The 72089-nt window shown below is 44.3% G+C and overlaps 1 protein-coding gene across 9 annotated transcripts; it reads left to right on the top strand.

Annotated features, from left to right (window-relative positions):
* Nucleotides 1–14085: 14085 nt before the first annotated feature.
* pbx3b (pre-B-cell leukemia homeobox 3b) lies at nt 14086–71002 on the top strand. Of its 9 annotated transcripts, none has more exons than XM_076730505.1 (11): nt 14086–15158; nt 15744–15817; nt 58086–58327; nt 59318–59508; nt 60508–60643; nt 61454–61483; nt 65403–65568; nt 66147–66224; nt 66684–66796; nt 67646–67735; nt 69311–71002. In XM_076730505.1, exons 1-11 carry the CDS (start codon nt 14911–14913, stop codon nt 69401–69403), a joined length of 1461 nt encoding a protein of 486 aa, XP_076586620.1. In that variant the 5' UTR covers nt 14086–14910; the 3' UTR covers nt 69404–71002. The 9 variants fall into 9 exon arrangements, with proteins under 9 accessions (XP_076586620.1, XP_076586623.1, XP_076586625.1 ...); XM_076730504.1 differs by having other exon boundaries at nt 14778–15158; nt 15738–15817; XM_076730508.1 differs by lacking the exon at nt 61454–61483.
* The last annotated feature ends 1087 nt before the right edge of the window (nt 71003–72089 follow it).

The raw sequence follows: 72089 nt of genomic DNA, 5'->3' as shown, positions 1-72089 counted from the left end.
TTAAAACACAGAGCAGGAAAGATCTGCTGGAGCCGTACGTACTCGAGATATTTCAGGAAAGCTGATCCCACGTCCGACGGTTCCTCCTGTTTTTGGGTGAAATTTGGCACGTCACAAAAAAAATGCTCGGATGTTTTTCAGATATGTTGTTGTGCCATGTTCCCCTGACATGTCTGTGAATTTAGAGTCAAAACCAAGCACAGTGTCGCCTTCTGGGGACTCATGAAATATGACAATACTCCAGCAAAGAGAGACTTTGGCATGGACAAAGGCACGTTTTACGAGCTGGTATTCCTGCAAATGTGGAATTATCGCCCAACCGGCGAAACGACTTCACAATTCCAGCAAGCGGCGTTAATCAGATTTTCCCTCCAGAGCTGTAGTTCATTGTCATTGCTAATGGAGCCTCCTCTGCAGGTTGTTGCTCTCCACTAAATTAGTGTGAAGTCTTATCCCAAAAACATTGACTAATACTGCAGTTAATCTTAGAAACTCTCAACTCCCGTGAAAAATCTCATCTGGAATGACACTGATGCATCGGAGCGTCGGCCCGCGTTGCATTCATCATGTTCCTGACAAAATTAATCTTGATAGACTGAAACCAAATTACACCTGAGCTGACACCCATTGCTCACCACCAACACTGAATAAATATTTATTGATGATATGTGTAATTTCTTCTGCCTGTGGTGGGGTTGTTTAAGAAAATAAAGATGAAATAAGAAACTTTCAAAACAAAATGCTGAATCTTTGCGCCGGTTGAACTCAGGTGAAGACGACGCAGAGAAGAGCCGAGGGCATTTCCTCCAGGTGGGAAACTTGAAAGACTTCACTGAAGGCAAACTGAACAATCAGACGCTCGAACGCTGCGCCGCGCCGCGCCGCGCCTCGACCGGACCGGACGCTGGAGTCGTTAATTATTCAAAAACGAAGCGGCCTCTTCAGACGGCTTTCTGCCTTGATGCTGCTCTTTGTGAGAACAGAAAAGTCCAAAAACGCAGAAACGTGTGCTGCTTTCAAAGCGCGCTCGCAGATTACGTCAACGACAGAAGCAAGTTAGCAAAATGATTACGGTCTGCTTTTCTCCACTGCACGGAGCCATTAACGAACGCTTTCATCAAGCAGCATTGGACGTGATTGCACATATGCACATTACGCTCATATTTTCAGTTTTCAATAAATCCCTTCCTCAGCCATTACTATTGTATCTGCAGCCGACTAATTGTATATTATTTTAAAAGATTATGAAACCATCAGCTTTCCCGTTTAAGTAGCTTCGTAAGATATGCAAATTGGGCCTCTCTCCCCTCTGCGAGAACGGGGTGAAAAACAGCCATCTTTAGCCCTGCCAACCAAAAACAGACATGCACAGCTCTCGTTATTTATCTTCCAAATGAACTCATTCTTCACTACTAATTAAAACGTGTTGAGATGAGGAGGAACACGGAGGAAGGGGAGCATTTGTTTGAGAACTGCAGAGTCATTCGTTTCGACACGTATGTTTGGCTTCTGTTTAAAGGAAGCAAAGTGATGTACGAACACAGAGCAAGTTGTTGTCACTAATAGCGAGCGGGAGTCGTTTGTATTGCTGCCGTGAAGCTGACGCGCCAAACGGATTGACGGATCTTAAAAATATTGGGAGGTTTGCCAACCTTTTCGGCGGCCATGTTTTAAAATAGATCATCCCGTCGCTTCTTTAATGCACCTTAATCTATTAGGTGCACGGCAAACCAACAAGAATATTTTTAGATGACGGGTTTCATGGCTTTGTGTTTGTGATTAATTGAATAAAAAGAAGGCATTTCACAAATCATCCCTTTAATTAGTCTGTGAGCGTTAGAGTGACGCCGCCGCCTCTGTCTGAAAACGCGGAGACGGGGCTGGAGGTACCAGCCAGAGCTCCAGCAGGGGCCGGGGGCGGTTAGGGGGCTTTGAAGGGGGGGCGCTGGGGAGCGGCGGCGGCGGTGGGGGAGCCAGAGCAGCCCCAGGCAGCCTGTGCTGCACACCCAGGTGCTGTTGTCAGCTGGAGTCCTGCTCCAGCTGCTCGCCAAAGATTGATTTAATTATTTCCATTCCCTCTGTCCCCGTATTTCTTAAATTCTTTGTCTTCTACCTTGTTGCCATTTGGCTTCTCGCTCAGTCTTGACTGCGTGGTGATATGAAACCGAACGTCTATTGTTGTCAAAACAATACATAATATATATTCAAATCTACGCATTTAATTTCATGCAAATATAAAGCCCCCCCGCCCCCATCGTGGTCCTCACATTTCAAAGCAGCACACAGAACGCTAAATTGAAAAACACTTAATAACTCACATTTTCTAAGCCAAATTTTGACTCTCGTATCACTTAATCTACTTCCTTTCATTCGCTTCATTTTCACACATAATGAGACAGATTCGTTCTATAATTACAGATGTTCTGTATTGTTACAGTCCATAAGTGCTGAAGGAGATTTAGGCTCCGCTCGCCGGGTTTGAGGTCGCAGGACTCCTGTTATCAATTCTCAATGATTTAAATTAGCAAAGTTCTTTTTCTCTTATCTGATCTTTTAAAGGGCAATGAAAAGGCCCATCTTTTCACTGAAACCCGTCCTCAATCACTGTTAATGTTAACTCCATGTACATATAAGAGGGCTGATAAAGAATCATTAGTCTCCTTAATGGAATCACAGGTCCAATCCCTCTATCCTTTTCTATTGAAAAGCGCTCTTCATTTCAAAGTTGTTCTGCTTTATTAAAGCTCATTACCATTTCTCTTTTAATAAGCACTCTTTAAAGTCATTACCTGCAGTGGAGTTAAAGGCTCAGCTATTAAAAGGTTACTTTAATGTGAATAATGGCCTCCCGATATACTCAAGTTAATTACTATTGGATACTGGATCTAGTTTAATCTAATGCTTAAACCTTAATGAAAGATATGTCACAGTACAATGAAATGGCACAAGAAATGTTCCCGATCAACAGAAGTATTTGTGCTATCTCTCCTCAAACAGGTAACGCTCCTCCATCTTCAGCTCCACAGCAGCCTTCCAACACTTTGCTCTGCATCGTGCACTATATCCTCCGAGTATCAACGTGGTTAGCATGGTTGATTGCAACTGAAGTCAATCTTATTAACGATGTCTTCATCAATCACTTTTTCTAACATTATGTTGCAGTTAGTTACCTCTATTTCCTTTTATTCCTCAGACAAAGATGTTTTATTTTTTTCCTTTAAAAAGCAATCAAGCTAACCGTGCTACAGTACGACGAAGCTGCAGGCTGAGCGCTGTGTTCGAAAGCACAAAAGAGTTACTTCCTGTTTTAAAATATTTCAGAGGGTTGTTTTTTGCTCTGGACTCAGTCCTGTATCCCTTAAACTGCTTTAATGCACTACAAATTTGCAATACACCTTATTGGAGAAACATCATTCTGCTGCCACACTGCAAAACACTGAGATTGATCAAAATATGTTTCATTTGATTTCCTGCATGTCTGCTCGTATGTAAACTTCAGCTCATTGCTTTGTAACTTTACTGTTTTAGTTCACTCTCAGTGTGATTTTCAGCCCTAAAAACTCACTGAACGCTGCCCAGCACCAAGCTGCACACAGACGACATTAGCAACTAGCCAGCGAAGATAGCTAAAGTGCTAGATAATTCAAAACCAGAAGTAGCAAAACAGAACAAAAGGAGAGGGAATATTATATTTCATTCACTGGCAAAAAAAAAAAAGCATCCCACTGAATACAATCCTGGCTGCAAGTCTGTTACTAGGAACAGAAATACATCATTTCTAGGGGACAGGGGAGAAAGAAAGGTCCATTGAACGCACAAATATTTGCACAGATTTGTAAGTAAAGCAGCCAAAACCCAGAGAGAGCACATCAAATTATTCAGCACTCCTAATCCTAGGCCTGACGTAGCACACCTCTGAACTCTGGGCTAGCCTCCTGTTTGGGGGCGCCTGGTCAGACGATGAAGGCTGACCTCGTCATTTCAAGCAGTTTTAATTCACACGTGAAAAGCTTAATTACGGTGATCTGCACAGAAGGCCAGAGGTAAACGCTCCCGAGGAGCATTAACCTTGACAACTTTGTGCACAACACTCTGCAGAGAAACTGTTTTGGTGCTGTGACTTGATGAAAATTGAGATGAAATGTGGAATAAATTTTACCTGAAACATCAAGTCAGGCTGATGTAAGTCCACAACATAACTCACAGAGCTGTTAAAACACAAACCCAACAGATTTCTTCCAGCACATTCACTAACTTTCCACTGCCCGTCGAACACGACTGACACACACACACACACACACACACACACACACACACACAGTACAATTACCAAATTCCAAAATGCTCTCGCTGACACACTGAAAACCTTTCAAATCAGCAATTTTCCCCTAATTTACATATCATGGCAAGAAAAATAATTATCGCCACGATGATATCACCAGTTAACAAACGACACGTAGACCTAATTGCAAAAGAGCAGATTCCCTTAATGTTTAAGATAGAGAGAAGAACGCATCACTCCAAAGCTCCATTTTTATTTTTCCTGAAGTGAAATATGTGTCGTATTCATGCACAGAATTAATGTGCACCAAATGTACCACATTAGCATTTTCCAGTGATACGTTTCCCTCTCTCTTAAGGTCATGTGGCTTTAACGGGAGGCTTAAGTAAGACTCATGTGCATGTGTATGACCCATTTCATAAATCCCATCGCCTCCTCGGTGAGATAGTGGATACTAAATGTCACAAACCAGTGGGTCATCTAATCCCTTTTCCTCCACAAACTGCTTTAAAACAATGATAAGGAATGAGCAGCGGTTGTGTTGGAGGGCCTCACCGTGCTAAAACGCTCTGATGACAACAAACATTTTCCATCATGTCAACAACAAACGGTGCATTCATGAATAGGTTTGTTGAGACGTGGTGGACAGATGTTGTTGTAGTCATCGGTCTCCATGCTTGACAGATTATTTGCAGAACTTCAATGTATCTTTGAAGCCCAGGGGTCGCCCACTGCCAGCCAAACCGAAATGGCACTGTCAGAGAAGGGATGGACAAGCGACTTCCAGCAAAGAACGGCATGATGAAAAGACACAACACTGATTCTTGATCAAGAGCGTGAGGCTTCTGCTGCATTGGCTTTTAAGATCAAATATTTCAGCAGAGGATTGGCTGAAGCGCGGGCTGTACGGAGGTGTGCTTCATAAATATGGCACTGTATGTTTCACATGAATGCCTTGCTAACAAGACGAGCGGGACACAGACAGACATATTCACCCGGAGACGTTTGAAGAAAGCTGACAATAAAAAGTATAATCCTGTGACTTCATAGAAGCTAAAAATAAAGACTTTTGCTTTTAGCATTTATTAAGATGCTCCTGATTACACAAACCGGGCTGACTGCTGAGACGCACGTGGTCTTTCTCTGGCTCTCTTTTTGTTTTCATTCTCCTTTCCTTTGAGCTCTTCCTAAAGGACACTTAAGAGAAAAAAAGACAGCTATTGGTGAGTACGGTCACATTCGCACCGCAGCTTGTCAGCACTCCAACATTAATGAACTCACCGCTGAGTTGTTAGGTACAATAGGATTGTTTTCTGTCTGCTGTGTTTTCATGAGAAATAAAAGATGACAAATGTTTGGAGAGGGGAAAAACAACTGTCTTGACTACTGCCTGACATGTGTGTCAGCATGTCAGAATGAAATGTTAAAAGCAAACCTCCTTATTACTGGAGAAGGATACCGCATGCTTATATTATACAGGTTTGTACTTAAGAATGTGGAACAAGTTGTAAAAAAAAAAAAAAAAAAAGGATTATTTCAAGGCAGCTCACGATCACTGGATGGCAGTTTGTGTGCAAAATCTGTTAAATTTATAGGATTAGTTATAGGAAATACACTCATTTATTGTCTTCTTGAGGGTTAAATATGAAGAATAACACAGCTCTTATATCTGTACAGTCAGAGGGACGATAGGCTACAGCCAGCAGCTGGTTAGCTCAGCTTAGCTAGTTCATAACTAAGATCCCACACCAGGAAAATTAAGTCATTACAGCCAGCAAGTATTACAAAAAGCATAGATTAAAGATGAGATTTTAAAAGAAGTGTACAGAATAGAAAAACAACTATGTATACGTACATTATGTACAGATTATAAAAATACTAAATGCCATAAAAATCCTTACAGTACTAAAAAGTACTATTGCCAGTATTCTTATCAGAAAAAACTGCTAATGTCATATGTTGAGTAAGGAGCTTCCAGCGGAATATACACGTGTGTTTTAAGTGCAGAATATGGACTCTGTGGCAATGCCACTAACAGCATGATGGTAGGGCAACAACACACGAACGACTTGCTAGGCTAACAGCGACGCGACACGCACGCACACGCACCAGCCCGCGGATGCCCCATCGAAGAACTTATTGTTGTGTATTTTTTCTTCCCGTCTATTGACACAAATGCTACGTTCGTGTTTGTACGCATATTATAGATCGTTAGAAAGCGAAGATTCACGTGACTCGATTGTTGCTAACTTTTTTTTTCAAGCTACAATCACAACAGGAAGCACAATAAATGCTAACAGCACACAAACAACCGTTTTTAAAACTGACGGCAACTCACCCGGTAGGCCTCTCGGTGGTCCACACATCCATAACACTCGGACGAAAACGGTCGGGTAACATCCACAAAGGTCCAGACGATCCACCGCAGTAACAAAATTTAGTCCAAAACATGAAAATAATCCACAAAAACATGTTTTCTTCTTTCAAACTAGCAGCTGGCGTGCTCATTTTCTCTCTACAACTTCCGGAAACGTGTACACCACGGAACTTTTTTTCAGTTACTCCCTGGGGAGTTTCAGGTATCAAATGACGCCTCGCTTGACCAATCACGATCTGTCACATAGAGCCTCGCAGCCACAGCAGCCAATAACAGTTTGCATTGAACAGATGAGCCTCCTCCTTTTCGTTGGGAAGATTTAGCCAATCACAACCGATTCTGCAGATGACTGACGGCTCGAATAGCCAATGAAATTCTGAACACGCCGATAAGCCAGTTCAGTGTCTTACTTACAGCTCAGACACCTGAAATCCAGGATTTCAGTGATAATAGGGACATTACACACAATTTGAGGCATACATGTGTTCCAAATGGGTCAAGAACAGCTTTACTGTGAGTGTGCCTTGGATAGGTGTTTTAGGCTTTTGTTTTTGCTGATATTGGGTTAAAATTGTTATTGCTGCATGGAAGATTCTGAGCAGCCACCAGTAGAGGGGGCTGCTACGGTGGCCGATAAGGGCGAATGTGCTGCTAAAGCCCAAAACATTTCCAAAAGGAGAAACATGCCTCATCTGCAGAAACAATGTCAGTTCAAAGACAAGAAGAGTACAACAATGAAAATGTGCTGCAAATTACAAAATGTGCTGCAGAAAGCTAAAATAAACACATTACAATCAAACTGAAATACTTGAAGAAGAACATCAAAAAGCCAGCGCTCGTCTTCAGTTGCTAACATTAAAGACCACAAAGCAGGACATACATCTTGGTGTAGTCATGAACTCAGAGCTAAACTTCCACAGCTTGCCTGTCTTCACAAGACAATTGCAACATCAGCCTGCTATCACATTCTTATATCAAGAGTTGGAAGACATACATATGTCTCCTATGTCTCGCAAAAAATAAATTTCTGCTGCTCTGGTATGAACCGCCCAGGCTTCTTGGATCATCTGGGACACGTCCGCCTACTGTCCCCAGAGTCAAGACTAAACAAGGAGGAGCAGCGTGCAGCTTTTATGCAGCACATATCTGGAACAAACGCCCAGAAAACTTGAGGTCTGCTCCAGCTCTCAGTTCTTTCAAATCAGGGCTTAAGATTGCTTTTTTTTTTTTTTTTTTTTTTTTTAAATTAGCCTTTTTATTAAACTGAATTTGGGGCGACTCGTTCATATCATGCACTGCACTGTAGCCGTGCTTCAAATGTTGTTGTCCTGCTATATTGCTATATTCCATATTGCTTATGTTTCCCTTCTTAATACATCTCATGTCTTATGTGAAGCACTTTGAATTGCTTCATGGTTAGAAGGTGTCATACAAATAAACTGGCCTTGTCTTGTCTAACTCTTGGCAAAAAAAAAAAAGCAAAATGCCAAACTTTGATTGTGGACTTTGTCACCGATGAAAACATTGTCAGGTTTTGTGTTCATGCAAAATATCCATTATGCCTCCTTTGGCTATTGTTAAATTGATTTTCTATCCAAAATGTGATGTTTATTAGCACCCCACTATTCTTTCATGCACCAAAGATTTTCAATATAATGACAATTTTAGATAAGACAAGCTATTTCTGAACAATGCACAGTGTGCTGCTCGCACTACCCTCTCCCTCAATTGAAAAAAAAAAGATAGCAACACTGCACCTCCATAACAGGCTCATAAAAATAATGAAACTCTGATGCTAGCTGCTCTCCCTGCTTCCAGCAACACTACATTTGAACTGCATGTCGACAAAGCAACAAAGTCATCACTATCTACAGCGAGCGCTTGCATTTTGCTGATGAATGGAGAGCCCTGCCAGATTACTTGATTTGATAAGCAGTACAACCCATCGGTAACATAATACATCACAAATTGTTTTGTCAACAATTTATGATACCATTTATCAAATGACCATCGCAGTGGGCTGAGTTATGGTGTCATAGCTGGCATAATGTCAATACTCAAGCTGAGTTGAGGGCAGTCTGGCCACAGTGATTTAGACACGCTACACTCTGACCTCTTTGGAGATTTTCTCTTCATTACCAGACAAATTGATGTTGAAGGGAGAAAAAAGTTGTAAAATTTAATGTTTAAATCTTTACAATTAAATATATGAAGGAGATAAAGCGAGTCAGATAAAGTCCAAAGTCAGTGTGCAGGGCTGCTGCACTTTGATGAAGACACACAGTTTAGCTTAAATTTAAGTTTTGACTTGAGAAATGAGGCAGATTATGCTCAGAGGAAATGAACAATAAAAGATTTAATTAAACACAAGTTGATATTTATGGTTTGTATGAAAATCTTAATGCTATCTGAAGATTTTTACATCCCTCCGTCCACTTTGTAGCAGCTGATCTGCATCAGCGTCACAATGGCGAGCAGAGCGCCCCAAACATCCTCAACTCCAGCAGCTTTTGGTCACATAAAAGACATCAAATGAATGTGAATTTTGCAATGAAAGCACTGCAATCAAGGTCTGATTTTATTGAGTCTGAGGAGAATCAATGTGGGCTGCAGCCTGGATGACGATTAAAATGTAAGGCCTTAAATTGCCTCCTCAAGTCAATCCGTGTCTCTGCTATTGACCACAATATATGGCCCGTGTCCAAGCCACCACCACCACCCGCTAGCCAATCTTAAAGGTTACTGCAACCACTACATGTACCCACATTAGCAGGACACTCACCTCTCTGGGTTTATGGCCTGTGTAATAATTTTAAGCAAAGAGTGAAGTGCATTCAGTGGAGACAGTAACAGCCAGAGAGTCGAGGGAGGACAAGTATAGTATGATTGATCGTGGTGAGCAGTGTAGCTGTGTACCTCTCACCCCCCCACCCCCACCCCCCCCGATTACTGCCTGCTCCTGATCTCTCACATCTGTCTTGACTTTAAAGAAACAGATTCCTTAGATATGATACTTTTCACTCTCGGGATTAAAACTTTGTTAAAAGGTTGAATTGTTAAGGAACGTCCTGCTTTACATTTGTGCAGCTGACCAGGGATGAAGCAGCGGGTTACAGTAGGTGCAGCGTGTGGATGGAGGGCACGCAGAGGAAGAGGAAACTTCTGCTTCTGGATGTTTGTCACCCCAAATTCTTTCCAACCGTTGCAGATGCCAGTCGCCGGCTGAATTCACTCCTGTCCCACAAACATGTTGGAGATGCATCAACTCTCTAATTGTGCATTTAACATTCTGTTAAGCAGTTTATTAGTTTACCTCCCACACTTACACTTGAAATGATTTAATAACTGCAGGGGGAGTTAACAGCACTCATTAGCACAGGCAATATTTCCTACATAGTTATCTTCCTTTCAAGCACACTACTGTAGGTGCAATCTGAGGTGGGATGTACTTAAGTACAATTTTAAAGCTGCTTTACTGTAGTCAGAAGAAACTCCTGTGCTTTTTACTCCTCTAAATTTATGTGAAAGCTAAAGTTTCTACTTTGCAATATTTTGCATGCAAAACACATGATCAGCTCATAGTATCCAATATTCCTGAATGCACTCTATTTGAAGTGTTTTATTAACGCTGTGTTAATGCTGCTTTGTCTTCAGTTAATGATCTGAATTCCAGGACTGTCAGCAAAACAGCACATCTGATAGTTTGAACTCTGAGCTCTGAAACGCTCATCTGAATATTTAAAGGCACCATTCACTGGATATCACTTCCTACACGACACCAAGGAGCACATTCAACAAATGCTCATGCTCCCTCTCTCTGCTTTCACATGTGCAACCCTAATGAAGACAAAGTGCATGCATACCAGCGACAAATACCAGGAAATAAATAAGAATAAAGTATCCAAACCAAATGAAAGACTGTTGATAATCGGGTTAGTAATGTCTCTGGCACCGTCTGCCTGGTCATTTCCTCCAATCTCCCCGAGCAGCAGGGGATCACAGAGGCGACGCTCAAACCAGGAGCGATGTCGCTGCCCTGCGACAGGCTGCCTTCACCGGGCTCCAGCATTCTTTCACCGTCTTCAGCGGCAGCTCTGACAGGAGGAAGCTTGGAGAAAAGAGCGGCTTCAGCTTCACATGTAAAACATGCAGCAGATTCACAAATCTTTTAATGATTTGTGACCCCTTTGTGGACAGCGAAATTGTGAAATCATGCACCCATAACTTCTCACTTAATCTGTATTACTCTCATCACAACAGAGCAAGCCACTCTATCAGTAAATGCTAATCTCCTAATTAACAAGCTAATTAGGCAATTACAGCTTTGCAGAAGGATGCCTAAATGAAATATGACAACACAGTCACTTTCTACAGCACCTGTGGGTCTTTTCAGATGTCACAATGAGAAGCATGATGACAAAGTGTTGTCTCTGCACTCATAGGTGCTAATTCCTATGCCTCGCTTAGCTCGTTTGTAAAAATATTGTCATTTTGTTTAACCTAATGCACACCGCATGTGGAAACAACTTGTCAAGCTACGTGTAATTTATGTCCCTTCAAACAGACTGACCTGCAGCATTTTCCGGACACTTTTACAGCAGCGTGGCTTTAGAAATAAAGTGTGGAGAAAACAGCGGATAGCACAACCTCTTGGTTATGTAAACAAGGTTTTGTGAACTCGCAGCGCCACAGTGTCTCACTGTAAGGAGCTGTCACATACGGAAATGAATTATGTTGACATATGGCTGAAAACAACGGTGAATGGGCCTGCTATGCAATGCAATGAAGAATCATGCACTGCAACAGAGGAGAGGAGCCGGAGCTGTACCTTTGAGCCCTTCTTGACAGGTATGTAGTGTGACTTGACAGCTCAGTATTTCAATGATAAATGCAGTAGTCCTGGGACTCCCAGTCACTAAACTCCAGAGTGTGTTGCTCTGATACTTCAAGGTCAAAAGAATGAGCAGAAGCACACAGACCCTTAAAGACAGTCAGGATTTTATGCCACATATTAAAATATTAGTGATTAACACATGCAGCCATGCGAACGTTACGATACGTCAGCATTGAACACCTTAATCGTAAAACACGATGCTGAGATTTTTATTTGTAAAACAATATATGTGAATCTATTTGGTTTCTTCAGACTAAATGAACAACACCTACTGGATGCTCTTCATTCACTTCTGCCCATCTTTGACTCATCCTCACGCAGTGACTCAAAGGTGGAAGCAGACAGGTAACAGCAGGGTGATGTTCTTTTCCTTTTCGAGGAAGATAATCAGACATTATTTAAAGTAATGACTCACTGTGTCTTGACCTCAGCTAAACTTCTTTTGGTAAAAGTTGCTCCCTCTTCTGAAGATTAATCTAGTCATTCAGATCTGACTCATGAAGATGAATCATGATCTCTCTGCTGCTTTGAACTGAACAATAAGAACATACAGTATTTCAGAGGATCACTCACTAATACCAGCACTGTATTTTAACGGGGACGCTTAAATCAGCGTTCGTAAGAATTAAAATGTTTGTAGAAATAACGCAATTTAATAGAATTAGAGGAAAACTGTGTTCCATTATCAGCCACATGTCTCACAGTCGGGGATTGTGTCCATCTGTGGGTTAAAGTCTCACAGGGTTAACTAAACACCACGTGGATCCTTTTAATACTCACCATAAAGCAGCGGTGAGCCAGCGTTCTCAGCCATGCTTCACTTCAGAGGCCGAAGAAAGTTCAGGCGCCCCACCCACAATTTTTATCAGTCATTAAGACGACAGGGGAGGCGACTAAAAAAAGGATCCAAGTCGAATTTCAGTGGAAAAAAGGTCAGCAGGATTCAGTTTCATTCCATATTTTCCTCTACGGCCCCAGTTTTACGACCCCTGCCATGAAGAAATAAGACCACGAGCTTCAGTGTCAGAGAGTTTGTTGATGTTCGTCAAATTTAAACCAACATTTTCCATAGAAGCTGCAGCTTTGTGTCACAAAGATGATGCTCCTTTTGCTCTTAACCTCAGCGTCACTGTGCAAATAAACAGCCTTTCAAGTGTTCTTTCAGATATTTTTTGTCTAATCTCACAAAGGTGTAACCACTGTAAGTCTTCCTCAGTCTGCGCTGTGTTTTGTGAGACTCTCACAAGTATATTTACTCAAGTACTAGTACTTGAGTAAATATATTTAGCACATTTAGCTGCTGTAGCTTACTGTACTTTACTTTGGTGCATGTCTTTGATCGCTTTAGTCTCTCATTATCTCTGAAGTTCTTTCTTCCAGCAGGTCATCTTGTCAGGACTTCAGTCTCTGTGCGTGACGCTGAAATTAAAACCAAAAAGTGGAAGGTGTTGCAGACAGTTAGCAGCTAGATTTTCCATCTGTCCACTGCTCACTCCCTCTTCTCCTTAGGTAACTTCAAACTACTCAGGAGCTGCAGTTGAACACATTTATTGACTCTCTGATGACTGGTTTTGGGAGAAATGACATCCACAATGGTTATTTTGGCTTTCTTATGTGAACTAACGGTGCTGTGAAACTTTATTTCACGGACACCATCAAAGCCATATCAAACCACCTGCAGTCAGAAGTTCAGTATGGAGGCCTGATCATGTCCTCCCAGGAAACATGTGCTGCACCCTCTTTATTCCTCCACTGCTCCCCTAAACCGGCGCTAACAGTAAAAGCAAACCTTTCTTTTCTCTATACCTCCACGGTCTGGATGCTTGTCGTGGATGTTCTCTGTACATTTGCTGCCTTGCATCCAGCTCAACAACTCGTCTGCTGCCATAGCAACTGCGGAGGAGCACAGAGCAGCGCCGCCTGCTCGTGCAGCGGATGTCACTCGTAGCAACGACCAATCAGAAGTTCCCATCCTTTTGCACAAGCAGTGCGAAGATGGAGGGATGGAGTGGGTGGGCTCTCAGCATCATGCATCTGCCAGTAATAGGACACGCGGATCGTCAGTCTTCGTCACTCTGGCCTGTGATTGGTCGAGGAGCTTTACTTTCCAATAATATAAACATGTCTGCTGCTTGCCTGGCGTGAACCAAGGCGTACAGGGGACCATGCAGTTCTACATCAAACTGTATAAAAACTCTCATTATGTGTTTGCCTGTGTTGTTGCAGGACTAAATCTTTATTATTGGTAGAGAATATGCACATAGCTGCACGTGCGCGCGTGAGGAAACGAGGACACCCTTCCGCCGCCGTTGCAAGACAGAGAGAGGGGACAGCCGTGCCTTCATCATTATAATCACCGTCCTGAGTACTAGCTCTTAACATTTTGTTTTTCGGGGTTCAGGCGAGAAGTGACAAGAATATAGACCCCTCCTCTGCAGGGCGGAGCGTGCATTTTCATTTCGTATTTTGTATTTTTTTTATTTTTTTATTTTTTCTAGCCCTGTTCCCCGCTCTGACACGTCTGCACTGAGTGAGTGGCATTGGCACACTGTCAATCGCTCACTACCGCTGCCATCAAACAACATAAAACACACACAGGCTGAAGCTGGAGCTCATAAATTTCAGCAGGGCAAGATATTTTTTGCGCATCGCCTTCCTCCAGCGCTGCGTCCTCATTAATTTCTTCTCGTGGTTGCTTTTTTCTAAACAGAAATCTCCCAACTTTTTTTTTTTTTTTTTTTTTTTTGTACATTTCATATTTTTATAGTCACATTTGGACACCTTCTGCCGCAGATTGTGTATTTTTTTAAATACTGTCAGTTGTCGCGGGAGTCATTTCTGCACATTTATAGTTGGTAACACCTGCAAGATTTTTTTGTTTACACGTTTCCACATTGGATATTTTGTTGCCGGTGCTTCGCGAACAGGATTTGGACATTTTTGGAGAGGAAATGCGCCGGGAATCCCATGAAGAGCGCTAATAAATGAGAGATCACCAAGGAGCGTTTGTGTGTCTGCCGGCCGTCAAATCCCAGAGAAAAGACAGATTGGCATGAGGATTCGTGCGGGCTACGATGGACCTTCAATTCTGACAAAGAAGTGTTAAGAAGAAGAAAAGCGAATTATGCATTTTTCTATAAACACCCTCACGCGTTGTGGCACTTTGGACCGCGCGTAAAAAAGCGAGAGGACGGCGAGAACTTGGACACAAGATTTACGCTAGAAACACCACTGCGAGGCTTTTTTAACAAACGTGTGTGTGTGTGTGTGTGTGCGTGTGTGTGTGTGTGCTCGGTACCGGGAAGAACCTCTCAGCATCCCCCTTATCTGCGGCACATGTTGTAGCCCATTTCGTATATGAGTTTTTCAATTTGTGTGGCTCAGTGCACAGACTCTTTAGCGGCTACTATGGACGATCAAGCCCGGATCATGCAGTCGATCGGCGGTGTCAGTCTGGCTGGCCACTCGGTACAAGGAGGCATGGCACTGCCGCCTCCTCATGGACACGATGGGACAGACGGAGACGGAAGAAAACAAGACATTGGTGACATTCTCCATCAAATAATGACCATAACTGATCAAAGTCTGGACGAGGCGCAAGCAAAGTTGGTTGATTTATATGTTTTATTAACTTCGCCCCCCCTCAAAACGCTGAACGCACCATTATTGAGATGTGGCCCGCTTAACTCCCCCATGTGTAACAATAGGCTGGAGTGGCTTTAATGATAATCTCACACTGAGGTGTATTTACTGCCTCGCAAAGCTTTAACACAGGAGAAAGTTGTCACTGAGGGAACAACAGCATTTTATTTAAGCTGCCTGTGTGCCAACATGAGCCTGAATGAGCATGTTCAAAAAGTTTGTGTGCACACATGTCCTGCAGGAAACTGGTGCTGAAAAAATCTAATTCATGCCAGAGGGATCATTATATAAACTATATAAATAATGGAGCATTAAATTAATCCAAACCAATGAACAAATACTTTTTTTTTTTTTTTTTTTTACTTTGAGCAAATACTACTGTAGAGTAGTAAATGATAACTTCTGAGAGACGTGCAGGTTTGGACACTGGAAGGCATGAGTGACCACTAACCTTAAAATCCTACATAATCTGTTGACTTGTTAATATCTAACATGTGATTTATCAGTGAATTTATTTCAGTATTATTTCTTGTCTTATACTGAAACAGGAAACATGGGCTGAACTGTCACAGAATGAAACCAGCACTCTTCAGCGTTCTCTGTGAAATCAAAGAAAAGACAGGTAAGATCTTTGTGTAAAAAATACTCTCATGTGAAAAATAATACCCGAGCCTCAGTGGAAGAGATTTTTTTTACCTCCCAGCGACCCTGTGGCAGCCTGCATCCAGGTTACAGGGGACCTCTGCCCCAATTAATCAATCACTTTTTTAAATATGTCACGGTGCCACGCAGAAGCAGTCAGACGTAGACGCTTTGTGTCACTGAAGATGCTCGTGCTCCTGCAGGAGCATCTCTTCCTGCACTGGTTGCTTGGATTGAAGCAGAAAGTGCGCTCCAGCCTGCACCCTGGCACTGAGCAGGATGGGGAACTCCCGCAGCATATGCTCCACATAGCTGAGATCACAGCGAATTCGTGCTTTATAACCTGACAACAATGCCACGTTTTCAGCTTATGGAGGCGACTGCACCGGCACTCAGTAATTGTATTACAGCTGCGTGCAGACTGCTTTCCTGCTAATGTGTGCAGTTAAAGGTAGAAAGCAAACAATGGAACCAGCTTGAAGAAAATTACTGAAAAAATTAATTTTGAAAAGAAAAAAATTCCAAAAGGTTTTTTTGCTGAATGTTGCACATTTTCTCTTTCTGAGCATCAAGTCTGCAGATTTCTGTGGTTGAAAACTTTGTGTGTGCGCTCATACACACACACGTATGACAGACAGCAGAAATTATTCTCAATGTTTTCATGTCTTATAACTTCCTGTGGCTCAAACTGGGATATCTTGCATTTAAAAAAAAAAAGTCACTATTGGACAGACAGACTGCTGTTTCTGGTCTTTTCCTACAGTGACACATAATAACCTGCACTTTGAATTCTTAAATGAAGACATAATTGATTTTTAGTTAAATCAGATCATGTTTAAAATTCCTTATATTTATGTGATTGCTCTGTTTTTGAAGGTAGAAACAAATCGAGCAGATACTCAAACTGCTGCTCGTCACTATTTATTTAATATTCATGTTTGTTGGTCAAAGCAGAAATAAGAACAGAAAGAAAACGGTGCTGTTGGGTTTTGGTGTAATTTACCAAACCTGATGACGTGTCAGATTTGTGACCTTTGTGCCGTTTATGAGGAAATTGGCTCGGGAGAGATCATAAAAGTTTATGAACTTCCCCAACACAGGTGGCGTCCGCAGGGGCGGGCTGAGGGTCCACAGTGTGGCCGAGATGCTCTGCTGCGTGTCAGCCTGTTGACTGTAGATTGCCAAAGAGATGAAGCAAGAAAGGATGCAGATTACGCATCACATGCACTTTTATTCGCCGTGCTGGCGTCGATTTGATGGGAAGGCGGTTTCCTGTGTATTGTTGCATCTGTTGAGCGTAGAAAAAAGGACAGATAAGTGATTTTACTGTCAAAGTTAAGTCATCTAAAAATCCTGTTCCAGTGTCAGGGCCTCTCTGCACGTGACTTTAATCAGGTGTGCTGTGTTTGTGCTGGGATGTCAGCTCTCAAGTTTAAATAAGCCGCTCAGAGACGCACCAAAGAGTAAACGAAGACGACAAAATGTTTAAATAAATACATGCACGTGGGTGAAAGAGTGTGTGTGCTCTGTGGGATGAGTGTGTGTGAGGCGGAGGAGGAGAGGGAGAACAGGCGTGTGTGTGTGTGTGTGTGTGTGTGTGCATGGTTAACCTGTGGTTTGGAGTCACAGCCTCCCCCTCTTAGCCATTGACAGAGCTCAGCTGGTCTGGTGGCCTTGTTGACCGGCCTGTTTTTCCAGCACACAGTGAGCCTTTCACTGGCCGCTGTAGCATCGTTCACAGGGCTTCCTTGGCCCTTTCATGTCCGTTCAGATGGCACAGGGGCCGCCGTCTTTTAGCCATGGGATCCACCGCTGGCTGAAAACCACTTTTAATAATAAATCTGAAAGCAGTCCAAGAATCATGGGTGTAATTACTGCGCGCATGTATCATGTTATCCAGACTTATTGTCTAGCGCTGAGATGAAAAGCGAGTCCAGGGTTCAGCTTCAAAGCTTTATGTTAAAAATATTATCTTGTGACGAGCCCAAACCAAAGGGCTGAGAATGATCTTGATTTTCTTTGTCTTTTTGTGGAAGAGTGGTAAAGAAAGGCATTTTCTAGTAATAGCAAGATAATTTGAAGACTTTTCAGGGTGTTTGGAAGTTTCTGGCACTCTTCTAACTGTTATTGTAGAGCTACAGCGTATTTCTGCATTGCTAATGCCCTAGAAGTATTAATTCACTTTGATATGCTAATTAGAGAGCATTATGCAAGAAATGAGATTAAGTGGCAGCATGAAGTCATTTGCCTGTCACTAAATTGAGTGTTTTTAGCAGGAGGGATTTTTCCCCCAAATTTTCTCGGTTTTGCATTTAGATAAGCTAAATGTGAGATTCGGTTGGCAAGTGGAGCTCTTTGTCCTTCAGTGTGTGATGTTTTTCTTTTGCTACATACATAAAAAATGCCAATTAAAATGTTTCGTTCCCTCGTGTTTCTGGCTGTTTCAGGACAAAGGATACATTCATGTTGTACCTTTTTCCCCGTGGGCTGCATGAGAGGACAATGAATGCATTGAGTGGAAATTGCCTGCGATTCAGATGAGTTTTGCAGTTATTCCTCTGTGCTGGGTTTGTTTTATCCTGCTGGCTACTCCCTTGTCTTGCTCTCATGCTTGGAAGAGAGGCTCACAGCAGCAGCAGCAGTGGGAGCGGCAAGAATAACAAAGGTGAAAGATTACCTCCATATGGTATTTCTGACCAGGAAAAGAGAGGTTCTGTAGCAAGACTCCTCTTTGATGTGAGGTTTAATCAATAGAAAGAGATTACAGAAAACTATTACAGGCTAAATCACGGAGTGCCACAGAGAGGCTTAGCCTTCTCCACAGCTCTCTCAGCTGCATGGCGCTTCTTTTGGCTGCGTATTGACTTGTTGTTTTCCTGACCTTTGACTCATCAGGTTCAGAAACAGGGGGTCTGGAGAGGCAGGGGAGGGAGAGAGAGGGAGTGTGGCAGATTCAGGCTGATAAATGCTCCGACCCAGTGTTTGTAGCAGTGGATCAGGGAGGGACTGCACTCACAGTCTGAGCCAATGTCGGCGTTTTGTTGCACATGTTTGATTTGGCTCCCGAAAACTGCTAAACATGCTTTCATGTGCAGCATGTTTATTGTTGTATCTGCGATATATGTAATGCTCAGCTAGGAAAGACTGTGTTAATTAAATACAGTTCAGGATGAGCCTGTAATTAACCACATGCAAGGCTGACTAAAAGCATTACCTGGAGTAAATAGAGTTAGGACTGAGGAGGTAAGCATTTCTGAATTCTGCAGGGAACATTAATTTCAATGTATCCTGACAAAGTTAATGACCCCTCTCACTGCAATTGGGTTATTATTATTAATACAAATGTATTATTATTATTATTATTATTATTATTATTATTATTATTATTATTATTATTATTATTGTGGCTGCAGCTCAAATGAAAGAATGTTTCTTACAAGCCAGGCAACAAAATATATTTTATTTTATTTTATTTGATTTTATTTTTCTACCTTGTGAGGGTTTTTTTTTTTTTTCTCGTGCTGAAAAAGCTCCAGTAAATGCATGACAGAGAACAGAAAGCCATTCAGCAGCAGAGACAATTGACTTTGGCTGCTTTTTGTCTCACAGAGCCCCAGTGATGCGGCTGCAGTGACTAGATAGTGTTGTGCCGAATAGCTCGCGCACAGCTGGGTTCCTGACTGGCTCAATGGCAGGGCCACTAGTGCTTCCTCCTCTAAAGCACAAGGGGGACCGGGGAAGATGTGGCTATTATCTAAGTAGCTCCCAAATACCCTCCATTTCCCCATCAGCAAAGATGAAAAGAAGGAGAGGCAGACAAAGAGGAAAGGGGAAAAAACATGAGTGTACATATCAGTTTCATTTGGAAGGCAGAGCTTCTTTGTGCCGTGGAGGAAGATGCCTGCGCTCCGGTGCTGCCTGCTATCTGCACACACGGCTCCTCAAATCTGCTTTTTCCTGCGATGATTCAGTGCTGTCCCTCCATCTGCACACACGAGCCCCCATCTTGCAAACGTCTCCCTCGCTCCCCCTCCATGGCTCCGAGCGTTTTCTGCAGGCTCCTGTGCGATCAACAGCTCATAATTGTTTTTTGCACATACGTTATGCAAATGAGTCTTTATGGCAACTGGCATAACAATTAGCATCCTCCAACAATATTTTAGTAGGTTAATTGCGAAATTTTTGAATTGTACATCTGAGTTGTTAATTAGGCATGACAGAGGTGGTGAAATAGTTATCTTCAGGCGGTGGCAGCCAGCAGAGGCTGCTTGGGATGCAAAAAGGAAGGATTGATTGAAATTAGTTTGCAGCAGTAGGAGCGTGGCTGGTGGAGACTCTGAGCATTCCTCTGTCTGTCGCTGAATGTGAGGGAGTGAGGCTGAGGCGGGGAGGGAGACGCCGTGACCCCCTGCAGAAAGAGACTGCACCTTTGTGTCCATTGGAGGGAATTATGTAAATAGACACGTGAATGATACAACTTGTTGCCAGCGTGAGTTAGCGCAGATTTCCTTTTTTTGTGCATCATGGGGCTGCGCTCCCGTCAAAACAGCACGCGACCTTTGAACTGCCAGGCGCAGTTAAACCAAATGTGCCTTTTTTACAAGCTGCAATGTGGAGTTTTCACTGCTTTCAGTAAAGTTAGCATTTCTCACTTTTCACTTTTTCAGGCAGAATTACAGAAAGGTCAAATTTGTGCCTTTTTTAAAATTATTTTTTAGCACCAGAAAAAAAAAAACCTGTTTTAAGTAAAGCTTTTAATGCACTCCTGATTATTTAGTTTGATAGTTTGATGGTGGGGCTGCGTCCTTTCAGCTTTCAGTAATAAGTTATGTATGAAATCACATTTATTTCTAAGTAAAAAAAAAAAAAAGCTAAAAAAAGCAACGAACTCCTCCCTGAGCGTCTTGTGTCGTGATGTTCATCACAGTGTCACTCGATGGCCGAGGCTCTGTAACGCCACAGAGATGGTTATTAGTGTAAAAAGGGTTAGAGTGAAAGACTGGTGCAAAGCAAGTCCTCTCTCAGTAATGACTCTGCTATTTATAGGTCCCTATTTCATTAGCTCTAGTGTTTCAGGGAAGAGTTTTCCTCATGGGACAATAGACACCATGATGTTCATTTACTCTGTACACATTACATGTGGACAACTAAATGACCGAACATTCGTGTGTGCAGGAACACTGAAAAAAATCCTGCTTTTTCCTCCATTTCTGCTCAGTTAACCTTCATATTTTTCATAGATGTAATGTTACTTATGTTTTTTAAGCAGTTAAATGCCTGAATGCAGTGTGTGTGTGTGTGTGTGTGTGTGTGTGTGTGTGTGTGTGTGTGTGTGTGTGTGTGTGTGTGTGTGTGTGCAGATCACGCTCCTACAGGTGATGGATTTCTCGAGATAAAGTGATGAAGGAATCAGTAAATGCACACATTTTAAACGCTGTGTGTGACACTGTGACGCTGCAGCAGGCGGCGGCTCGTTACCTGACAGAAGCAGAGCGAAACTGGTGTCAGCCCTCTTTTCTTTACACAAGATTGTTTCCAAAAGAAGGGAAAAAAGGAATCTGCGCTGACTTTTCCTCATTTACGAGCTCGAAAATGAAGCCCCTCTTCCCATTGTTCCATATGCCATTGTTCCACGTGTTTCATACATTAGAATGATATATTGAAGGCAGAAATGGGAAAAAGACTGCAATGCAATGAAATTTTAATCAGCGTCTTCTGCTGCTTTAATAAGGCAAATAATTCTTATTGGCTGCTGTGTTAAGATTTCTAATATTTAATTCATAACAAACCTTGCATTATTCTGCTTTAGCCCTAAGACAAGCTCCACTCTGCTGCCTGCCAAAAGGCAACTGTGGGGGAAAAACGATGTAAAGGGAAGTGCACACTGAGCGTTTTTCTTATCAGCTGTGGCAGAAAACTCGCAGTGTTTTCTCACTGTTTGTGAATTTAAACATGTTTTGGAAATGATTTTAAATAACTGTGTTATGATGACGGCGAACGTGGACTGCTGCTGCTGCTCATCTGTGCAAAACACTTGAAAATTCCCACATTTGCAAATCTGTCCGGAGAGTACGACCATCCACTACCATCTTTTTATTTTCTTAAGTCCTTGAAGTTCATTTTTGTGCCTGAAGTAATGGAAAGATGGCGAGGGGCCAGCAGCTAGGTGCTGGCTCATGTTACAGTGAAACGGCGGGCCCTGTTTTCGTCTCTCGGTGAAATGGCTTAATTGGTGTCAGAGCCCCAGGGATAAAGGCCTCTTGCTCTGAAACACAGCCACACAGGCCCTGTCTTCCCTCAAACCAGGAGGAACGGCCGGCGTCTGCTGGTGAATGAGGACTAAGCCGTGGCATAACAATACCAAATGATGTTTGGGATGACAGAAATTAATATGCGCTTGCTCCCAGAAAGCTATGATTAATGACGGCGAGCAGGGGAATGCTGTCCCTCCTTTTTGCTCCTCTTTGATGGGGATTGAAAAGCAAAAAAAAAAAAAAAAAAAAAGGCTGGTTTCTCCTCTCTTAGAAAGTGGAGGTCATCCAGAGTACATTACTGCTATTCTTCTCTTGATTTTTCCTCAAGCAGGAGGCAGGAGAGGAGCGAGCGCTGGTAATGAATTTTGGGATGATTCACTAACATGGCGGGCCGGTGGACCGTCCCACGGCGTGCGGCTCAGACGGACACATACCTGTCCACCTTTGCAAAGACATTCCTACGCTGCTCGTACGTTCAACGGCAACAATTAATCGGCCGAACGTCACGCCGATAATCACAGGTGTGTTTTTTAATAAGTCGTGCAGGATCGTTCGCTGTGATCATTTGGAGCAAAAAATACGCAGCTCTGATTTTAATAATGGACTTAATAAGGAATGTTCTGACGTGGAGCTTCATACGCACACATTGATTCAGAGCCAAGCGTGTGAACAAAATGGTGGTGTGCTGTTGCCATGATAATGATCTGTATCTGTTGTGTCCTAGGAGGAGACACATGAATATTTAATTGTGTCTGCTGGAGAGATCCCCAGACCCTTCTGTTCATTTCTTACTTTCTCTAATGTGTTTCCACCCGCCCAGGTACTTCCTCTCTAAGTAATGGAGAATTAAAGCGTGCATTAAAATGATATAAATTGCAATGTAAGGGATTTCTAAGGACATTTGTCTCCACACAATATGGTTGAAAATTCAAATGGCAAGTTTTGACAACGGACATTCTGCTGACACGGCGTATTTGCCTCACGTTGGCTCCTCAAATCAGCATTTCCTCTGTCAGAGTGATTGATATGTATTAAGTATGCACTTTTTACATCACGGTGCTCTGGAAGATGATGTGGGTGCGAGGATATGAGTTTTAAACAGTGAGCGAGCTCCCCTCGTATTGATCTATTTGTGTTGGCGGAGTGGCAGGTGCTATACGACGACTGTGTCAGCTTTGATTGTTTGTGTCAGTGATCCGAGCCGACACTGAGCTCTCTTACTGTTCGTCACTGCACTTGCTTCCTCTTGATGAATGGCAGCACGCTGCACAGATCCTCAGAAAACTCATGTCTACGCTGTCTCACCAGCCCTGTGAATCAGCACTGCTCTTCAGAGGTTATTTATCGCTCATGCACTTAAATTTCTTCATGCAAAATTGCGGGACACACCTGTATTCTCTGCAGGAAATGTCCCGAGGGTTGTTTCGGGGTCTTTTAATGCAATTATGTAAAAGCTTTCCACGTGAAAGTGAACATCAGTTGTGGAGAGACAGGAGGTGTGGTTCCTCTCCTTCTCTAAATATTCAAGATTAGTTGTTAACCCGTGTGTGTGTGTGTGTGTGCGTGTGCGTGTGCGTGCGTGTGCGTTGGCAGGCCTGCTAGGCTGTGGCGTGAAGGTGAGGTGCGTGACGCTCGGAGCCTCTGTAAGTATGCAGAGCACGGCGGGCCTCTCGCGGGTGCTGAAGGAGAGCATGGAGTGGCAGAGTTAATTTATTTAATGACTGAGCGTCTTATATCTCCCCAGCCCTGATTAGAATCCATGCTTGATGAGGGAAGCGATAGAGGGGTGTGCACTGCCCTCAGGCCCCAGCACGTACCTTCATGGTTTTCTTTCTCCAGTGCTGCCCCCCCCCCCCCCCCCCCCCCCACTGGGTTCTGCACAAAAATAAAATACAGAAAAAGCAAAAAAATGCAGCACGGATTGGGATAATTTTTGGATATTTTGCACCTTCGTCTGTGCGTGATCGCTTTGTCGCACGCCGACAGGAAATGCAGCTCCGAGGCTGATTAAACGTGTGTGTTTGTGTGTGTGTGTGTGTGTGTGTGTGTGTGTGTGGCGTGCTCCGTGATAAAGACGAAGTGCCGTGGAGCTCTATGAACGTCGGAAAGCCAAACAGAGTGTGTCACTTTGGCAGCGCGGGCTGTCAGCATTGGGGAGCTGCAGTTGTAAAAACCATGACCTTCCTCTTTGCCAGCATGTCTCTCGCAGAGCCAAAGCGCTGCCCTGTAGATCTGGGCTGGCTGTGGGAGGGAATACAAACACAGAGAAAGGCCAGACAATGGAAAAAACCGGTAAGAGCCATAATTGTGGGCGGGGGGGGGCTGTTGGTGGGGTGGGTGTTTGAAGTAATGAAATACTTCTTGGAGCTATCATGACTGAGAAGGTGAGGGAGGGAAAGAGAGAGGACTGGCGAAGAGGGAAAAAATACTCCTCGGCTTCTAACATTTCCATGAGCCATCATCAGTAATGCCGCAGCAGCCTCACAAACCAGAAATTATTTCTTCAGGCGTCGCTGTCAAGTGTTATTCAAATAACACCAGCCTCACATTTGAATAACAGCCGACATTTTGAATTAATTAATCAGACAAGATAGTCCGGGCCTTTTCTCATTAGTCTGCAGGTCAGGCTCGGGAAGATATATGCGCTGGTGATGATATACTTGTCTTTAATAGTGATTTATGGAGATTTGGGATTGTACTCGATTTGTCAAAGGGCCCGGTAGCAGAAAAATAGGACAGTGCATATTTCATTAGCTCATCTTTGATACGTTCCACGATGCTAAAAGATGCGGTCCTGTTGTTCGGATGCACAGGAAGCTCGTTTACGTTCGCTGTTCCTGGGTGAAGAGCTGCACACACACACACACACACACACACACACACACACACACACACACACACACACACACACGTTTAATCTCCTCTCATAGACCTCTCCCATTTTACTTTTCCTATGCAATTAAGCGAGGGCTGTAAATTATAACTGTGTCGTACTTTAATTATCATGGTGTAAAAATAGAGTTCCTGTCTTTGAGAGGATTTCATTAACTTACTCAATATTCCATGTCAGCTCAGAGAATCACAAGATCACAGCGAGGCTTCTGCTTAACATGCTTTGAATAAAGTCTGCTATTTATTTGGATCTTATTTAAAGTCTGCAGAAAAGTGAAAAATAAAAGAAGTTGGTTCACGTGTGCGTGTACGATATATTTTTCCGGGGCTGTTTGTGGATCCGCCTCGGTGCAGCCGGCTCACCGGCTCGTGTCACATCTCTCATCGGGCTCGTGCAGGCTAGTGTGTGTGGTCATGGAGGTGTAAATGAAAACGTATATTTCTAAAAGGAGAACGAGTGCTAACGACGTGCTCTCACCTGCTTTATTGGGTGTTAAATATTAATGAACACTTTCAGTTTACCTATTTTTATTTTTGTGCATACACAGGTTTTAATTATCCAGAGTAGATCTGCAGCACATGCAGTCTGCATCTGTGATTTTGTGCTCGTCCAGGTGTGTGTGTGTGTGGGTGTGTGTTACAGAGAGTGTGTGTGTGTGTGTGTGTGTGTGTGTGTGTGCACAAGTGTCAGGATGCTACGAGCTGTTGCCATTCCGGTGAGCAGCCCACACAAAATGCACCAACACCAGTGTGACAAAACATTCAAATAAATTGCTGTCAGGCTGCCGAAACACCAAGTGCAGCGATTTTTATCTGACATGTGGAAGACCCAGACATGCAGTCCTGACAAGTAGCGCCGGAGCACCTGTGAGAGACGGGCGATAAAAATCAGGATATGCCTGATCCTCGGCATAACAATACCTATCATTACTTCATATTATTACTCTTCTTTAAGAGAGAGCTCAAGATGGAAAGATAGTGCGCACGTGTCGGCTTTCTTTACAGCTAATAAATGATCTGAGGCCGGTGTTTGCACAGATGCACTTAAAATGTACAGTGAAATTAAATTATGCAGTCTGATGGCATATCAACAAGTCCTGAAATGGCTTTTATATTCATGCGGAATTGTTTATTACTCGGAGCAAACTGCCATGTTTATTTGTCTGCCGGTTCACTGCAAACAAAGTCCAAGGTTAGGACATTTATTTATTCTGGTCCAGCATCGGTGTTCACAAGTGTATTATTTAGAGGACACAGTGAGACTCACATGTACGGTAACTGTGAGGGATTTAAATATTTTTTTTTCCCAAATGACAAAACTTTTAATTCGTATTTTTTGCCGCATGTTTAACAGCTTTGTGGAAAACACGATGGTAAATTCTACTTTGTACTTCTTAAAATAGAATTAAGTCCAAATTCAATTCCACTTACGCGCCTGACTTTGTTTTAGGTTTTAAAGCAGCGTGGAGGCGCAGATAAACACGAAGAGAGCCTGTGTTGCTTCACTTATTCTCATCGAGTCTACAAAATTGACTCAGTAATTCTTAAATCCAATTGAGGAGCGTAAAAAATGCTTTTCAGAAACTCAGAGACAAAGGACTCACTGTGGAATGTGCCATCCATTCTCTACTGTATTGTTATTTTCTCCCTTATAGGTTACTAATGAGGAATCGGCCCTCATTATGATTTTAAGGATGAGAGAGGAAAGCTTTTAATTAATGATATGTAAATGGTTCTGAATTGATTATGTTAGAATATCAAGAGAGATGGGTAGAAGCTGTGGTGTAATATATTTTAATTAAGAATTAATTAAAAATGATGGCAATTTTATAGAGGCTCACAGAAAATAGAAGAATTTATTCTCTGTCACAAGTAAATCAGCCCTTGATTAAATAAACAGACACATGCTGTATTCATTGAAGAGTTATGTTTATGCTTTGCCAGGAAGAATTATCCCGATTATTAAAAAAAAAGGATCAGTGCGGTATGTCAGTGGTCGACCACAAGCTGGGTTCTCTGGGGTTAATGGTGATTTATCTCATTCCTAATTCATGAGATCCTCCTGGTCTGTGTTAGTGGATCAATAAAGCTGCGTTTCCTTTTTGAATTCAGTGTCTACAATTAGATTTGCAACGTGGAACACAATTAGAAGTAAGACATGAATGCGTGTTTTTATCACTTGTGGCAAATGGATGTGCGCCCCCAAAAGATATCAATCTGTTTATGAGCTAAAAAGATTTGTGTGAAAAAGATGAGTTGTGACTAGACGTGGACCCTAGTTAACCTTTTTAATTGCTATCTGCTTTCTTTCATTCATTCTTCGGGGCGGAGGGAAACAGAAGACGTTAGCTGCATTAACGGCGTGCGCCACTATTAAAGGGAGAGAGGTCTTTGTTTTCTGCTAACGGTGGCATGCGTGCTCTGTGCTAAACTCCGCGATCAATGGCAGAGAGGCTGCTATCACAGCACTCGGAGCAGGCGTAGCTCAGGGGGGAGGGAAGGGGGGGTCCCTGGTGGTTCATTTTGATTGGAGCGCAGAGTTTTGTGTTGAAAGGCGAGGGAGAGACAGGCTGTTGGAAGCAAATCCCCCTGGATCAGTTAGAGCTTTGCAACAAAAACACCTTGATATTCCTGGGAACATTTGCTTAGGAAAAAGAATGAATTTAAATAAACGGGCAACGGGAGAACGAAATGATCTAAAGCGTTTCTGAAGGTTCGTGTGTTCAGAGAAAGCTCGTGCATCTCAGGCTCGGAATTAATTTAGAAACCACGTTTAAAATCACAGTAAATCACCGCAGTGTAAAAAGGGAAAATCGATGCAAGTGCATGTTGTCGATACGGTGGTCCATACTTCCTAAACGCTTTTCTAGATGAATTAAAATGTATGTTGGAAGATGCTGTGATTGTACTATGGCTGGACCAGCAGACAGAGGCAGTGTGCGAGCCTTTATGAGCTAACCAATCTGTTATGGGCGGCAGGGAGGATGTGCTGCTTGAGAAGGAGGGAGTGCTGAATGGATTATTAGTCAGAGTCCCCCCATAGCAGGTCACATGTAAAGGCTTAGAGGCATCATGAACATGTGCACGCACACACATCAAACGTCTGCGAGTGCACACACCCGTGTACGCATACACGACGCGCGGAGGGACGCGCATTCAGAAAAACATGCAGGGGCACAGACGTGTGCATGCATGCATATATACAGTGCATGCACGCCAATGGCTGGCAGAGCATCTTCTCTCTGACACCTGCAACTAGTTGCAATACATCACTGTCAGGATCGCTTTCTCCACCTATCCGCATTTGTGCGTTAGTTATCCGCGGAGGCCTTCGTCAAAAAGTTGAGCGGTCTTGACATCAGCTCCCCAGTGGGAATGGAAAAGGTGAAGTTGTGCTGGGAGGTGCCACGGCGGGTGTCTTCTCTCTGCACCCAACAGCATCCTAATGACAACTGAAGAGAGATATGATGGTTCGACATCCGAACGCGGTGCCACAATTAATCCTGTAATTGACACGTGAAGAGAAAAGCAAATATCTGGCTTTCTATTTATCACGAGTCGCATGTGCACGGACTGGATTTATGAAGCGAAGGCCCGGGAGCGACATAACGGGGATCCAGGTTGAGCTTTATTTTGTTTTGGCCTCTCGTAGTGAATGTATGTGCTTATGTAATGACAGTGAGCGTAGCTGTTGAGGAGGGCACGGCGCCTCCTGTGCGAGCTCGCCGTGGAGATGAGGAGAGTCTGCCGGTGGCGCTGCTAGTGGTGAGCGCCAACAGCTCCGGCCACGACAGCAGAGAGGAGGTGGGGGAGTGAAGGGGGAGGGGGGGGTCAGTGTCTGAACCGGCTGATGGGAGCCAGAACATGAAACAATGCCGGGGGAACGTCTGGTGGGTTCGCTGCACAGAATTACAAGCGAGGGAGCAGGCCTGCTGAGGCAATTACAGCTTAATGGGGTCATTTGGAAGGCAATTGCCAGGGGTTAATGTAGTATGGAGAGATGAGGTGAGATTGAAGTGAAATTTTTGGCTAGAAAATGTGTTCAAATGAAAAGGGAGCAGGCAGACAAGTTGTGCACTGATGGGGTGGGAGGTTGATTGGGGGAACTGGAATGTAGGCTTTCGCCGCCACACAGATAGACGCGAGGCCCGGCCGCTCGCTCGTATGTACGCCACTGCAGGCGAACGCAGGTGAGCGTGTCCACACAGGTGCTTTCTCCTCTCCGCTCCTTCCACCAAGCCTGTGCACACTCGCCTGGCCTAACAAGAGCGCCGCTGTTCTGCTCCTGCTGCTCAACACTGTCTGTTTTACTCACACGCACGCCTAGTGGTGGTTGGCTTTTGTCGTGAATTACCTGTGATGTCATTTCCTGCATTGGGAACGCCGACCAGCAGCACACAAAATAGAAAGCCGAGCTGTTTTTAAGTGGTGCAGAGAAAGACGTGTCAGAGAAACAACAAGAGGCACCTTAGAGGACGAGGATAAAAAGGATCATTATGCGTTGTTACGTTAGCCAGTTCATTACCTTAATTGCCCAACATAATCCGATGTTGGAAGGGCGCACTGGGGCTTTGGGAAGTCTTTGCCAGGACCTCCTAGCCCAGGTCTCATCTCCCTGATCCCCTGATCTGTAGCAAGCAGACTGATCGCGCTAAACTTTGATCAAAGCCAAACTTATTTAAGGTCAGCCATGTGAAATCCCCTGGGAGCCGCCGTGTTCGCCGAAGCGGACTGCGGTATAGGAAGTAGTACAGCACTGTGCCTTGCTGCTGCTGCCTGTGACCGTGCTGGATCACTGGACAGCAATAGCATTATCATCAGCCCTTTCAAGTCTTCAGCATTTTTTCGCGATTATGCTCAACAGTGGAACTTAACATCATCCATGGGTGGAGATTCCTTGAGAGCTCGCTCGCTCTCTCCCTCTTACCCTTCTCCGTCTGTCTGTCTCTCTCCCCCTCTCTCGCTTTCTGTCATCTCTGTGAAGTCTATGCCCCCCCCCCTTCCCCTCTACACAGGGTTTTGGCCAAGAGCCGGCCACTTCACTGAGGCAGATTTTCCCAGGCTCCCCAAAGGCTATTTTACCAGGATTCCCATTAGGTCTTTACCCATTACCAATGTTCCAAATCATTTACAGAAGAATCTATTTACTTTATGTGGTAATGGATTCATTTGACATGCCTTGCTCTGAAGAAATTCAGCCTTTAACATGCACTTTCCTCCAACTGAATACCTTTGTTTGTGTGTTTGGTTTATTTTTATCTGTTACAGTGGCCATTGTCTCGTATACGCCTTCAAACCGTCCCCACACTGCGCCTTCAATCACCGTGCAGTGTTGCACAGTGTAGAGGTGGTGGAGCATTGTGTCAGTGCTGCAGGAAAAACAAGTATGATGCAACTCTGTTGTCATTTAAGAGTGACAAATAGACAGTGGCAGACCATCAGAAAGGGGGAGAGAGCGGAATGGTGTCGCTGACAAATTGCTATGACCTTTGGGTCCTCTGGCCTCCAGAGTGCAAGGCACATACAGTGTTTACCTCAGGTCAGCAGCAGCGCCAACACGCCGGTCCCCCATGGAGGAAGGCCGGGCCTGTTGCACTCATCACATCTGAATCATCAAGATCAATAATCACAAACCTGCGGTCCAATTGGATGCATGAGCCTGGAGTAAGATAAAATGGAGGATGCCGTCTTTTTCCATTTTAAGACGCCGTTCATCGGCCGTGCTAAATCATACTTAATTCACAAACGGTCCATAAAGCAAAACCTTCACAACAGCAAAAGAGAAGCATAGCGCCTAAAGCCAGTGCACACTTCTCCTGCCTCGATTCCATGTCACCAAAGCATCCCATCAAAGCCTGCCTCCTTCCTGTTGTAAGGTAGGAAAAAAAAAAATCAATGCTGCAATCTTTTCTTTTTGCCTCCTCCAATCCGTAATTGAAATGGAAAATCAAATGAACGGCAAGCAGATAATTGTTTTATCAATATTCCCTGCCTGCCCTACAAGGGTCAGTGCAGAATGATCATGAGTCGGGGATATGACGAGGACAAAATGTGAAATTGAACAGCTAGGAGGCAATAAATCAGCCTTGACAACTAAGAGTGACCAGCATGTAGCTGCAGCAGGCAGCTCTCCCTTCAGAATTTGTCCTAAAGCTGTCGACACTAAATGGGGAATATTCGTCTCATTATTGTTGCACTTAATATTGCTATCAAATATTATTCTTAGAGTCCAGACGGGAAGTCAAGGTCACTCGTGCTATTATTGTTGTCATTGTTAGTGTGTGATATTGAGAGTATAATAGAGGGCAAAGCCATATGGTCTGCTGGGCTTATGAAGAGGCAAAGAATAAATTAAGCCATTTGTTAGAGTTGAGGAAAGAAGTGGTGCTGTTTGGTTTCCTTTTGGAAAGAGCTATGAAACCAACAAAGTGTCCAAAAAGGCTCGAGCATCAGCAGCGATGTTAGCATCATCGTCAGTAAGTCCGGTTTCTGTCGCCGGCCAGTTGATGCAGCTGTTTCACTGTCGAACTGTTGATGTTTGTGGCGTCTTAGCTTCAGTGAGACTCAATGGATTCAGATAGAAAAGATAAATTAGCAACTGCTAACAAATAAGTGACATTGAGCTTTGATAACCAACACACGGCCCTCTGAGATTTGATGATTGCAGACTTCGATAGATATTTGTGTCGTGCTACAGCTAATCGTTTTTTTTCATTATCCATTCATGCTGATTAGTTTCCATTAGTCACCATAAAATGTCAGAAAACAGTGAAGAATCATCAGAATGGCCTGTTTTATTGGAGTCCAAATGGTAACAAAGTCTTTATTTTTCATGATCATAAACAGTCAACAAACATTGAATAACTGCTTTAAAACACACTATAATGCAGTTGTACACGTATGTAAGCGCTCATCAATGTATTTGTTATTGATTATAACTCCAGCAGTGGAGGCTGGTGTGTTCACAGATAATGAATGACAACATAACAAAACACAGCTGTAATATTTAAAATCTGTCTTCATCAGAGACGTTGTTGTTGTTGACAAACACTGTAGATTCATAAACACCTAAAATGTTCCTGTATGTGCTTACAACCACATTATAGTGTGTTATAAACATTTATTTAATCTTTGTACACTGTGTATAAATGTTTATTTACTAAGATAAAAGACAAAGAAGCAGCAAATCTTCATGGTTTACTTCTGCTTAAAAAAATCGTTTAAATAGTGAAAGAGTTGCCTTCTGATTTCCTGTTGATCCACTAATTGATTGATGACTAACTGTTGGTACAATCATGCCATCTTATCCTCGCCTGCCCTCCTTTATATGTCTTTAAATAAACCCGTTGTGCCAGCTTTCCACGTCTTGTAAAAACTGCAGATAAAACTGTTGCCAGAAAATCGACATCCTAAATCATGTGACGTCCCTTCCCATCTGGCTCATCCAGTTGCAAGGCATTGACAAAAATATGAAATTGATTTGGTTGAAGGGTGTTAAAGAGCCGACAGGAGAATGTCACAAACAATGAATGGTCACAGCTTGGAGGAAAATCAATGACAGAGGTTGAAGCCAGTCTAGAGTGCTACTTGGCAGCGTTACACTCTTCCTGGAAAAGAGCTGTCTTCTGGCCTGTCTGATCAAAAGGAAAACTTGATAGGTTTAATGAAGGAGGCTACGTCGAAGCTGACACATGAAATATAGACGTTGAGGCAAAGATTGTTTGACTGCAGCGTAGGTGGCGGCTGTGCGCTCTTTGAGATTCATTTTTAATGTTCTGCTGACTTCCTGTCCACAGCTCATATGTATGTGCAGGGCTGTAATGGAGAATCGCTGCGACTCCCTGGTAGCTTGTAGGGCAGCAGTTGTCACCTTGTAAAGCCTTTATGTATTATAATGTGTACATATCATTATGGTGTTTGCAGCAGCGTTTTGGGGAGCAGCATTGCCACATAAATCACGCTGGCCCAGAGTCAACAGATGAGAAAAATGTCTGTATTTTACACAAGTTATGTTAATTTTAGTGTGCAGATTATGATCCTTGGAAGGAGAGGGAAAAAAATGAATTGGCAGAGTGTCTTTCAAGTGGACAAAGTGATGAAAATCCCCCCTACTTTGTTGGGATTGCAGTTGTAAGCTTTGCACCATATGCTACTTTCCTCTTTAGCTGGGATTATGCCATCATTATTGCTGATAAAAGCTGTTTACTGCCTTGGCTCCAAATCGATGCTCGGGGCGCTCTGAAACTGGCATTCCCTCTCCAGAAGAGTTCATTCCATGCCAGCTGCTCAGGATTCAACCCCCTTTGTTTAAGATTTCACAGTTTTTGTAATGTTTATTTTCTATTTAGTTTCTACCCCCCTTCCCTCACACATGAGGTTTTTCCTGCATTAGCATATGTTTGCAACAATTTGACATTCACATTTGATTTGCTTACAGCAGATTGGAGGTGTCTGAGACATGCTTATACAATACTCTTGGAGCTACAGTGCTAGTTAACACTGCAGAGACGATAAAATACAAATATTAAGGCCTGTTCTGAGATGTTTTTGGTACCAAAATGCAGTCGTGGTGTTGAAAAGGCTGTGCAGTATCCCAAAGGCTCCCTGCTCACAGTGTTACCAATCAATGGCCTAATCAGTCAATGCAGATTCAGCCCGACAGCTGTGTTAAGATAACAACTGGTTCTCATGACTATAGCGGCCCCAATGACCTTGTGTGCCTCAAATTAATAATGTAAAATCAACAGAAGACAACCACCCCCCTGGTTCCCATGCAGACAATGATGAACTACCTCTTCTCCCCACCATCAAAGGCCACTCAGAGTAAGCCATGTTTCAAGGCATAGACCATAATGCTAGTTTTTTTTTTTTTTTTTTTCCAACTTAGGCTCCATGTCCCTTAAATAATGTCTCTCAGTCTTCCTCTACAGCTCACCAGTACCCAGGGAAATCACACTGATCAATATTTCCCATTTTAGAGGAACTGCAGCAAACATTCACAAAGGATTTACTGTAGCTCTCTGTTACACCGTAATCAAGCTATAATTTAGATCCTACAAACACAAGATTTTGTTGAAAATAGGTGCAAAGTCTATTTGCAATTTTACAGATTTTGTCCTTTTTCTGGTTTATCACCTTCATCCCTCTTATTTTTTTTTATCCTCATAGATGATATTTTATTGTATTTTTTATCTATCTGTCTTTTAACGTTTGCTTATTTTTCAGCGACTGTGTGTGTTAGTGTTCATGCATGTGCTCGCATGCATTCATAATGTCTTCACAGGGCATAAATCAGAACATGCTATCGCAGTGCTTCTTTATATTGGTCAAGGGCCATTGAGCAAAACAGCTTAATGCGCCCTTAACCATTTCAGTCGTGGCAGGAAGTGGAAAGACTGCTGACTGGATGACACCCTCTGCAGTCTGTTTTTGTTTAACAAAATGTGTCGGGTTTTCTGAAATATGCTCCAGACTGACAGTTGTTGAAGAGTTTAAAACGGAGTGGATGGAAATGAAAAATGAGTTTTATTTTTAGCAGGCTAGCAGTTTCTGCTCGCTAACAGTTGTAGCTCGCTGGCATACTTTGAGCAGGCAATGACGTAAACACAGATTTACGCACATTTAGGCTAAATGCAGCTAGCTAACCTTATGCTAATACTGATTTGACAACAATACAAAACTTCACCTGTGGCCTTTCATCATATCAAGCGTTACTGCTACCATTAAAATGTAAACAGTGCAAAGTCTTTGACACAATCTGTCATGACCTGCAAAAAAATGAATCTAAAAAGGAGAAAACAATGATGAATGAAGTGTTCATCTGGTCTTCTAATGTCGAGGTCTTGGCAGTTGATATTCCTTCCATACCTCTTGGGTTTTGTGCAGCAGCTCCTCGTTCATGCATGACTGTCGGCACACAAACTCGAGCTTTAACCCGATCGAGGGAGCGCTCCCAGAGCTCCCAAAGGGTTGGTGAGCTCAGATAGGAGCTGAGGCAAATCCGTAATGAACATACAGTCACAGTTTCGTGGGACGTATACGGTACCTGTGCATCTGTAGAAGACGTGGAGGTGTGAAGAATGAGGCGCATGATGTGTTGCAGCTTCTGCTTAAGTTATCACCGCCGTCCATGCTATTTAAAGCGCAGGACATTTGGCTCTGCTCTCACATCTACTTGAACTCAACGATAACTGGATGACCAGAGTGCAGACTGTTGCTGACCGTCGTCCATGGCAGGTGGTGACAAAGCATGTGTGGTCCCCATCACAGGTGTGTGCAATTAGCCTGACAGCTAGCCCTGGATTGCCGTGAAATAAGACCTTCAACTGTTTATGTGACTCTGTGTGTGTGTGTTTGGTGGGCAGCTCTTGTGTGCATGCTAGTTACCAGCAAACGCAAACTGCTGTACGTCCACAGCAGAGCACAGCGGTGCAGCAGTGTTGCGTGATGCCATGGAGTACATGGTGGAGATCCAAACTGTCTGGTTGTTGTTGTGAGGGAGGAGGATCTGTGTGTCATTTATTCAGCCCCCTGTAATGGGGAATGGGCTTGGAAGAGAAGAGAGGGTAATGTATTGGAAAATATCCCTTTCAGCACCTCAGCATTACTTGTCATAGGTCAGGCTTAAAACGTAGCTTGATACAGTTATTAACTCTAATCCGGGCATAAACACAAATCCTCAAGCACCAGCCCAATTAATAATTTGCATAATTAACATGCATTTTAAATAGAGGCTGGTGCTGTCGTTGCCAAAGCAGGGATGGGGGTAATTAGGGCTAACGGAGCAGTGCTTAGGGCCCTCGCCTGCAGACGTGCTGCACTCGTTTCCAGCGAAGGGATTGACAACTGCAAGACAAGCTCTCTCGGCTTAGAGCGAAACCCCCTTTGACAGAATTAATAGTTGACAAACTGCTCCTAAAGCCCTGGCATTGTTTCTGTCAGTTGTTTGGTTTGATGTCACTGTTAGACATTATAAATCAATAGTGTCAGGATTTAGTAATGTTTATCGCCATCCGTGGTTTATTATTTCATGTGACTGTCATGGACAAATAGTATTTATCATAGCCGTCTATAAATTACTGCAGACAGACTGTTGGTTTACCCAAACCCACTGTGCTCTTACAGGGCCCATTCCAACGTCCACTTACATATTTAGAGTAATTTATTTTCTGAGCCGTAGGCCCACATTAACCCTCTGCGTTCTCCCTCTCCTCTGAGACTTATTGTTGCTTGATTGCCGCGCCTCCGCTGACACATTAACACATCAAAAAAGCTGATCAAAGCTTGTTCAAAACAGCTTGTCGCATCTATTTCAAGAGCATATTTTATCTGTGAGTTTGTTTACGGAAGGTCTTAAATTACGGCTAGCAAAATCGACAGCGAGTCCTTTTCATGTTTGTACAGTACGCGCCGCCATTGGCTCCTCCGTCTCAGGCGTAGCACGGAGATTATGGAGTCAGTTTATTCAGAAATAAGTCATTCTTAAGTGTTTGCTGTGAGAGGGTCCAGTCCTGCTCCATCATTGTCACAATTTTACGTAACAAATTTATAATGCATTCATTCGAGCAGCCGGCTTTCAATGCAACAAAATGGTCTTAACCTTTGCATCAGTGCCACACTCATCAAAAACAATTAGAATCATCGGTTCTAATGAGATGATTGATTAGTCAGCTCTCGCAACACTTCGTCAACACAGAGCAAGAGCCCAATCGCCGCACTCGGTGATTGATGCTATCAGGTAACATTACTTACATTAACACATGGATTTGTCTTGTTTACATTCTCCATCATAATGAATATGTAACAATGAGACGTTATTGACCGCTGCGCTTTGTGCTCAGCGGCCACCGTTCAGGTGCATTGATGACTTTCAAGCTGGGTTTTCCGTTTAAACGTGCACACATACGATGAGCAGGTTTAATTTTTGTATTAAACTGTCTTTGATATCTTTTCTAAGGCTGTGAGAGGATTTCAGTGAAGCCTAAAAAGAGAGGGTAAGCTGGGCTGAAGCGGCGGTATTGATCAGCTGCGCCATGGATTATAAGGTCCACTTTCAGCAGGGAGGTCATTAGTTACTCCTGTGTGCTAATTCATCCCCGGGTTGAGGCGTATCCGTTAGAATGCTAATTCACTACTATGATCTGACAGCTGGGGTAAAGAAAGGGGCAAGCAGGCTGCCGCAGACGGGGGGTGGGGGGGGGGCTGCAGCGGCCTAGTGGTCTGCTCTTGTGTTTGGGTAGAGAGAGGACTTCTGTGCATGGGATGTGTGCACGGAAAAAGGGGTGCAGAACTGACCCCTGCTGTCTTTGCCCCCCAGCACTAATGATGTAAAAGAAAGATGACATTTGGTGTCCACATTTAACTTGCATTTGCAGTCCACTTGAGAGGTCCAGTATGCGTGACCTACCTTGATTAAGCCTGGGGCTTCCTAGGACTGTACCCTTTAGACTGAAACAAAAAGTGGAAGCTCACAGGAGAAAGCTGAGCCTGTATAATTGGGCCAAGTAGAGCTGCGGGAGGCAGCCAGTCTCCGCTTTGCCTTTTGTATATTCATGACCCCCTCGACTTGATTGATGGAAGGATAGCATTTGGTGACACTGTCATTTGCAAGTTGAAAAGGTAGTGCAGTGGCTGGAGCGGCGCTGTGGCTGTGCCTTAGAAGGGGCATCGAGAGGAGGCTCATTTCTATGCTGATGATATCCAGCCCCCTCTCATTTTCTTTGTCTCCGTTAGAAGGACATCTGCTGACAACACAGAGTTTAAAAAGAACCAAGTTGAAAATGAAAAGGGGGAGAGGAACATACAGCTGTGTGTTTGCATGTGAAAAGCTCACGGTGGAAGCGCCATTTTAATCAGGGCAGAAGTTTGCTGTTTGATATCTGCCTTATTGTGTCTTACATTTCAGTGAAATGGAGCATCGTCAAGCAGGTGGCTTAAGAAAAACATTATATACTAATGAGAGGACTCTTTGATGTTTGGGCTTTGAACTCGTCTTATTTTACCTGTCAGGGGATCTAATCACGCAGCGTTTAGAGCAGACAGCTTCGGCTTTGACAGATAAAAATCATTTTCTTTCTCAGCAGCGTTTGTGCTCCACCCATTTCTCCATATTGAGTCTTGCACAGTTCTGCCTATTGTATTATTATTGGGCTGTTGTGCCTTTCAGATAATTAATGACAGCTGATTTAATCTTCTGTTTGCACTGACAGGCTGCATTTTATACAGATAGAGACCTTAAATACCTGAAAAGTAGAGTGAAGGAGATCTTTTGTGTTTGGCCTTCATATCCACAGTGACACAGTGGTGAAGTCACTATTCATGATTTCTTCATGGTTGTGCACATTTTTCAATAATAATATCACATTTATTACCTTAAAACAGAGTAACATTGATGCACGAGTGATAATAATGATGCATAATATTAACATTATTGTTATTGTCATTAAAGGTTGCAGTCAGTGTTAGTTTCCTGTTGTTGGTCCTGATCGTGTCATAATCTTCACACCATCACCATGTGGTTGATAGTTCTTCCTCTCATCAGTACAATAAACTGACATTCATTGCATTCACGTGGGAGTCTGCTGTAAAGTTACTGTACAATATGCACAATAGAGGCAAATCATGTGTTATTTTAGGGGTTGCAGGCTTCTGTGAGTAATTGCACACAACAAATTTTCAAAATATGTGTTGCGTTTGATTTAATATTACTCTGTTTGAGTGAAATAGTTGCAGATCTGATAGAAATGCACAACCATATATCCTCATTTAACAGAATCAGTCTCATGTCTTGACAATTAAGTCGAAAACTCTCTCTTGAAATAGAAACTGTGACACTTGACATCCAAGAGTAACCGAAACTTTCAAAGCCAGGCCATGCAAAGATGTCTTAAGCTGTCCAAATATTTTTCAAGCCGTACTGCGCTTTGAATGTGTAAAGAAGGACGAGGGCTGGTGTCAGAAATATCAGTTTCCAAGAGACACTTCTGCTATCCCCTCAGCACTACAACCCACACTTACCGCAGCCACAATTTATAGCTGCAGTGTGAAGTGTTCGCCTGCAACTCCCATCTTTGTATTTACACCAATTAGCACATAAACTCTAATTACCGAGATCAAGGCAGCCGGGAGTCCATAAATGCAAAGCGACACGGAGAACCGAGTCAGCTGACGGAGAGGGAAGGTGACAATAAATAGGGAAGTATCAATTAGGCATCAATGACGCGACGATGCATGTGCGTGTTGGGAGGTGTCACGCAGAGGGAGGTGGGAGTGTGAAATGTGTGGGGGCAGCAGGGTCCACAGAAAGTTGCACAGGCTGTGGGGTCTTGTAACTCAGAGGCTGACACGCGGCGCGGTGACACGTCGACTGTGCAACACGTTTCCGTATTAACACCACAGCACAATGAGGCACTTCTCCTGTGAAAAGTAGCATTTATCACAGCGCTGCGCCGCTCGTAAGGTAACAATTAGCACACACTCATTTAAGGGGCATGTTGCAAAGTCAAAAGGTATAAAAGTTAGTTCAAAATAAGGAGAAATTAACATGCGACAGCAAAGGGTCATTAGAGAACCGTCATCATCGGAGGACAGATTTGACACTTTAAACTTGTGGGTAATTATAAAGACCAGAAACTCAAGAACAGCCGGAGAAAATAGAGCTCTTATAATGACTTCAGATGCATCATAGACGCTCCAATCTCAGGTTAATCCCAATAAACTAAACTTGATCAAAGACTATAGCAGTAAAAAAGTACGGCTGTGCACATTAATCTAACAAACACATAAAATGGGACTGGCTCGGCTCTATAAATTAAACTCTGGCTGCAGTAATGCTGATCAGGGGAAATTCTGCCAGCATTGGCTCAAGCCGCCTCTGTATGTCTGAAGTCTTGTTATCCCCTTGTCTTGATGTGGAATGGTGTTATCTGTTCCCCTCTCCTTGTGCAGCTTGGATTTTTTCTTTTTTTTTTTTTTTGCAGGATGGCCCAGTGATGGATTTGCAAAGAGGCTGTTTACAAGAGAGTGTAGAACATTAAAGAGCTGCCAGAAGGTCCATTAACATAAATGTTTAAATCAGACGAACAAACTTATGCACCCAAAATGAAGATGTTTCCTGCATTAATCTGCCACAGCTGCCTTTGGTCCAACAATTAGTCCCCTCCCGTCCCATCCACGGCTCACTCAGTGACCGGTGTTACAGGAACAAAGACACCGAGCCGCAGATCTGCGGTTTGCGTCGTCACTGCTGAGGCAGCAGCTTCCACGGAGCCCACCGCGATCCAGAAAATAATTGTCAGTCTTGTGCGTTATGATGGAGTTTGTGGCGTTACCGTGAGGTCTCGCACGTCTGGCTTGAAGCACCAGACGAGTTTACTTCTCCTTTTTTCTCCCTCTATCAACACATGGCTCCACTGCTGATTTAAAGCCTTGTAAAAATGTCTCATTTTAAATACTGTTTGCATGCGGGCCCCTGGAAGACATTTCATACTCAGCAGATTTACATTATAGCCATTATTATGATTTTATGATGCTGAAGCCTGAAAAACTATTTCCCCAAAAATGCTTGGGAATCGTCAGAGTATCGGTAAGTGTAAATATTTGCCTGCACTATGTGAGATCTTCTCCCAGCGAAAGGTCCCAGACGTCACTTCTCACTTTTTTTTTTCTTTTCAAAGAGATAAAAGCTTCTCCCAGGGGACGGCTTAATGACATGTTTGTCCTTGACCCAAAATCAATCTCTCAGGTTTGAGTGGGGTTCCCAGAATTTAGAGAAACAATGAAAAATAAAGTGCCACGTGAATAGATTTCCTACCGGTTTTCACAGAATGACCTTAATAATGACAGATTCTACTGGAGTTTCACGTTCCTGTGATAGCAGATCGAATGGATTCTTATGCTGCTAAGAGTGAGGATAAGATGACAGGAGCCGATTAGAATTAGCCTTCGCGTATCCGTATCCCGTCTGCTATCGGTTTGGAGACATCGCCGCCTTTTTATGAAAACTTTACAGACATTTTTCTCTGTCTGCTTCGCGTCTCGGAGATCCTGGAAGCACTACTGGAGGCAACCGAATGTAGCTGCGACGAATAAAGCATGTGAATTGATTCCTCCATCACCTGGATAGGCTGTTGATTTTGGGGAGAGTTATCGCTGTTTTCCTAAGTGTGGCGTGGAGATTTGCTGGAGGGCTGAGTGATCGATTCAGCAGCCTGGAGCATCCTAGTGTGTTTATACATGGCTTGTATGGCAGCTTTCATAAGACATTTACCCCATGATTTGCGATGAGCTTATGTGTGAATAATTAATGGCAATTAATCCTTAATTACAGTAATTAGGCAAGTCACAGGAAATTAGGCTGCAGCTGGAGAAGCCCGTGCCTCGGAAAGGGAGGACTGGGGCTGAGAGAACGTGCCATTTAGTGACAGTGGAGCCGATGATTGTGTGGCAGGTCTGCACCAGTGTGCTCGCTTGCCAGCAGAGATAAGAGTGCAGGAAGACACAGATGCTGCTGGCCGGCGAGCCCTTCAGAGCCCGGCCTGGGAAGCAGTCAGGCACCAGCACACCCAATAAAACCCGCCCATAAAAGTCCCAGCAAGGTGACCTCTGACCTCAGCACCGCTTAGATTTCTTAGTTTGCTCAGAATTACATGCTAAGAGGTGGTGAACCGCTTCAACAGGTTGTGACTGATGAGCTAACAGTAATTGGTTTGTGCTGCACACGGAGCTCCTTTTCTCTCACTTTTATACAACTAGATTTACCACTTATTGAGGCCCCCGAGGCTCCAGACTTTAGCACCCAATGTGCTGTTAACACCAAGTTTATGAATCCGCCGTGGCTGGAAGGAGAGACGGTCCAAGAAATATTTATTTGTACCTCGAATAAAACAATTAGCCTGCTGCGAATTATTAAAGGAAACTACAGCAGGCAGAGTTGTTTGGTTGCTGATTTCATTGTTTGGTAATGGTTGGAGAGATTAGGTGGAACTGTTCTGGGCGAAGAGGGAGCAGAAGAATAGGGACGAGGCTCTCCGTGTCTCGCTCGGAACTCATTTGTGCTTTTCCATGCTTGCCTTGATGAATTTCCGCTTCTTTCTGCTCCTGTTGCTTTCAATTACACTCTTATTCACAATCCTAATTGATATGCCAGTCTCAGTAGATGAACCATGGACTTTTTACAGTCCATTTTTCTATTCTTAGACTAACGTTTCCCCATGACAAAATGGGACGATGGAAAATCACAGATGTGAATTTCTGAGTCTTTTGTTTTCACTTTACAGCATTATAATGAGGCGTTGCTTGATTGAAAACATTTAAAACTGATTTGCTTTGACTCTATCGGACCTATTCTCCTTCGGAGTGATGCGCTGGGACTCTCTTTGGGCCTTCTGCCGTTATGGACTCCCACAATCGTCACCTCCTTTCATGCATCGCGTACTTCTTCTTTTTTCACATAAGGACTTTTAAGCTAACAGGGAATGTAAGTGAGTTGAGGAGGCATCCGACTGTGATATTACATTAACCCATAGTGCTTGGCCATGTCTGTCAGTGACTGCAGAATAAAGAGAACATGCTCTGCTCTACTCTTTAGCCTTCACAACTGCTATTAGAAATAATGAGGATTTATAGTGAGATAAAAGACGCCCTCCTTCCTCCTGAATTCTGAATAGCTGCTCATATTCCAACACCAAAAGCTAAATAAGCCTCACAGGATGCACAACTGCAGTAATATGATTAGTGTTGGCGTTATATTATATATTGCATCTCATCTCTCTTGTATTCAGAAACATGTTCAAAACCAGATATTGCCTTTCGCTATTCTACGCAGTCGTGTAATAAAATCTTTTAATCAGAGCTCAACGGGCATGTTATGTTGCTCCGCCGTTCAATAAGCAACTGCTCTGCTGTCACACTCACAGGCCCTTAGTTTATGCATAACACAGGCGGGAAACCACTGTATGGTGGAGTAACAGCACCTGAACACCAGCGAGGTTCCTCACTAGCACGCGGAGACGCTGCTAACAGTGACAAGGTCAGCATGTTCTACAGGCCCTGCACATACATTCCTCACTATAAGTAATATAAATGAGGCTGTGTTAGCTGTAAACTCACAGCATGTTGCCTGTAAGCTAAAGGGTAACTGCACAAGAGCAACGCCTCCAAATCTCCTCCTGAGCAGCCCTGGCTGTACGTGGAGAGCGCCGAGTGAAAGATTGAGCCACCTGCTTGGGCAGCATCTCCGGCGTGAAGGTTTCGACAGAATGAGCGAATCGCGGCCGTTCAGAGGAGGTTTTGTCAAACACTGTTAAATTGCAAAGCTGAATCTATGCACAGAAGCTACGGCTAGATTTATTCTCCATGATAAATGTGACAGAACACGGTTCATATGCAGCATTAGCATGTGGGTGGAAGCTCATCCGAATTTGTTGAGCGTACAGCTTTAAGTGGGAGCAGCAGTTTGTGTTGTTAGGGGCATTCTTGTATCTACAGTGGTGTTTACTCACATTGGCAATTAATTATTAATGCAGAAGCACTGAGAGGTTACAGCGATATGGCGCTCAGGCTTTCCAAGCACTGTCTATATATGAACAGTCAACATAGTGAGAGCTTCAAAGAAGCCCTCTGAAATGTTTCAGACTCTCGTGGAGAAAGCTTATTACAGTTGAAATGTTTTTCTAGGAGCCCCAGATATTCTTTGTGAATGCTGGAAAATATGGGGTATTTTTGTTTGTCTATATCAAGAGACATGTGAACAAAGAGACAGTCAGCACTTGCAGCTTACTTGGCGTGAGTACTGCAGTTCACAAGCGAGAACTTGTTTGTGCAAAAAAAAATTGTTTGCCGAAAAACTGTGAAGATTTGACGTAGTGCAAAGATGTAGGATTTCGTTTACCAGTCCAAGAATATTCAATATTTTCTTCTAATGCAGCAGACTTGACATGTGCGCAGTGCAAGGCTAATCAATTTTTCCCATTAATTTCAGAGACTGTGAGGGTTTTAATAATGAGTCCAGAGATAAACATCAATTGGCAATCTGCTCTTTTGGAGGTGTCTTTGTTGGCTGCAGAGCCCTCCTGATGACACCTCCGTGGATCTGCTAATGGAGGAGGACCTGTAAGGCTATCCGCTGGCCTTTGTCTGACCCCTTTGTGGAGCTGAATTCTTCAGATGTTTGCAGGATCAAGTCACTTAATCTGTAGCACAGACTAGGGCCAGAAAAAAGAGGACAGGGAGAGCATTGGAGAGGGAGGCGGGTGGGGGTGGGGGGGCAGCAGACAAGCGCCTCACTCTGTCTGAGGGCAGAGCGTTCGGTGCTGGTAAAGAACTGCAAATGTCTGCCTGCTCTGTTATGCACCATTGTTTCATACAGAGCTCGAAATAGACAGAAACAGCGTAGCAGACGAGCTCCGGCAGGCGCTGCGTTTTATTACCACCAGACCATAGACTCAGACATTAGCGAATATGGCTCATTAAATGGCATCGAATGTTACCATTTTACATAATTCCTCCTGTATCGTTGTTGTAAATGAAATCCTGTTTCTGTCTCTCACTGCACTCCAGTCACTCAACAGCCATTACAGCTTTCCCATCAGACCCCAGCACTCCTTGAAAGCAGCTATCTATAATTTCAGGTCTGTGTCACACACAGAAAAGCGTGCGCTACAAGCCTAATGGTTCGGCGTGGTTGATGTGGAAAGGATATAGTGCAAATAGGAGGAAATCTGAAGAAATATTTGAGAATTAGGCAATGATGTATTCAGATGACTGGGGAGACTAGGGTGGGCAACAAATATAAATAATGTATGTGGCAGGGCTCCTAAACATAAGCTGGAATTTGCCGCCGCACTTTTTGTTCTCAATCACCTTGATGAAACAATCCCGAAGCAATGGCTGCGTGAATGAGACCACTGACAAGCTGATTTTCCACCCCGGGCATGAGGCTGCTTTCTCCACTTAATGTTCTCCGATAAAGTGTTGCACAGAAGTAAACTAGAAGAGCCTCCACTCCTGACACATGTGACAGTATTTGCATCAATTATGCAGTCTGCGGCAGGAGGGAGCGGGAGAGAGGGGAGGAGATAGGAGAGAAAAGGGTTTGTGACAAGATGCAGAGGCAGAAATGAGAATTTCTCTTTAAAATGCATTCTTTAGAAAATAACATTCAAGATCATTTACATGAAAGCGGCTGCAGCGGTGAGCTCGACAAAGCAGCGACAAAGTCTGTGGAGCGTTTTGACACTAAAGACTTTGGCAAACAGAGTACAGTATAATGGAGAGTTCTTTGTCTCCTCTGTATTCACTGTACGCTGAATATCCACCCTGAAGAGGAGTGGAGGAGACAGTGAAATGAGGAGGGAGACCGGGTTAGAGCTGAGGAGGAGGCTGGAGTTCCTTATTGCTAAGTTCAGCCGAAGGAGCTGGGTGTGGAGGGCCAAATAAGACAAATAAACAGAGGTCTGCGAGGGCTGGACTTGGACTGGCAGAGAGAACACACACACACCCACACACACCCACACACACTCACACACACACCCTCACACAGTGTAATGATCTTGTGAAATAATGTGTATTTTTTAGAAGCTGGAATCCAAATCCAAAAGAAAACTGTGCTAAAATAAAGCGCTGGGATTTCATTTGAAGGTCTCGTGTTGCGCTGGCTAACAACAATTTCCAGAAATGTGTGTGACAAACAATATTAGCAAATCCGTGCTGCTGTGATTCCCTAAAAACCACAGCAGCAGAGGGAGATGCCTGCTTATTGGCAGAGGGAATAACTTTTAAAGCGTGTCCCAGTTTCAACAGACTCCAGCACAGCATTTTATGTCACTGTGTCCAACCCTATTTCACATCCTAGTTAAGTACACTTACAAATCTGCTGTGCCATGGTTTCTAACCTCTCATACACACCAGCGCGCACACACGTGCACGTGTAGCGTACCCACACACACACACACAGCCACATCACCAGGCCTGTCACTGCCTTTTATCCATCGTCAACCTTCAGCTGTACGGTTTATCCGTAGTGACACTATAGCAAAGTGCTTGACTGCTTTTTGCCAACAGACTGCAACACTTTAACTGTACTTAGTCATGCATCATTATGGCAGACTCAAAGCGGTGTGTCTGGGAACGCCTGCAGATGGCGGAGGCTGAACCATTTGGAAAGGAAGCCTCTGTGACAATGATGCTTATTGCATGAGTAAGTGTGTGTGGACACAGGAGTGTATCTGTGCTGAATAGAGGGGAAAGGAGCAGTGTAAATAAGAAGGGCCGCTGCTGCTAATTCAACAGGCCTGAGAAAACACCGCGTGCTTGTGAGATATATGAAATCTACATGTAAGTCTTTGTTAGGAGCATCCTTTTATGTGCGTATTGATCAGTCATTGTTTACTCCAATCGATGCTGACTCTGTGGAGTGCGCCCTCCTCTCTGTTCTTCATAGAGATTTAACCCTCCTCGCGTCGCATTGTGCTGCTTTGTTCTCCTCTTCAAACCTTCCTTCAGCTGAAAATGTGATAGCGTTACTGTCACTTGTCACTTTCTCTTTATTTCAACAGATGACAAAGCTTTTACGCTCGGTATTCAGCTCCACACATGGGTATTTTCAACAGATCTCTCCTGCTATTGAAAGATAAATGTTAACTTCATTCAATAGAAACCTCATTCAAGGTTCATTCAAAGCTGACTTCTTTATTCTTTAAGGAAATGAAGAAACCATTAGCGAAATATTCACTCACGGAGAAAGAGAATCTTATCTTTATTCCGCATGACCATGCAGAGCCGTATTCCTTTTGACATCATTATGTAAAACCAATTTCTCTTTCATATCATTTCCGCTGTGCTGCATTACCACATCCATACACTCGCTGTTCTTTATTACAAAGTAGGTGGCCTAGAGGAAAATATATGCATTCGTTCCCTATGGCATAAAATATGCATATAGGTGCCTCATTTCATCTCCAATCTGTGTTATTCCTTTAAAAATTCACCGCCGCCTGCAGTCCCTCTTTAATATTTAATTTGACAACTTTTTAATCTGTCTTTATGCGATGATGAAGTAATCGTCAGCTGTCACGGAAATGATTGAATTATACAATGGGACTGAAGTGACTCATAGGTTGTAGGCTTCATTGTTTGTTTTGCTTCAGCTGTAACGTGAGCTGGAGGGAAAGAATATCCTTTCACACACTAATTTGTCTTCCATCTTTATTCATCTTTCCTCCGCGGCCCCCCACACAAAGCAGGGCGATGTGTAGCCTTCATGCATCATTCATACTTTTGTTTACTAGGTTTTACTCTGAAGCACATAAAAAATACTACAGCCTGTTGGTGTTTAAGAGACGGCCGTTTAATTGTGTGTACATGCTACTCGCTGCTTTTCACTTATTAGTGGGAACCGCAGAGCAATGATAATTACTCCCAATCTTTTCTTAGCTCTTCTGATCTTTAATGATCACAGATTATCCATCACGCGAGCTGAATAATTAGCGGGGACGTCTCGTGAACCAGCCGCCGACAGATGCTCCGACACCCACAAGGTGAACGTGGGTGCAGCGGCTCCTCGGCGAGGTGACCAGAGAAGAATCGTTTGGAAGGCAAAACAAATAGATAACGGAGGAACTTAAATGAGCGCCGCGGCAGATGAATGATCAGCTCCTGCTTGCTCTGTAGCACCACCTCTGCTGGCCTCACTGGCAATCTGGCCATGTTGGGCCCCCACTGTGGAGCAGCATGGCACTGGGAGTTGTGGTAGCCAGTCCCCCCATAGCCCCAGGCTGCCTCTACCTTTGGTATGCTACTCAAGGTTAAAGGGATCCCAGTTGGGTGTTTAACAGCGTTGCGCTCGGATCCGAATGGCTTTTTCTTCCCTTTATTTGACACTATCTGCACGAGGAGAGCGATCCTGCACAACCACACAGATCTGTTCGTCGCCGGAGCCTTTCTGCGTCCACACCGTGGATCCTAGTTCATTCTTCCTGCTGTAATATTTCTACAGCAGACCTTTAAATCCCTGCACCGCTGTAATACTCTTTTGAAGTAGCAGGGCCAAGTGATTTGAACTGTTTTACTGTGAGGATCTGCTGTTTGCCATCCACGTGCAGCTTTTGCTGACATTCATTTTGAAAGCACTCGCAGCTCTCAGAGTAACAATGCTGAGGGAAAAGTGCCTGCTGAGCTCTACAGTGAATATACCTCTGACCCAGGCCGAGGAAAGGGAGATTTATGAAATCCACATGTTTAATACATTTCATTTTGTCCAAGGGATTTGTATTGCTTACCACAGTATTTTAGGGTTGAAACATTCTGTATAGTCACAGCTTGTATTGTCTGAGGAGAATAAACCCTGTCCGATTCTGGCTGCTGGAGATTTGTTTTATAGCACCTCCTTTTGCCTCGCACACATCAGCCGTGCGCTGAGGTATTGCATTTTGTTGTGCTGAGGTGTTAGCTACACACACCCTTAATCTTTAATGCATAATCCCTTGAAAATCCGCTACGTAAATGAAAAAGATAACCCTCATATCAGTGTGGTGACAGAAAAGAAGATAGCTAGGTAATTTAATAAAGGATTGACGCTGGCCCCGCTGTGATACGGCGTGTGACCTCTGTGTATTCATTGTGTAGCGCGGAGCAGGTGAGCCACTGCTTGCAGAGGAGCAGTTCTTCCTATTCTAAAAAAACCCATCCTGGGAGTGTAACATCCGCGGTGACAAACTGAATGCACCATATGGATTAAAGCGCAAGGAGGGCAGTCACTGAAATATTTGCTTTCCCAAAGTGTTGACACACCATGAAAAAAAGCAGAACCACGGCTGCGCCTTCCCGCTGTAATCAGGTAGCAGTTATCGCAGTGAAGTGTTTGCCTACCTAATGGTGTTTCCATTTTGTGCGACTCTGTGTCATCGGCTTCCCATTTGGAGCAGAGGCAGGAAGGATCTGCCTTCTCGTAAAGTGAATCCCGGCCTGCCGGGGCTTCGCGGCCAGTGTTTGTTCTGCCTGTGAGAATCAACAAAAAGACAAACTGACGAATGGAGCGAGGAAGAGGAGACTTTTAAAAACATCATAACCCTGGTCAGCGTCTAGCAGCTGACCGCATCGGGTCATAAATAGTCTTCCCGGGAACGCTCGCTTTACATCTAAAATGCACTTGAGTGGGATATTGACAGATATAGCTTGTGACGAGTGATAGTCAGAATGTATGAGCGCCCATTATGCCGCTGTCAACCTCTGGTGCCAGACTGAAAATAAGCAGTTCACCTCTGTTTTCATTCAGCAGAGTGCAGCAGACAGCGCCGGCTTCTCCGCTGTATTTATTGACTTGTTTTACTAGCCTGAAACAGGGTGCTTTTATACGGGCCTGCTCAGTCTTAAGGCTCTCCAGACATTTACATTATTCCTGACTGAGTTACACACACGTATAAAGGAGCACGTCCGCAGGCTAGGTTAGATATATGCTCCCCCTCCACCTCTCTTACATTCATACACACTCATGCACCATTTTATTACCCCACCATTTTAGATATTGTTACACTCCACTTTTCTTCTATTACTGCCTCGTGTTCGCAGCATTGAATGATTTTTTGGTTGCGTTTGGTCTAATTAGTTGGCTTAAATGTGTGTAAAAACTAGCATTCTGTTTTCCAGCCTTGATAAATTCTCCATGTTTGAACGCTGCGTAAAAAAAACGGCTTTTTCTGTTTACGCTGAGGCCGATTCAGTCGTATAAAAGCGTAGATTTCACGAGGCTCTAGAAATCATCTTTCGCTGACTAATCTGCACGACTGCAGCGGAAGATAATGAATGCAACACCAGAGTCACAGCCGACACTGTGATCCCCCACCCAGCCTAAACCTCCAGCAGTATTTAGATGATATTTCATTTTAGAATAAACCTCTTTTCTCTCCCACTGTGAAGATATTGAACTCTTTCACACAGATGTCATCTTAACCAAAGCTTATTAAAAAGATGGACATCAAAGTTGTGGGTGCCCATTTATCTTATAGCACTCTAATTGGCCACCACAGGCAAGAGAACAACTAACTCCAAAATAGGAGGCGTTGAGTGGTTGGGCTAAAGAAGAGGATGTCTAAAGACCTCTCAGTGGATTCATTGCCTATAAATCCTCCAGAATGAAAGCGAGGCTTTTCTAGGGGGTCTGGAATTTCGAAAATACATTATGAAACCTGATCCGCTGAATTAAGCGAACGCTTACGGCCGCAGGGTTTGCTTTCTTTGTTCTGCCGTGTTTTCGTGGCCACGCTGTCCTGCGCCTGACCTACAGCTTCCATGTTGGCTTGACGCGGACCACGAGGCAATGCGCTCTGAAAAGGTCAAGCAGCGCGGTAGCCGAGTGAGATTTCATTTCGCAAACTCCACACGGCACTCGGCATTGTTCTGAGCTAAGCGCTCAGCACGGTGAGTGGAACCGCTTCTTTAGCCAGAGTCGCTGCTACTCCATCAAACGCCACACACAGGCCTGAGGTGAGTAATGTATTATGTTTTCCACTCAAGTGGGCAATAAAAACACAAAAACAAAGTCATTAATTGCCCACATACAGTAACCAAATGCCATCAAGAGCCTGTGCTCTCATTAACCTGGCACCTAATTATCTGCCTCCAGTCTGAGTCCTGACAAGCCCCACCGTCTGAACCCTCAGCTTGGTTGTGTTGTGTTGTGTTGTGTCAGCACTCGCCAACCGCAGCCAAGGCACCATTAGGTACAGAGGAGACAAAAGCTTCTTGCAGCAAAGGTTCCCTCTGCACGCGCCGCCACAATGTTCCTCCTGTTAATGCCTTCCCTTCCAATTAAATCTGCAACTGTTAATTATTGTAATTATGAGAGCGAGCTCCCAGCTCTGCACCCCCTCCAACCCCTCCCTCGCCGGTGTGCAGAGACGCTACGGGAGCTGTTGTGTTGCTTCAGTGGCGCCTCGTCTCTGCTCCAGTGAAGCCCTAGCAGGGAATTGGATGCGGAGGGGGACTCGGTACACATGACAGGGGTGACGTGAGGGAGATTGCACGGTTCATCTTGGATAACTGGGCGAGCAAGTCACAGCCAATGGCCGTGCCTTCCAGTCTAACTCATTAAATGGTGTGTAAAGTACATGCTGGGAATAATTAGCACCAAGTAACCTTTTTTGCTACCTTGTTCGCAGGGTAGCGCACAACAAAAAAAGGTGGAGTATCATCTGTAGGTGCACAATAAAAGGATTCAGCGGGTCAAGTGAAATGAGGGAGATTATATTCTCCCAGCACTCGTTCACTCATTTGCTTTGAAAACTCCGCAGTTATTTGGCTCCTTTCTTATGGTAATGTGAGAGTCTATTCCTGTTCTTTGACAGACACTTGCGATGGATCCGAAGTGATGTGTTGAGTATAAGGAGAGCTGAAAAAGAGTGGATGGCAGGCCGGCTGCCTGTTAAGTCTCTGCGTGTCTCAGCATCCTCTTTGGCCTGCTTCTGTCACAAGCTGTTGTTTGGCCTGGACCTGATCTGCCCATCCACTCCTCGCACTGCACTCTGCAAACCTAGCAGTAACCTGCAACATCAGGCTCGGGATGCTTGCAGAAAGAGCGTCCTTGTTCAGGTGCGTGCAAGCCAAGACACTGGAGGTGGATGTGTTTTTGTGAGCTTTATCAGTCCTCACCAAGAGACGCTCTGAGAATCAGCACGTCAAGCGCAGTCTGACTCCGGAGTCATAACCTCGTCCTTACACGCTAGCACAGCTAGCAAAGGATTCTGGCTTTACAATTTGGAGCTGAATTCTCTTCTATAAAAGACACTGAAGGAAAGAGCAGCTCCTTCTGCTTCAGGCAATGCAGCCTTTTCGTGGATACACTGCAAAATCTAAATGATGGACTGTCAACTCTCTTGCAGAAATGCCACTGCAAAGAATAATCTCTCTGGCAGTGGATCATGGTTGGCTGTATGCTACCAATGCCGTTTCTTTGTTTATGCGAGCATGTAGCCTTCACACGCACACATGCAGACATGAGTGTATGCACAGGCACACACACACACACACACACACACACACACATACACAAATACAGAACACACACACGAAATGCTTCAAGCCTAAATCCTTTCTTTGGGAGCAGTGAAATATATGGGATTAATAACCTGAATAGCATTATTTTTTCACCTCTAGCCTTTAAAATAATGCATGCTTGGCTTGGTGTCTGGATGAAGTTTGCCTGCATATTTGCCTGGTTATCGGTGTGTACAAGACCTGCTGTGTGACCTGGTTTCATGCAATCTCCATCTTCTAATTAGGAGGCTGCAGAAAGGCTGGAACGAGAGGAGGAGTGATTAGTTGCCTTTGGGTATTTCATAAGTGGCTTTCAGTGCCACATTTGCATTATTTGCTTGGGGTCTGAATAACAAATCAGCCTACCTTTGCACCAAATTGAGGCTAGCAGCTAGACCATCAATACATGAAATACAAAATGAAACTGAAGAAAAGAAATAAGCAAAACGCGCTAACACAATATAGGAGGGTAAAATGAAATATTGAAACACAGGACACAATAAGTGTCTCAGATGGTCTAAAGCGGGAGTCGACCGTCAGCGCAGATATTCCGACGTTCTTCGACTCTTCTCCTCTTCGAGTGTGTTTTCCTTCATGTTGGTCTCTCCGTAATAACACACGAGTGTGTCCGTGATTGCGGCTCATTCTGTGACCAGCAGACCATGTGAACCGTGTGGGCCTGACGTTGGAGCCCCATGCTGTATGTGTTGTGTAGGGTCAGTCAGTGTGCTGATCTGTAGCGGAGGTCCTGTCCACTCATTTGGCCGGTCTCCCCAACCGCTGCGTGCGGCTGCCACCGCCAGGCCTGGTCAGCCATCACTGCGCCACTTGGCCGTTTGCCCACGTCGAGTCTTAGAGGGCGGGAAACAAAGCGGGCGCTCGCACACACACACACACACACACACACACACGCACGTCCACGTATAAACACACATCACACACACATGATGGCGGCGAGTGACAGTGGCTCTTGTTTACCCAGCCCTCCCACCCTCCCTCGCTCTCCTTTCATCCTCTCCCTCGAGTCTGTCATGTTGTGTGTCACTTCCCACAAATGTCAGTGCCACCATGGGACAGTGATTAATTTTGGTGTGCTTGGCAAAATGTCTTCAAGATGTTTGTTTGGGTTGTCTTTTCCCACCCCCTCGCCCACCCCCGCTTCCCGCGTGTCTTGGAGTCGTGGGTCGAGAGTGGCAAGACCCCCTCCTCCTCCCCTCACGCCCCTCGCCCCCGCTGTGGCGGCCTCCTCCTCCTCCCTCGGGAGGGGAGGGGGCTCATCATCGTCGAGGGACAAAGGCTACCTGAACTGACAGAGATCTTCTTTTCTGACCAGAACCACTTTTTGTCACCCCCCACCACCACCTCCATGCGCTGTCTGTTTAGTGTGTGCTGCTGGTGTATGATGGGAGAAGTCTTGACCCAGCACTGAGGGGCTGTAACACTTCACTGTCAGCGCGGCTGATTAGCTTATCACTCACCGCACTGGGAGGAAATACATCATCATTCTAGACAGGGATTCCCCAGTTTCGGGCCCATTCGCTGCCTGCTCTTACTCCACATTTAATCACCAGACCCTCCACTATTTCAGCCTCACCTCTGAAGCCCGTCCTCAGAGGTTTCCAATGAGAGCAGCTATATTAGCGCGGAAAGCTTCTGCTCACTTCTCGGGTTAGATTGCCGCAGCAGACACATGCATGGACGGTGACGCGAAGACAGCAGAACGAGCCAAATTCTTCTTTTGAGCTCGCTCAACAAAGAAAGTGAAACACAAAGTGGCAAATGTGCTTTGGCTTCCCCACAGTGTGGTATCAGGTATGGTAATTACTCTGCCATTAACATTGGGAATAGTTAATGTGTATTAATGTGTTAATGGCATGTTAATTACTGTACATGCTAGAGAGAGCCCGCAGGCATTCTCTCAGATTCTTTGTGCCATGTGGATGTAGGCCAAGCTTAAAAAAGCCTTTAAGAACATCGATGAAAGAGGATCCTTATGTTTCATTTGTCAGAACAAAAGATTTTCAATGGTAATTTGATCCAGCTCCCCGCTTCTGGAGCTGAAAGTCACTGATCCAGGCGCCACGACAAAGGAGATGATATGAAGTCAAAGGAGACGTGGAACGCGGCTGTAGTGACACTGGCCTCTTTGTGAAATGGATACTCTAAGCCCTCTGTAGTCTCTAGTGTGTTGCTTTGGCAGCGGGTTTTAATAACACGGTGGATTAGAAGCCTTGGATCGTGAGTGCCAAGCCAGAGTTAAAGCTCACCTTGGACGAGCATCAGTAACAGGCTAGATGCCACGGTCCTCCTCCTCCTCCTCCTCCCCCTCCGACGAGCCGCCTCTCTGCTCACGCCATCTACTCCGCGGCTTTAAGAGAGATGACCTTTGCAAATATTGACAGAAAATAAATTCTGTTTCGATTAGTTAGCTTTGGGAGACCTTTGCGGATCAATGCAATTAGATGAACAGAGTGTCGATTCGTGGCCAGAGCCGTTCACCGGAGGCGCTGGCGAGGAGAGGAGCAGCAGGAGGTCAGGGTTACTTGTAATGAACAGGATGTTTTGGAAACATTGGTGGAAGTGGAGTCACGGCGTTTAGACACACGGGCGGGACGGCTCTGCTGCCGTGCACGTTCTGCAAGCGGCACGGAACAACGCAAGAGTTATTGCAAAAAAATAATTACAGAAAAAGAGAAACGTCTGGCTTTATCTGCAGAAGCGCCGCTCTTCCAGTGTGTTGTCTGGCGTCTGACAGTGCAGTCAGTGCAGCAGAATGAGGTGGAGAAGCCCAGAGCCACCCCTTCCCTCTTCAGCAGGCCACATTAACCCAGCAGGGCTCTGCCTTTATGGCTCTCCTGCTCACACTTCAGTGATGAGAGTAAACAAGCAGCGGGCCAAAGGTCAGCTAAGCCCACAGAATAAAAGAGGGCACAGGGGGAAAAGAGGTGGGAGGAAAGGAGAGCGGCCCGAGGCAGTGCTCAGATCACTGTCAGGGCTTCAAGCAGGGAATGATGTACGAGACAACAGCCCAGGACCGGAAATGATTATAAACAGAGAACAGGGGAGAGTATATGAGAGAAAAGGGCTGCATTGTCTTTATCTGTCAAATTTGTTACTTCCTCGGATCTGATACTGACGGTGAAACCTGTAAAAAATGAAAAGGAGAACCACCCCTGACTGATAGGGATGGATTAATCACAGTGTCTCCTTTTGTCTCCGTCACAGAGGAGAAATGAGGAACAATCATATAGGCAAGTGCCTTCTCCCCAGCTACTCCACCTGTATTGTTGAATGACAAATGAGGCAGATTAAGGACATGTTACAGTATTATTGCAATTTCAGATTTTTTTTTCTTTTACATCATTAAATTCACTCTGCTAATTAAGTGAGCCGGCATCATCAGAGTTGTGTGAAATAACTCGACCATATATAGATTTTTCATTCTTAAGTTCCTTCTGCTGCCAGGCTTCAGCAAGGTGACACGACTCCCGCACTTTCCCTTTGCACTGAGATTAATTCCACTTTAACTGTGGAGGTGGATTAGAGCTAAACTCGGGTGCCCAAACTTGTTTTAATACCCATATCATCAGACAAAAACAGGATAAGGATTTGAGCAGGCGAGCAGCATGGCACTGCTAGAATGTGACTGTGGCTTTGCAAGTTACTATACAGATTTGTCAACCACACAGCAAATTAAAGATATTATCTCGCTCCAGCCTATTTTATGGAAGTTGTGTGATGATGCTGAGCTTAGACAGTGAATCCACAATCTTTGGCTCCTCCAACAAAAGGTTCAGGGAAAGAGACAGCCAGACAGAGATACAGTGCACCTGTTTTTCCAAATGGTTTTTTTCCGCAGGCTATGTGCTTATTTTTTCTTTAATTTTTAGCATTTATGTGCTCGAGACGGACGCGCCGTCCCCTCCCAACACGCGTGTGTTATGAATGGCTGGCCGTAGCCGCTGTGGCACAAATACACCCTGGTGGACTCCTGCAGGGCTGTGTGTTTCTCAGGGCAGCGCAGTAATCATTTTTATCCTGCTGATTTCCCAAATAGAAATGGACACGTATGATAAAAATGTCACGGCCACTCCACATGTCAGTGGACTAACAGGATTACATGTCACTTTCTAATGTCTCGCTCTGTTTTCCTTTGCTGTGAATGGCCACATTATTGCACACAGGAACTTTGTGGTAATATATGGTAAGAGACTGGTAGCTGTTTATGGCCTGTGATTATTTAGTTTGAATGAAACCAGTGATTTATGCCCATTTAGCTGAAAAGCCCTGTAAATTCCCCCAGCTGCATTTCCCCTGGATATAGAGTGAGTGGAGTGAAAGTGACAACTGGGTTTGGTGGGGAAATGTACGCTGCGTCCCAGAGTTATATTTAATATACCTGACATGAAAAACATGCCTACCTACTCGCCACCACCCGCAGCACAAAGGAAAGTGCAGCCTGCTGAGCTCGCGTTGAATCGGAGAGTGGGAGTAAATACTGAATTAGGAAAATATGAGCTGTAGTGGCAGACAAACCACCAGCTATTAGAGCATGTTGAGATATGTAGCCGGGCATCTGGTCAGTCAACATTTGAATCATGTGCCATTTTGTTTCATGCTGCACAAACTGGAAGAGAAACAGTCGAGCCCGTCCAGAACGAGAGCTTTGGGTGGAGTTGTGCAGATGCAGCGTGATGTGGATGAGGGTTAGTGGAGCAGCGGCATATTGTCCACATGGATGGCTTGGCTCTGCAAGCCTGATGGAGCCTTGTCCAGCATCTCAATGTCTCCAACACAAATAGCCACATTCATCCACTCCTCTCACACCATTACACCTAAAAGACTCAAAGCCAGCCGATCCATAAATAGAGGCAAATTTGTTTTTCAGTGGCGCTGCGGCCGAACAAAACACCAACAGGGCTGAAGAAACCAGAGGAGTGGCCTCGATATGATGTGTTTCCTGATTTTTGTTATTCAGGAATGTGTTTAGAGGAAAGACGGGCAGGAGAGAAGGAGTGTTTTCTCTGCAGCGTTTACTCCTGTGGATGGTGTGCAGGGTCAGTCGGTCAAAGCGTGGTGAAAGGGCTCCTCTGATTGCATGCCTACTGGCTGACACAATAGAGCCACTAATCTTCTTATTTAGAATCCAGAGGCTGGCCATATCTTAATGAAGCTGTAATGAGCTGTTGAAAATCCCTGAATTGCGGGAGGGATTATTGAATTGAAACAACTCTGGTAATCATAACGTTCGAGTAGCCACTCAGTATTTACTGCCCATTGAGCCACATTTATATCCACTTATTAGGCCGGATCGCTCGAGCTTGTTTTCGTTGTAAACCCGCAGTCTTTTTTTGTTTATTTACTCTTTGCAAAGCCCGGCATTGTGGTTGCATTGCCAACGCATCAAGGTGTGCACGCGCGCTATCTGCGCGCTGATTACGACGTGCTGACAGAAAACCAGAGGAAATAAACAGCAGGGACTGAGAGCAGAAACAGAATTCACCAATGAGCACTTTGCATAAAATTGACTCTGCACTCATTTTGCCGTATTTAGATTCTTACTTCAGCAGCTCGTTTTTTCATCACTTCTTTGAACACTGCAAAGGGATGTGAAATAATGCGAGATTCAAACCTTATAAGCAAACAGAAGGAGCAGAGCAGGAGTTACTTCCCAGCGTTCTGTGTGTCAAAGACAGAGACACTTACTCGAGGTATAGTTTTCTGTTTAGCATTCTTTCACAGAGTAGAAGTGCCACTTCACCATTGAGCATTTGTCAGTTTATGGATGTTGCTGTCATGTCAGCCTTCCCGTACACACAGTGTGCAGCGCAGTGTGTAAATAAAAGAGAACAGGCATAGACATGGGCGACAGGAACACAGCACATACGCAGGAGGCACCCGGCTCATACCTGCAGGGGAAACATCACACCGAGGCAGACTACGCAGACATGAAGCTTTTGATTGCAGCAATTCAGCTTGGGCCCATTTCAGCTGCTTTGTCATTCATTATGAGGATGATTTTTGTCTCCGGATGGCATCGGCTGACCCGCTGTCTCTGCTTGTGTGTTGCTGCAGGTCTCAGCATCCGTGGTGCCCAGGAGGAGGACCCCCCAGACCCCCAGCTCATGCGTTTAGACAACATGCTGCTGGCGGAGGGCGTGGCGGGACCAGAGAAAGGCGGCGGATCCGCGGCCGCCGCAGCTGCAGCCGCGGCCTCGGGCGGGGCGGCCGACAACTCCATCGAACATTCCGACTACAGAGCCAAACTCACCCAGATCAGACAGATCTACCACACGGAGCTGGAGAAGTACGAGCAGGTGAGCAGGAATCGTTCGGGACTCTGCTTGTTGCTTGAAATAAAACCCCTCTTCACCTCCTCCTCTGCTCAACGTCCAAAAAAAGAGAATGACGTAAACTGTGTTGTTTTTCACCATCAAACTGCTTCAAACACCACGTGACCACCTGCTAGCCAAAATATCAGTTTGTCTTCACACGCACGCATTGAGCTGTACTTCATAGCTCGCGTCACTTCTCTGCACGCAGAGCAGCATAATCCCTGCATTAGCCAGGAAATTGCAGAGAATATGCATGACGTGGGAGAGTGTGTTATCAGCTGGGAAAAAAATGGCTGTATTATTCACTGTGTTGTAGCTGATTATAGAGATCCGAAGGAGCACCTTAGTCATCTGTGTTAAATGAAAGTATGATCATCTCCTTCACCTAGCACTTTGAGCCTGCCATTAAACACAGAGGCATTATGGGTGAAAATAGAAGGTGTAACAGTGATGCCTCAGCAAGCCAGTGAGGTAAATTAGACTAATTTACTCGCTGCTCTCTGAGAGAGGAGGTGGGTATGCGGGGGCACACAACACTTCGCCTGGAGTAAATGCATCTTTCTTAAGGGTGTTTCCAGGTTTTAATTATCTAAATGTAAATACTTAACGAATTTTACTCAGAGTAATGAGCTAAAGTGTGCACTACGTAAATGAGTTATTCTAATTAATCATGTATGAACTACTGGTTTAACGAAAAGCTGTTTAAATTCGCTCCGCATTAGGGCCGAGCCAAATTGCAAATCTGCATTTATATTCAAAGATGACTTCACCTATTATGTCATCAAAGTAATACATAAACAGTTCGCTCCGTTGAAGCTTTTGATAAAAAGAGCTCGTGCATAATGAGCTCGTTTCCTGTATGAAAAACATGCACAACTTCAGTATCAGTCAGAGACTTTTTGTGATTTTAAAACGCTCTCTGCTGCGATTGGAGACATTTCCTCACTTTGGCTGCTTTCTGTCGCTCGGCAGGCGTGTAACGAATTCACCACCCATGTGATGAACCTGCTGAGGGAACAGTCTCGCACGCGGCCCATCTCCCCCAAAGAGATCGAGCGCATGGTGGGAATCATCCACCGTAAGTTCAGCTCCATCCAGATGCAACTGAAGCAGAGCACCTGCGAGGCCGTCATGATCCTGCGCTCCAGATTCCTTGATGCCAGGTCAGTGGATCGTGTGTGTGTGTTTGCTATCTAGAAGCTTTCATTGCTTCCGTATGACCCACATAAGCAAATCCAGTGGGCGAGGTCATTTTTAGACTGCGTGCAGGCCTGAAGTTTGTTTCTTCTCCCACTTTTCTGGCACAGCACACAGTGTGAGCTCTGCAGAGATGCATGATTTTAATTGTGTCCATGTTCCATGCATTATCCATTTTCAAGACAATCATGCCCCACACCTGAGAGCAGTTAAGACCAAATGAAACGGGGACCGAGTCATGTGTAATGGATGGAGGGGAGGTCATCAGCAGGTGTTGTGGATTACTCTAATCACTAACAGTGTGGTGCTGTGTGGAGCTCTGCGGAGAGCGGCACAAGTTTGGGCCAAACAAGCCAAGTGGAAGCACATTTGCTGCCCACTGCCTGTGTGAAGCGCGGTAAACAAGGCAAAATAAGCAAATGCTCAACAACATGATAAGTAGTGCCCTTGGGAGGGAAGGGGACCCAGATCTAGTTAGAGTTTGCTTGTTTCTACTGGAGATCCCTGGGGCTGTGGCACTTCAGGAACAATGCTCAACTGTGCATGCCGTGATTTCTATAATGTACCGAGATGCACTCCGACTGGGCTGCGCGCTCCATCACAAAGCCCACCCATCCGCTGCACTAAACTCTACACATTACACGCTTGGACTGGAGATTGGAGACCAACAGACCAAATTAAACATTGTATGTGTTTTGTGACTGTGTTTGTTTGCGTGTGTGTGTGTGTGTGTGTGTGCGCGCTTGTCAGTTTATTGGTTGGAGTCTGGTCTTCTGTGTGTTGACGAGACTCTTGGAGCAGGACACGATATTCTGCTCCTGAGGGCCCTTAGAGCCCATTCCTCATTATTTTCACCATTTATGTGTGAGATTGATTGTGCAATTTGTGCAATCCAAATGGATGAGTTAATGCTGGTCCCACTAATAGGCTTGCTCGGCCTTTCTCTCATTTTGCTCCCCACTCAGGCGGAAAAGGAGAAACTTCAGCAAGCAGGCGACGGAAATTTTGAACGAATATTTCTACTCGCACCTCAGCAACCCGTATCCCAGCGAGGAGGCTAAAGAGGAGCTGGCCAAGAAGTGCAGCATCACAGTTTCCCAGGTGGGTAGTGCTCATCTAACAGTAGCTGGTGGGTAATCAGGGTGGGAAAGGCTAAAGCCTAGAGGGATAGTTACCGTAGGTCACACCACCAAGACACAATGTCCTTAGCTAACCTTGACATTGTGGCTGCCTAATGATGCTTCAGTCAAGGCTGGTCCCAGTCAGTCAGAGCAGGGCCACCGGGAGGGGAGGCCTATATCATCTTGGCCTCAATCAAAGCACTATGCTGTCCTTCCTTAGCCGCCCCAGCGCTGGGTCCCCTGCCATTTCCCCCTCTCATTCCCATCCGCCATGTGTGCTCCCTCTGTTGCCTGGTCAGTCGCTCAGGTCATAAGCTGGGAAGAAAAATGGCATCATCCATTACTTTAAGAAAAGCAGTTAAAGTGCGGCGCTTCAAAACACCGGATGATGCCGGGTATTTATTTGTATGTTTGCTGCTCAAGTGACCTTGCAGGACTCTGCTAATTCACAGTTATATTTCAGAGCTAAAGATGCGACTTTCCCACTTTATATGTAGCATCGCCTCCTTGTTGGGTAAACCTGAAGGCAATATCTCTCACACCTACCCCCACATCCAAAGTATTATTATCCTGTGCTCGCTTTTTTCTGCTATGACTGTGACTACTATCTAGATTTTTTGATACTCTATTGTTCTATGGTTGTCCTCATGAGACACAATATCAGAGAAACATGAATCTATACAATAATCTGCAGTGTCTTTTTCTGTGTGGGGAGGGGGTGTTGAGGGGTATATTGAGTGTAGTCATGAAGAGTCAGATACTGTAAAAGCCCATTCTTTTTTGCCTTCAGGGGGTGGGAAGCACCATCACAGTATCACAGGTATGTCATAACTTCTCCTGATCCACTGTTTTCATTTTTTTGTACCTCCTTTGTTTATGTATGTAACAGCCTCACAGTTTTCACTGCACAGAACCTCCCTCCCTCACACTACTGGATCAATGCTAATGCTATCATGAATTACAGTATTTCAAGCTTGAATTTACATTTTTTACAAGAGTGGATGAGAACTTCAAGCATTTCCATCCCACCTTTAGGGACCACAGACTCTTTTTGATTCATACTTTGAAGCTACACTCATGTTTTCACCATATTCTGTGTGTACAAATGTGTCACATGAATTTTTCCTTTTTGGCTTTTGTTTACCACCTTATTTTTTTTTTTGTTTGTTGTAGAGCGTCGACTAATTGTGTGGTCTTTTGAATCCTCAAACTGCGCTCTGAGTTTATCCACCCCCCCCCCCACACGCCGACCCCGTGAGCGCTGTGTGCTTTGCGGCAGTTAAAGAAATGGCCGGCGACCCTCACAAATGGAGCTCCACTCTGTTTTCTGAGTGCCTGGCAAAACAGGCCGCTGTACGAGCTCCCACGAGAGCGAATCAGTCTGTGCAGAAATTAGAGGGCTTTTAAAAATTCACTTGAGCTCATCTCAGGCCCCATTAGTGGCGTACTCCTCGACAAGCGGAGGCCACGGCAGACGTTCTTATTGACTTATTCTTAGTGCTTTGGCTCATTTTAAGTGAGTAACAAAGTCGGAGGCTCGACATGATGCCGAGCGCGCCCTAAGTGTGTTATCCCTCACTGTGTCCCAGCGAGGGCTCGCCTAAGTAATTTTTCAGACACCCCCAAAATACATTTTGCGGGCTTTGTTGATTGCACAAACAGTTCATTAAGTAAAAACCATCCGTCGTGAACGGTAAGCCAATATGGGTCCGCGGCCTCGCTCGATACATCACCGCTGACGAAACGCCCTGCATCATTTCAGCGGGGATCGTTTGAAATGCAAGTCATGCACAGTCGTCTTCCCTGAGAGCAGAGCCTCCTTACCTCAGGAGAGTCCTGCAGTCCAAATCCAGCTTTTTATTTCTATCAAAACGCCGCGGTGATAACTTTGAAGGAGCAAAAGGAAGAGAAGTCTTGAATGTGTTGGTTATCTGACGATGTGAGTTCGTCTGATGCTGAGTCCTGCTTGTTTGTAGGCAGCAGCTCAGGTACCACGAGCTCTAAAGGCAGGATGCCGTCTGATGCCCTCTGTCACTTTGCATGCGCTCTGCTGGAATCCGGAATGAAGGCATGGGATTGGATGGCTGCGGTTTGTGTCGGGGTTTACCGAGGCTGTATTTGATATAATCTGTGTCAATGGCTGTGTCATTTAAGGCAGACTCCAGCGCAAAGACTCCTCTATATTGCTGACATTTTTCTTCAGAGTGGCACTTTTCAATATTTCAGATCATAGTGAATTTAGAGAAGCCAAGACTTGAGTTCTTATTCATTATTAATGCGGCCTGTATAATTGATGGTATCACAGCTAGTGAGACCACCTTTGTCTTAGTGTTTAAGACTGAGGGCATTGTACCCTCAGATATATTCAGATCATAGACAGATCACGCATTGCCTTGCATTGACTGGCGAGGAGTATTGACCTGAAAGGGGGTGAAATAGTTTGAATTATTAACAACAGCTCCACGGCCTCTCTAGTGGGCAGCACTGAAGGCAACGGTATCGTGTTCTTGCAAGGAGTGTGCATGGTCATTATACAATCGCTGCCTTTGAGGCTGCTGATGTCAGGTAATTCAATCTCACAACCTGGTTCTCACCACACATAGGAGTCAATTGAATGCATGGCCTGCCACAAGATAAAAGGGAATTAGTTCTGTAGATTGGGTTGTGCTCCACACCTTACAGTGCAGTGCATTTGCTCAATATTTAGCTGAACCCGAGAATCACTAAAGCCAGAGTTCAGTGGGCAGGAGAGAAATGTGTGTGCAGGACGCAGAAGGCTGGTGTGAAGTCCAGAGGATTGAATGCCAACACTGCTGAGTCTGTCCAGGCTGTAACACCATGCAGTGGCACAGCACGGTCATAACACACTTCATCATAAAGGACAGGAGTCATGTCATCAAAGTTTGTGTTGCCAACTTGTGAAATAATCCCATTTTAATGTAAAACAGTGGACTTACCGCGGATTCCTGCCGTACTGGTGTGTGCTAAAAAGTAAACTTGTGTTATCTCCCGCTGTCAACTTTCAGGCTTAATGATACAAATGTGTCTTCATGTGCAAATACCACAGCTGACATTTTAATAAATGCAGTTCTGTTAAATCCACTGTTTGCATGAACATTTTGTTAAATTAAACAAACTGGTGGGCTTTAGAGCACATTTTCTGTGATTTCCTGGGGTTTGCAGGCACTTTGCGAGCTGTCGAAAAGAGTGAGAATATTGCATCGTCTTTGGCTCTACAATCTACTATAAGCAGGTTAAGTAAAAAGGATGATGGCCAGGGCTTTCATTGCTTCCAATTAAACCTTGCTTGTTAGTTTAACCTCTAGGTAAACCCATCAAACAATTGATGTCAAGGAAACCCTGCCAACAGTGGGCCTCGCCTGAATGGTCATTAATTTTAATTGCCTAGATATTAAAGATTTAGAGCACAAAGACGTGCAGGATAGAAATGATCTGATGTCCTGCAAATCCAGTCAGTTTTTACGCCACAGCATTGGCGGGCTGCTGGGGATATTAAAATTTAAGCACATGGGTGGAAATTAAATAAAGCGTCATTAGGGGCAGCTGCTCTTTGGCTGGTCCAGCCGTGGGCTGCAGGGCCTGAGAGGGGGGCAGCGGCACAGCGACAAGACACTCTAATTTATAGAACCATTAAAAACAAGCATCATCTCATTATTATTCCACAGTTATTGCAGAGCCAGCACTCGCACATAAGGTTCACCACTCGCACAACTTTTCAGTGTCTGACTGATGTTGGATGTCATCGCTTCAATTCAGCCAAATGAGCATTTCCAAGTGCTCTAAATGTGAATATACCCAGTTTCAGATGTCCATTACGCTCAGTGTTTCCTTGTGGCTCTACGCTTTCATTCCACTTTGGTAAAATATCCCTGTTTTATTTTAACATATCAATTAACACTGACGGCCCGAGAATCTGAGTTTACTGCTTCACGTGTCTGCAGGTCTTCACCCTCCAACTCTTGTTTTTGATAATTACAAACTAAAGTTGAGAATCACTGAGCATGCACACACACACACACACACACACACACACACACACACACACACACACACACACACACAATATCAAAGCACTTACGCACAGCTAACCAGGCCTCAGGCCGACTGTATGAGAGTCTGAGGTGGTGCACGCTTTACTAAAAATTATGACATATGAACATTTAACATGTATGAAAATGTTTTCCATATTTCTGTTGATGTTAAATTTGACGCATATGGCTCACATGGAATAAACAACTCTTGGTTGCATTTGCTGCACTGTCCTGTGATATTTGATCATTTGTATGTATTTACATAAAGTGTCAATCACGTAGACTCACTGATCTGGAATCAGCGAGTATTCTTTGGAGGGTAAAATATGAGCATTCATAAATTTCACTGAGGGATTTGTATCTTTAACAATCAGCCATGATATGAGGGATATATATAATGCGTTGACTTTAGTGTCTGTGCAGCAGGAGCCCCTTGTGTTTTAGTTCCGTCGTCAGGAGACGGATCTGAGAGCGTGTCATGCTCCCATCCATGAGAAGACACAAGTGGCTCCTGATTATGGCTTAATTAGCTTGTGTACCCGGCGGACATTACTGCAGGGGCTGGGAATTGGGTACTTGATGGACCCAAACATGACATCTTGAAACAATCACACTGCTCAGTGCACGGTGCTGTGGCTGCTTGACGTCTGACTCCTCTGCTCCTCCTCCTTCTGCTCTTCCACACAGGTATCCAACTGGTTTGGCAACAAAAGGATCCGGTACAAGAAAAATATCGGCAAGTTTCAGGAAGAGGCCAACCTGTATGCCGCCAAGACTGCTGTAAATGCAGCACACGCTGCAGCCGCTGCAGTGCAGAACAGCCAGGCCAACTCCCCTACCACACCTAACTCCGGTAGGCACTCCTGCATATAGACAAACAAAGATGCGCCCTCCTCAGCCCTGAACCTGCTGCCTACCTGCCTCACTCTCTCATGCACGATCCACACAGGCGAGAGTGACAGGCTCTGCTCCCAGCTTGGGGATCACAGTGTCTCCTGTCTATAAGACAGTTGATGCCAAGCAAACTCATGCATAAAGAGAGCGTTCCTGACTTGTGAACCGAGAACACATGTATTTTTGGCAAAATAAAAAAACACTCAGAAGGATGCCGTGGGATTTGTTTCCCCTTGACTTTCTGTCAACTTGCTGTCATTTGTAATGTAATGGTATGTAGTCGCACTGAGCGGAGCTGCTTTTTTTGCTAAATAAAGTGAGACGTAATTGCTGGGAGCATTTTAACCTACAGTAATAGTATTATATCAAAATGGCATTGTATGCAGCTGATACTGAATGGGAGTCATATAGAAACAGGGAGCCTAACGGGGCATGCTTAGTCCGGTTTGTTGAGTGATGTAATGCTGAGTTTGGACTAGGTTGACCTGCGTCGGGATGTGGTAAGCTTATGAAGTGGTCCCTTTTTCTTGCACCCAGGATTCCAGATGAAAGATGAAGAGTTTCAGCTGGATTCTGCAGAGAGCAAAAACACTCTTTTAACCAACATGTTTACTGGTACTGGTCTTTTCATAAGCTTCTTATTGTCCTTGTCATTTACCATGTGATACCTCCTTGCCAACGTTAGATTGGAAGTAGGTGATGTGGAACAATTGGGAGCTTAGGCGACCAACCGCATATAGAACCGGCCCCCTTGTGTCATGTGATTTTCATTTCATTTGTGTCCACCGCATCCGTGAAACGATCCTCTTGAGTCCCTCTGCATATCGTCCTCTTCTGTTTGTTTCCTCTCCTTCCTTCACCCTTGTAGTTGCTTGCTTTATGGGAGTCTTTCTTCAGTGTATTTTCTGCCTGAGTTGGGTCTGTGTTTGCAGACACGTGTGTGTGTCTGCGTTATTTGTGTGTGTGTGTGTGTGTGTGTGTGTATATGTGTGTGTGTGTGTGTGTGTGTGTGTGTCTGTGCTTTCCCTTTATAGCCTTCTCATGTATTCAGCTACTTACATCCTCCCTTTCCAGGTTCTTCAGGTTCTTTTAACCTCCCAAACTCTGGGGACATGTTCTTGAGCATGCAGAGTCTGAATGGGGATTCTTACCAAGGGGCACAAGTCGGAGCCAATGTACAGTCACAGGTAGGATCAACAATCGGGGACAGTTCCTGACTACCAGTGCAGAGAGCTGTCCTTGTCTTGCCTGTGTACTGAGCCATCCACAGTGCAGTCTGAAGCACAACCAAAAATAGAAAATAAGAAACGCACGCTGCTCTGAAGGCGAGGGCAGTTCAAATTAGCACAGCGAGGCCTCCTGAACCTCCCATTGACTAACGTGTTGACTGACTTTTTCGCTTTGGATGGAATATTTTGGCAACCAAAATATAATCCCACCCCACTACTATCATGCCACAATTTACTGGTTACTATTCCAAACATCTTGAGTAAAGATTTTGCATTGAACGCATTTGGCTTTGACTTGAACTCTTGGGTTGGTATTGGGTTTTTGGTACTGTGTTCTCCCTTTGTTTTCTGTATTCGATATTGTTATCTTCCTGTCTCATCTTGTTATTGTGTGTTGTTGATGTCCTCCATTCTGTAAGTTTAACGCAGCTTCACAACTGGCACACAGCCGCTACCATGCACAAAAAATCTATGCTTATTCATGATTGAGGTAAACAGAAAAGCTAATTTAAAGCAGCCGTAGTGTATTTGTTAGATTATTGTCACTTTTGTTTTTATTCACTGTCCCATAGCCTCTGTAGAAAACGCAGTAGATCTGAGCATGCTCGTAGTGTCAGTATGCCTTTTTTCATTAGACAAGCTTTTAGCTGTGTTACAAATCTGGTTAGTACATTTGCTGTCTCAGGAGTCCCTTTGTGATTTCACACTAGTCAGTATCTGTTGCTTCACCGAGCATGTTTGCAGTTAGTGTTGGCCTGCTTCGAGACACTGAGGTGACCGGCTTGTCCACCTTGTCTGTCCCCTCAGGTGGATACCCTGCGCCATGTTATCAGTCAGACGGCAGGATACAATGATGCTCTCGGGGGAAACACGATGTATAGTCCACATGGCTTGAATGTAAGTAGAGGTTTTATTGGTTGCTCGTGTAGATTGTTGGGGCGAAGGCGGTTTTGGTTACGTTAAATGAAGGTGCGGCACGTTATATCACAGCTAAAGACAGACGCAGCCTTCCTGTTTTAGAGCATGTGCCACTGAGCGTTAGACATATGTTGTCCCTTTGTCACCTGATATGAATAAAAGTTGTATTTAATAAAACACATTACGCAGCAGGGGAATAAAATCTGCAGCTTTACTTTAATAAACGTCCTTTAATACTTTGTTTGAGATGAAAAAAGGCTTTTCGCTGCACGCCATCCGTCGCATTTAGCTGTTTTGAAATGCTTCACAGAATTTTCCAGAGCCTTATCTTCATGATAAAATGTGAACATGTGATCGCCTGCAGCCCTTTCCAGACATGAATTCCATCTTCCTTGATGAGGTTTGATATGGCGCCTTTTTGTAAAGGAGCGCATAATCTGAAGCTATCAGAGTAAAGATTAATTTTGTTGATGAGAGAGGATGAAGAGAGAGGAGAGAGAGAGGAATGCTATCAGACAGCTCTCTCTGTCTGCAGTGTATCAGAACCTCAGCACTTCCTCTCTTTGTATTCTCATGCCTGTTGGGTAAAACGCACGCATATTTAATATTATTTAAAGCTTAAACATCAAAAGTAAGGTATATTCTTCGCAGCAGTTTTACTGGAAATGAAAGAAAAACTGCTTTCTGTGACAAAAATGAGCACATTGGGTGTAAACAAACGGTGGGGGCTGTCGCCAGCGTTCACTGCTTTTGGTGTCATTTTGGCTTTGCTGAAGCCTTGTTGCTATAAGCTCTTTAGACATGTCACCTCCTACCAGGATCAAGTGTTTTTCACTTTCTCACAAGGTTTCTCACTTCCATGTGAGTGCAGACCTGTGCCTACTGGCTCACCAGAGCTCAGCGCGATCCCCCACGAAAACAGCAACTGACGGCACCGAGCGGGCGAATGCGAGCGGAGCAGCGCAGTAATAAAACCGTTTGAATGAGTCAAATTGTGGCGCAGCTCCTGTTTTGTTGTAGCAACAACCCTGAAAGTGCCTTATAGATACATTAGCATAGACTAACCTTTAGCTCTGTTGCTGGTGACGTCGGAGGATCCTGTAAAGGCTAGGTCGTGCCTGGAGCAAAGCAGAGTCGGGCTGGCTAAGACTGGCTCTCTGGGAGAGGCCTGCCCTGTCACTTCCACTCAGCTCTCCCCACCTCACCCGGCCCGAGCCCTCCCTCTTCTTGACTGACAGGAGAATATGTAGCGACAAGCTGTCGGCCGCTGCTGAAATCTGCTTAGACACTGATTTCAGGGACTGCTCCCATTGGTCGGGACACGAGACAAATTTGTTTCCAAGAGTCTCTTTGCTGATGCTACTGTAATGCAGAGAATGCTGGACTAATCACAGAGCATCAGTGTGTGTCAAACGGCGTAATATCAGCCGACACGAGCAGAGAATCCGAGTCTCATTTCCATATTCGGAGTGTTATGTTACATTTTGGGAATGCACCACGCTCGTGTTGCACAGAACGTGTTTGTAATCTCAGCCTTTCCCATGTGTGTCCCAGGCTAATGGGGGATGGCAAGATGCAACGACTCCGTCTTCTGTGATATCTCCGACAGAGGGACCAGGAAGCGTGCACTCCGATACCTCGAATTGATCCGCTATTAATGCATCTTCGCCTCAAACTGGGCATGGACTCCTTCGACCGGCTGGCCAGCAGCAGAGGACACTCAAAAACGTCTCACAGCAGATTGGTTTTCCCGTACCTTCAAATTTCCCGTGACCACGCCACACGCAAAGCGACATCCTCCGTCATTCTCGGCCAGTGTTTCCTGATCGTTCCGTGTTTTCTTTCCGTCTTCATGGCTCGACTTCAGCCGCCACGCTCTTATTTGTTTGTCGTAGGGGTAAGCACACACACGTCCGAACAGAAAACAGCCCTCCCACGTAAAACTTTCAGGATCTGACCTTAAAATACTGGATGACACTCGTTTCTTTGACCACATTTTAAACGGCCATTTGTTTGATTCTTGATTTAATTACTACTTTCCATTTTGATAATTGAGTTCTCTTTCAGTTCATACGACACATAGATTAAAGCAGCTGTTTCTTTGACTGTAATGTGCTCACAATCTTGTCCAGCAGCTCAACAATGCTACCGTTGACAGCTCAATGGCAGCTTTGTAGTTACTTTCAAGATTTATTTTTGCCTTACAGCCGTATACATTAGCAGGAGGAAACGACTCCTCAAACTCTGGAACATAAAGAAGTGTAATTGATTGCTTGACTATAACATGACACCACGTCCATATTTTATAATTTGATGTTTAGTATGTACATATGTAAACATTTTTTTTTTTTTGTACTGCTTATCAACAAATCCCCCACAGTAGATCATTCCTTCATGGCACACAGGAGTGGGCCCCCGTTACACAGGAAAAGTTGTACATAATATAGCTTAAGAGTAATTATACATCCCACCAATCAATACGCAGCTTTATTACCTCATTGAGATTCATACAAACCAATAATTTCCAACATTTCTGTAGCTTAGAGTGCTCACTTACTACCTCTAAACAATATCACCACCATCGTTTCTTTGCCCTTATTTAATGTTTTTCTGTAGTTATTTCGACTTCATCTTGTAACACTGTAAACTCTCCATTCTCTATGTAATCTAATGTATATTTTAATCTTTTAATAAAATGCTGTTGCTGTACCGCAACTGAAAATGACAAAAATAAAAAAATGAAAATGATAACAATATTAATACCACGACAAGCGGCCGGGGTGGGGTGGGGGGGTGGGGGGTGAAGTTGTTGGTCTGTGGCTTTTACGACGGGGTGCGACGAACATTGTTGATAAATTAACACCAAACAGTAAAACTGTTGTAAATACTGAAAAGAAAAAAAAAAAGGAAAAAAAAACATTTTGAATGTTGCTCATCTTGTTACTAAATCATGCAAAAAAAGAAAAGGAAAAAAATGACTATAAAAACTGTAATGCATAGAGGTTTCAGTATTCAGAACTGTACATTTTCAGCTCTGTTCAACAGGGTTCAACACTTGTTTTCTCTTTTTTCTATTGTATGTGATTCTGAAACTGAAAAGTCATGACAAATGATTTGTGGCAGTGATTCTAATGTATTAAAGATGTTTAGTGTTTCTTTCTAACCAGACTACACCCTGGACTGAAAAGTCTTCCTTGTGGTAGTTGTGTGATTTCAAACATGAATAAACCTTTTGCTTTCATGACAGCAAGTCGTGCTTTCTTTCGAGGGGAGGTCCTCCGCCTTCCTCCGTCACACATCTGCTGCCTCCTGTGACTCCCATCTCCTCTCACCTTGGTGTATTGTCAGGTTTTTAAGCAGCCCTCATTCACAGAGCTTCGCCCTTGCTCGTGATGTAAATCGTCACTCGTCACTTGCGCGCAGCCGTTCTGCACACGTCGGCTCTGTGGAGGACCCTCGCTCCGGCTCCGCGTGGTGGGTAGAAGAAGACTTAACCTGGTTTGCAGCTTCTGTGGGGCTGACATGGTTAGTGCAATTAACTGAAATGTCAGCCACGTCTAATTCAGGCTGTTTTGTGTGTCTGCTGTGGAAAGGCTGCCTTAATGGATCATTGGTTACCAATTCCACATGGAGATTGACATCCATTTATCCTCATTTTCTCAGCAGACTTCTTCACCCTCGTCTTCCTCCTGTGCTTGCGTCCAGCGTTTGTGTCTCTCAGTCATGGACGCTCCTGGATTTTTGACAGTGTCCCCGCTCCTGAGGTGGAGCTAATGTGCGACTTTGCCGCGTGTGCACGCTCGTTTGGTGTTTGCTTTGATTTCCACGCAGACAGGAGAAAGACAAAAGAGATGTAACAGCATATCTCCAGTTTAATTCAAGCGCAGAGCACAGACGGTTTCCCGGGAGAGCATATTTGTCCACTCAACCAGTGCAGAACTTATTGAACACCTTTCTCTGGAAATCACATCTTTATCCTGATATCACACACCCATGACACAGATTTCCAAATGCTTGAGGGAGATTTTTAAACATTTAGTGGGAGTTTTTTCTCAGACAAAGCTGCTTAAGACCATTTTTCCTAAAGAAATGGAGTGTGCACGTGCAGGAGTTATGGAAGTCTACATCTATTTGCTCATTCATCCTTTACAAATACATACGTTTTCTTCCTCAGGACTTCAGCTATTGGATTTTAAGTACTGCACTCAGCAAAACTGGCCTCAGAACCTTTTACATAAAGAAGTTACATTTTCTGAGATTATGCCTATTAGAGATTTTTCCAAGGTTCATTAAAGACGACATTTTCTAAGTAAAATTCACCATGAAAAGCATG

Source organism: Chaetodon auriga, chromosome 5 (assembly GCF_051107435.1).
Source record: "Chaetodon auriga isolate fChaAug3 chromosome 5, fChaAug3.hap1, whole genome shotgun sequence".
In the NCBI taxonomy this organism is placed as follows: Eukaryota; Metazoa; Chordata; class Actinopteri; order Chaetodontiformes; family Chaetodontidae; genus Chaetodon; species Chaetodon auriga.
The sequence above is the reverse complement of the archived record's forward strand: the minus strand, read 5'-3'. Positions and strand labels throughout refer to the sequence as shown.

Excerpts from the sequence above, each read along its gene's own strand:
- pbx3b (XM_076730504.1), top strand. The coding sequence starts at position 14,911 with ATGAGTTTTTCAATTTGTGTGGCTCAGTGCACAGACTCTTTAGCGGCT. Across the intron at positions 15,159-15,737 it reads CTGGACGAGGCGCAAGCAAA|AAACAGGAAACATGGGCTGA; the intron begins GTTGGTTGATTT and ends TGTCTTATACTG. Across the intron at positions 66,225-66,683 it reads TTTAACCAACATGTTTACTG|GTTCTTCAGGTTCTTTTAAC; the intron begins GTACTGGTCTTT and ends CTCCCTTTCCAG.